The sequence below is a fragment of the Odocoileus virginianus genome, unplaced genomic scaffold (genome assembly GCF_023699985.2).
Source record: "Odocoileus virginianus isolate 20LAN1187 ecotype Illinois unplaced genomic scaffold, Ovbor_1.2 Unplaced_Scaffold_21, whole genome shotgun sequence".
NCBI classification, from domain to species: Eukaryota; Metazoa; Chordata; class Mammalia; order Artiodactyla; family Cervidae; genus Odocoileus; species Odocoileus virginianus.
In genome coordinates, this window is record NW_027224283.1 from 463,358 (window position 1) to 533,399 (window position 70,042).

The 70,042-nt window shown below is 39.7% G+C and overlaps 2 protein-coding genes and 1 pseudogene across 2 annotated transcripts; 1 reads left to right on the forward strand and 2 right to left on the reverse strand.

The window, feature by feature from the left end:
• Positions 1–14,168: 14,168 nt before the first annotated feature.
• Positions 14,169–15,107, reverse strand: LOC110151967 (olfactory receptor 6C2-like). The gene has a single exon (XM_020915445.2). The coding sequence runs from the start codon at positions 15,105–15,107 to the stop codon at positions 14,169–14,171; it is 939 nt and encodes a 312-aa protein (XP_020771104.2).
• A 16,517-nt stretch (positions 15,108–31,624) lies between these two features.
• Positions 31,625–32,611, forward strand: LOC139033612 (olfactory receptor 6C2-like; annotated as a pseudogene).
• Positions 32,612–42,740: 10,129 nt separating this feature from the next.
• On the reverse strand, positions 42,741–43,679 carry LOC110151969 (olfactory receptor 6C68-like). Its single transcript, XM_020915448.1, has one exon. It carries the CDS (start codon positions 43,677–43,679, stop codon positions 42,741–42,743), a length of 939 nt encoding a protein of 312 aa, XP_020771107.1.
• Between the last annotated feature and the right edge of the window lie 26,363 nt (positions 43,680–70,042).

Below are 70,042 nucleotides of genomic sequence, written 5' to 3' on the forward strand. Positions count from 1 at the left end.
CTCATTAGAACTGATTCAAATGAATTCTTTTTGATGGCTGAGTAATATTCCATGGTGTATATGTACCACAGCTTCCTCATCCATTCGTCTGCTGATGGGCATCTAGGTTGCTTCCATGTCCTGGCTATTATAAACAGTGCTGCGATGAACATTGGGGTGCACGTGTCTCTTTCGGATCTGGTTTCCTCAGTGTGTATGCCTAGAAGTGGTATTGCTGGGTCATATGGCAGATCTATTTCCAGCTTTTTAAGGAATCTCCACACTGTTTTCCATAGTGGCTGTACTAATTTGCATTCCCACCAACAGTGTAAGAGGGTTCCCTTTTCTCCACACCCTCTCCAGCATTTATTGCTTGTAGACTTTTGGATAGCAGCCATCCTGACTGGTGTATAATGGTACCTCATTGTGGTTTTGATTTGCATTTCTCTGATAATGAGTGACGTTGAGCATCTTTTCATGTGTTTTTTTGCCATCCGTATGTCTTCCTTGGAGAAATGTCTGTTTAGTTCTTTGGCCCATTTTTTGATTGGGTCATTTATTTTTCTGGAGTTGAGCTGGAGGAGTTGCTTGTATATTTTTGAGATTAATCCTTTGTCTGTTGCTTCATTTGCTATTATTTTCTCCCATTCTGAGGGCTGTCTTTTCACCTTACTTATAGTATCCTTTGTTGTGCAAAAGCTTTTAAGTTTCATTAGGTCCCATTTGTTTATTTTTGCTTTTGTTTCTAAAATTCTGGGGTGTGGGTCATAGAGGATCCTGCTGTGATTTATGTCAGAGAGTGTTTTGCCTATGTTCTCCTCTAGGAGTTTTATAGTTTCTGGTCTTACATATAGATCTTTAATCCATTTTGAGTTTATTTTTGTGTATGGTGTTAGAAAGTGTTCTAGTTTCATTCTTTTACAGGTGGTTGACCAGTTTTCCCAGCACCACTTGTTAAAGAGGTTGTCTTTTTTCCATTGTATATCCTTGCCTCCTTTGTCAAAGGTAAGGTGACCATAGGTTCGTGGATTTATCTCTGGGCTTTCTATTCTGTTCCATTGATCTATATTTCTGTCTTTGTGCCAGTACCATACTGTCTTGATGACTGTGGCTTTGTAGTAGAGTCTGAAGTCAGGCAGGTTGATTCCTCCAGTTCCATTCTTCTTTCTCAGGATTACTTTGGCTATTCGAGGTTTTTTGTATTTCCATAGAAATTGTGAAATTATTTGTTCTAGTTCTGTGAAAAATACCGTTGGTAGCTTGATAGGGATTGCATTGAATCTATAGATTGCTTTGGGTAGTATAGCCATTTTGACAATATTGATTCTTCCAATCCATGAACATGGTATATTTCTCCATCTGTTTGTGTCCTCTTTGATTTCTTTCATCAGTGTTTTATAGTTTTCTATGTATAGGTCTTTTGTTTCTTTAGGTAAATATACTCCCTAAGTATTTTATTCTTTTTGTTGCAATGGTGAATGGTATTGTTTCCTTAATTTCTCTGTTTTCTCATTGTTAGTGTATAGGAATGCAAGGGATTTCTGTGTGTTAATTTTATATCCTGCAACTTTACTATATTTGTTGATTAGCTCTAGTAATTTTCTGGTAGAGTCTTTAGGGTTTTCTATGTAGAGGATCATGTCATCTGCAAACAGAGAGAGTTTCACTTCTTCTTTTCCTACCTGGATTCCTTTTACTTCTTTTTCTGCCCTGATTGCTGTGGCCAAAACTTCCAAAACTTTGTTGAATAGTAGTGGTGAGAGTGGGCATCCTTGTCTTGTTCCTACTTTTAGGGGAAATGCTTTCAATTTTTCACCTTTGAGGGTAATGCTTGCTGTGGGTTTGTCATATATAGCTTTTATTATGTTGAGGTATGTTTCTTCTATTCCTGCTTTCTGGAGAGTTTTAATCATAAATGGATGTTGAATTTTGTCAAAGGCTTTTTCTGCATCTATTGAAATAATCATATGGTTTTCATCTTTCAATTTGTTAATGTGGTGTATTACATTGATTGATTTGTGGATATTAAAGAATCCTTGCATTCCTGGGATAAAGCCCACTTGGTCATGATGTATAATCTTTTTAATATGTTGTTGGATTCTGTTTGCTAGAATTTTGTTAAGGATTTTTGCATCTATGTTCATCAGTGATATTGGCCTGTAGTTTTCTTTTTTTGTGGCATCTTTGTCTGGTTTTGGAATTAGGGTGTTGGTGGCCTCATAGAATGAGTTTGGAAGTTTACCATCTGCAATTTTCTGGAAGAGTTTGAGTAAGATAGGTGTTAGTTCTCCTCTGAATTTTTGGTAGAACTCAGCTGTGAAGCCATCTGGTCCTGGGCTTTTGTTTGCTGGAAGATTTCTGATTACAGTTTCAATTTCCTTGCTTGTGATGGGTTTGTTAAGATCTTCTATTTCTTCCTGGTTCAGTTTTGGAAAGTTATACTTGTTCTAAGAATTTGTCCATTTCTTCCGAGTTGTCCATTTTATTGGCATGGAGCTGCTGGTAGTAGTGTCTTATGATCCTTTGTATTTCAGTGTTGTCTGTTGTGATCTCTCCATTTTCATTTCTAATTTTGTTAATTTGGTTCTTCTCCCTTTGTTTCTTAATGAATCTTGCTAACAGTTTGTCAATTTTGTTTATTTTTTCAAAAAACCAGCTTTTAGCTTTGTTGATTTTTGCTATGGTCTCTTTAGTTTCTTTTGCATTTATTTCTGCCCTAATGTTTAAGATTTCTTTCCTGGAGAAGACTCTTGAGAGTCCGTTGGACTGCAAGGAGATCCAACCAGTCCATCCTAAAGGAAATCAGTCCTGAATATTCATTGGAAGGACTGGTGCTGTAGTTGAAAGTCCAATACCCTGGCCACCTGATGTGAAGAACTGACTCAGTTGAAGAGACCCTGATGCTGGGAATGATTGAGGCCAGGAGGAGAAGGGTACAACAGAGGATTGAGATGGTTGGATGGCATCACTGACTCAATGGACATGAGTTTGGGTAAACTCCGGGAGTTGGTGGTGGACAGAGGCCTGGCGTGCTGCAGTACATGGGGTTGCAAAGAGTCGGACGTGACTGAATGACTAGACTGAACTGAATAAGACTTGAAGTGCTTTTTTGACCCACTGATAGCACACTCCTGTGATGAGAATGTTTATGTTTAGAAAGGAAAGTTACCTGTGAAAGAGCTCTTCAGTGTGTTTCCACCAAAGTGCTTGTTCATTTTCCACAACAAAAATAATGTCTTGACAAATTTGAGTGTAGTCTGTTTCCTGATACAACTGTTCATTACCAGTTTCCCACTGCTGTTTTTGCCTTCACTAAAGTCATACTATTTATGTAGGTTTTTCAAGTTTTGGCTTAGTTTGACCTCCTGTGAAAAGCTTTCTATCCTCCTATGCTTATCTCTTTGCTACCTCTAAATATGTGAGTGTAATTTTGTTAGCATTGGGCTATGTTTTGTTCAATGAGATTCCACAACAATTGCTTCCTGGCCTTTTGGCTAAGATCAAGTGTAGATTCCACAACAGCTAACCCTATTCAAAGTTTAGGGATTGCAATAAATATGTTTATTATAAAATTTACAGATTTTATATGTACATGTGACTCAGAACAAACAGTTTGTTTTCTCAATTAGTGAAATTTCCCTTCTCTTTTATGGTAAAAAGACCAGAAGTGCTTGGATTTCTTTAATATTAGTATGTAATCCCACAGGGACATCCCCAATTTTCTTCTACAAAGGGCCACTTAGATTCTTTTGTGTTTTAGATTTAGTGAGGTATAAATGATATAAAAATGCATGTACTTTATATATATATATATATATATATGCCATATATAATCTCTGTTGTCCACTCTCCTCCATTTTAAAAATGAGGTCTTTAAATTATAAAAATCATTCTTTGCTTCCTTGAAATACCAAAAAAATGACTACATGTCACATGTAGTCTTGGGCCAAAATAAAAAATTCATTTAAAATTCTTGCTTCAATCAAAAAGGTTATATATTTTGTCTTCTCTCTGATTATTTACATCACAGCTAAGTCAAATATTGCTTATCCTTCCAGCATTGTCTGGATACCCTGTCATTTTTCTATGTTGCTGAACCAAAAAGCATTTTCTTTAGAAGTTTCAGTTAAACAGTTACTTGAAGTTTCATTTTGTTGCTTTAAAAATTCTCTTCTTAATCATTAAGAAAGGCTGGGCCTTCCTTGGTGGTTCAATGGTAAAGAATCCACCTGTCAATACAGGAAATGCAGGAGACACGGGTTCCATCCCCGGGTTGGGAAGATCCCCTGGAGGAAGAAATGGCAACCTACTCTAGTATTCTTGCCTGGAGAATCCTGTGGACAGAGGAGCTTGGTGGGCTACAGTCCTTGAGGTCAAAAAAGTGTCAGATATGACTTAGCGACTAAACAATAATGACAATCATTAAGACAGATATTAGCTTCCACTTGGTACCTAGTCCCACTGTTTAGCCTAAAGTGTTTAAAGAAAAACAGAGTAAGGGAAGCACATGGAATGTTTTGCCTAAATGCTAGCCTACCTACCTCAACACCAGGTTGAAGGTCATACAGAGATAGCACTGAGTTTCCAGTGCTGGGACAGGAATGAATTGTCCCTGCAGCCCAGGTGCCTCCCCCCAGCCCTGTCACCACAATTCCAGGTATCCAACTCTCCCAAGCACCTCCATCAGCCTGGGTGTCCTAAGGAGACTAACCTTCCAAAATGCCACCATTTTCTTCAGTCATTCATATTCCACCTTCTTAAGAACACACTCATGAAATTAACTGACATTGACCTTGATATATATGTTAAAAAGTGAGTGTCCATTAAAATGTGAAATACTATTAGTGGATGGGGTCACCGAATGATAATACGTAAATAAATAAGTCACTCAATGGGCCTAGAATTCACATATTTTATATGTAATTTTTGTTTAAAATAAAGGTGAGGTTATGGCAGAGAATATATAGAGCATCTGTCTAAAATTCCACTGTATTTACATAAACTTCATTGTATTTATATGTGAAAACTGCTTATCAATGACAGCCCTGTACTTGCTACTCACTTTGAGAAGTCACACTTTAGAAGTGGTTGTTGAGACCTTCATAAAATATTAAAATGACAAACCATACCAGTTACTTTGATAGAGATACTTTTCTCAGAGGAAAGCATCATTCTGGAGTGAAGAAAAGATAAGGAAAATGACATTAAAACAAACAAACAAAAACTTCTCTGATAGTTGTAACCTCTGATGGTCACTGAACCCCAAAGTTGCAAAGGGTGAAAAAAAATCATCAGAATGGTCTTATGGTGGAAAGAAAGGAGGGTGTCTCTGCGCATTCTTAGGAGCATAGAGTCATACTCACAGAGGGCTCTGCAATTGAAGAGTATCACTAAGTCATCCTCCATCCACACAAGATGAAGATTTTCTCTACAGACAGTCTGCCTTCCCCTGAGTCCAGGAAGTCTTTACTCTGGAACTACAGAGCTAACTAATTTAAATGGCTAGGTAGGGCTCTCTCTCTGTTGTTGGGAAAGTTGATATTCTGATATTTCTGGCACAGGGATATTTCTATACTGACAGAATTTCCCCTTTAAAAAATTGACCTAATTTTTAATTAAGTGAAACAAACAAATATGTCCTTGGTGGCCCTATTTTAAGCATTACTAATGAACCTCTGGTGTAATGCACCAGATTTGGGGATAGAGAGGGGAGCACAGACCTGGGGAAAATGTCTTCAGAGAGGCACCAGTAAATAACACTAACATCAGAAGAGGCCAAGTATGCAATAATTAGTACCAGATTACAAGACAAAAGGCAACCTTCTGTTTTTTTATTTCATCATTATGTTAGGCATTTATAATATGATAAAGGCAATTTTTCCAATGTAGTAATTTTGCAAAAATGTGATTAATGGTTGGTGTCAGTATCACTATTCAGATAATAGAGAAAAAATCTTTTATCAAAAGATAAGGCAAATTGATAACTTACTGTTGACAGTTTTCAGAAATACCCCCCAGATATTTATAATTCTTTGGCTTTCACATTTCATGGGCCTTTTCTAAAACAATCTAGGTATAGTTGATTTACAACATTATGTTAATTTCTGCTAATATACAGCAAAGTGATTCAGTTATAAATACACATACATTCTTTTCTATATTTTTTCCGTTATGGTTTATCCACAGGAGATTGAATATATTTTCCTGTGCTATACAGTAGGACCTTGTTGTTTATCCATTCTATATACACCAGTTTTCTTCTGCTAACTACAAACGCCCATTCATTCATCCTCCAACATGCCCCCTCTTGGCAATCACATGTCTGTTCTCCATATCTGTGAGTCTGTTTCTCTTTTGTAGATAAGTTCATTTGTGTCATATTTTAGATTCCCCATATAAGTGATATCATATGGTATTTGTTTTTCTCTTATTTACTTACTATGATAATTTCTAGTCACATCCATGTTGCTGCAAATGGCATTTTTTCATTCGTTTTCATGGCTGAGTAACGTTCTATTGTGTATATATACAATTTCTTGTTTATCCACTGATTTGTTGGTGGATATTTAGGTTTTTTCTCATGGGTCATTTTATTTCTATTTTTACTTATGATCTGATTCTATTTCATTAAAAGTTATATGTTTTTACATTTGTGTTTACATATACTTTATATCTATTCATTTCCTTACACTTTTATTTTTAGTTAGTTTTACAGGCACTTTTCCGAGAAAGCAATGGCACCCTACTCCAGTGCTCTTGCCTGGGAAAGCCCATGGACGGAGGAGCCTGGAAGCTACAGTCCATGGGGTCGCAAAGAGTCGGACACGACTGAGCGCCTTCACTTTCACGCATTGGAGAAGGAAATGGCAACCCACTCCAGTGTTCTTGCCTGGAGAATCCCAGGGACGGGAGCCTGGTGGGCTGCCGTCTATGGGGTCACACAGAGTCGGACACTACTGAAGTGACTTAGCAGCGGCAGTGGCACGTTTTAAAATGCTGTCTCTATGCTGCATTTTAATATATCAATGTGTAATCTTTGACTATTGCTTTTATTAGTTGATTGAACTTTTTAAGTGTAAGAAGTGTATGAGTTGATTGGGAACTTTCATCCCAATATTTGACAAGTTTCCAGCCATAAATTATTCATATTTTTCTTCCCCATTCCCTCTTTTGCTTCTTCTGTGATTCAAACTACATATTAGATAGACTTTAACATTGTACCATAGATCCTAGAATCTCTGTAAATTAAAAATAATCTATTTTTCTCTTTTTAAGGATTACACAATTCAGATCTAGTTTCAAAATGGTTGGTTTTTGCTTCTGTAATCTCTATCCAATAATTAAGCCCACAGTGTGACTTTCTTCAGAAACATTATATTTTGCATTTCTAACATTTTTCTTTTAATACTATGTGTTTTCTCTTTCTCTTCTGGGGCATCTTAACTTTTCATCATCTTCCTTTATTTCATAAAGCATGGTTGTGTAAGATTGATTTAAAGCTTTTGTGCAATGCTACCAATATGTGAGTCATCTTGGCCTTGGCACCAAGAGATCGTCATTTTGGTAGATGAATGTCTTTTGAAATGGGTCACATTTTACTGATTGTTTGTATATCCAGTGATTTTGGATTGTGTCCTCACACTGTGAATATTTCACTGAATAAACTCTGGGTTGTTTTATTCACCTGAAAGTTATGGAATTTTATTCACCTGACAGGCAGTAAACCCTGAGAGATTCACACTGCAGCTCTGTCTTGTCTTCTGTAGTGTTGACTGAACTCTGTTAACATGTTAAGCCTTTGCTAAAACTGTTTTTCTTATTTTGTTGTTTGAACCATAGTTATCTGGTTCAGGGTTCATTCTAAATAATACGCCTGCTTATACACATAGTTAAGGTCTGATCTGCTGTGGCTCTCTCGGGAATTCCTGCATCTGTCTCAGACCTCCCAGATACTTTACCACGTATCCTGTTACTCTATTGAGTGCTCTATAAATGACAATTAGTTCCAGTTGGTTGATGAGTTATGGGGATCTTTTATATCCTTCCTGGCTTACTGTCTAATATTTCTATGTATTACTGAATGAGGAGTGTTTAAGGGTTCAGCTATGATTGTAGATTTTTCTTTTTTTTCATTTGTTATCTCACTTTTTTGCTACCTATATTTTGAAGTTCTGTTGCTGGGGATTCCATTGCTTGGTTAGTTTGCTTCCATAAAAATGTAACATATGGTGGAATAAGACAACAGAAATTCATTGTCTAACAGTTATGGATGCTACAGTTCTAAAATCAAGATGTTGGTAGATTGGTTCCTTCTGAGGAAGAGAAAGCTGAGGAAGAGTCTCTTCCATGCCTCTCTCTGAGCATCTGGTGTTGTCAATATCCTTGCAGTGTTTCATGACTGCAGTTGCAGATCTCTAGTTTCTGCCTCCATTGACACCTGGCCATCTTCTTCCTCCATATCTCTGTCTTGACATCATCTTCTCATTATTCATGTCTGTCTCTGCATCCAAATTTACCCTTTTAATAAGAGCATCTGTGATATTGGAAGAGAGCCATCCTAATGATATCATCTTAACTTCATAGAAGATAGGGCTGAGATATAGGGGGCTAGGGCCGGAGCCAGAGTGAGATGGGGCTTCTCTTCTGCTCAGCAGCCATCACTGTCTTTTGGGGGTTGGGTCAGGTTTCCAGGTTGCTGGAGCAGAAGACCTGAGGGTTGGGTCTTAACTGGTCTGTTCCCTTTAAGTTTGGGCTTGCTTCTTTCCCCTTTCTGCTCAACTTCATGTGGATCTTTCTTGCAGCCTTGGTTGTACATGACTCCTGCCAGTCTCTAGTTAACTCTCAGTGAGAACTGTTTCTCATGTGGCTGTATTTTTGATGTGTTCGTGGAGGGAGAGGTGAGTTCCATGTCCTCCTACTTTCACATCTTCTTTCTGGGTAGAGTATTCTTGCTTAGGTTTTCTTTGCCTTTCATTGTTTTGAGTATATCATGCCACTCTCTGTAGCCTGTAAAGTTTCTGCTTATAAGTCAGTTATAGTTCCTTTGTAACTTCTAATGTGCTGTTGATTCCTTCTAGTGTATTTTAAAATTTCAGTTATCGTATTCTTCAACTCAGGCTTCCCTGGTGGCTCAGTTGGTAAAGAATCTGCCTGAATACGGAAGACCTGGGTTTGGCCCTTGGGTTGGGAAGTTCCCCTGGAGGAGGGCATAGCAACCCACTCCAGTATTCTTGCTTGGAGAATCCTGTGGACAGAGGAGGCTGTGGGCTGCAGTCCTGGGGTCACAAAGAGTTGGACACGACTGAATGACTAAGCACAGCACACAACATTCTTCATCTGTTTCTTCTTTATATTTTCTCTTTATTAAACTTCTCACTGTGTTTATCCATTCTTTTACTGAGTTTGTTGAGCATCTTTGTGATCTTTACCTTGAATTCTTTATCTGGAAGATTACTTACCTCCACATTGTTAACTTCTTTCTGGGGTTTTGACTTGTTCCTCAATTTTGAATGTATTCCTCTGTCCCCTTATTTTTCCTAATTCTTTCTATTATTTCTATGTATTTGGTAGGTCAGTTATGCTTCCAGGTCTTGGAGAAATGGTCTTATATAGGAGCTGTACTATGGTGTCCACTCTCCTCTGGTCACCAGAGAGATATGCTGTAGAGTTGCCCCCTGTGTGGGTTGTTTGGCCCTTCTTGGATACTCTGACTGGTGCCTGCTTGCAGGTGGGCAGGGTCTTGTCTTAGGACAGTTAGGTGCAGGGGCTGTGGAGGTTTGAAGCTGCTAGCAGCACAGTGGAGGTTGGGTTGAGTTCCAGGTGGTTGGCTGTGAGCCTAGGGGTCCCTGGGGCCGGCACTGGCCTGCTGAAGGGCACGGCTTTGCTTTCTTTCTCCTGGCTACCCAGTTTGCCAAGCCCCAGAACTGGAGGTGGCCTGCTGGTCGGTGGGCAAGCCCTCTGCACTAACGGGCTAAAGGGAGGATTTCAATTTGGCATCTGCCAGCACATGTGTCCTCGTGGTAGAACAAGTTTTCAAAAATACCTGCTGCCTCGTGTGTGTGTGTGTGTGTGTGTGTGTGTGTGTGTCCCCAGGGACAGTCCAGTAGCCTTCTGCCTCTGGAGGCGCTCGAAGATCAGAGCAAGTGGAGATCACCCAGGTTCCTTTCAAATTACCACCTCTGCTTTGGGAGTCAGAGCATGTCCTTTAACACCCGCAGCTGTCCAATACACAAGCCCTGCTGGCCTTCAAAAGCAGATATTCTTGGAGCTCATCTTCTGGGTGTAGGATCCCCAGAGTGGGGACATTGTTCTGTGGCTCAGACTCCTAACTCCCTGGGAGGATATGCGCACTTGTTGGTCACCTACCCTGGGTTGTGGGTCTTAACTATACCTCATCTCTGCCCCTACTACCATTGTTGTTTCTTCCTTAAAGCTCTATATCTGTATCTCTATCTATCTATCTAGAGAAATAACTAGAAGCAAACTCAGGGTCTTCCTATCCTGCTATCTTAGCTCCAGAATGATTTATTTTTGATTCATGAATCATAATGGTTAATGTAGTTTTGACAACTAAAAGGGGTGGGGGGAGGGAGAAAGAGAGAGCAGAGAAGATGGTAACAGATATAGAGGATTTGATACCAGGCTGACTGCCAAATCATCTTTGGCATGAAGTGATGAAAATCTTTAGGAGATGAGGGTTCAAATCTTATTAATAAAACTCAAAAGCAAATTAACAGAGGCCCAGAAAAACTAGGCAAAACAGAGAATACAAAGCATAATTGAAATTGGCAAAATATTCTATTCCTTCATCTCAAGGAAGAAGTTTGAGTAACAGGTGAGAAAAAGAAAGACTTTCCATTCCCTGGTGGCTCAGTTTGTAAAGAATTTGCCTGCATTACAGGAGACCCGTGTTTGACGCCTGGGTTAGGAAGGTCCCGTGGAGAAGGAGATGGCAACCCACTCCAGTATTTTTGCCTGGAGAATCCCACTGACAGAGAAGCCTGGCGGGCTACAGTCCATGGGGTTGCAAGGGCTGGACACGACTGAAGTGACTGACTACCATTTCTGGCAAGGCCTTTGCATGCCCACATGGTCACCTGAAAAAAATTCATATATTTTCAAATGAACTCAATTAAGATCATTCATTAACCTGGATAACAAATTGTCTGAGGCAATGACCAGCTGACCAAAGATTCTAAAGCTATTCTTTTTTTTTTTCCTTGCTGCACTGAGTGGCATGTGGGCTGTTAGTTCCTGGCACAGGAGTGGAATGTGCGCCCTCGACAGTGGAAGCGTGGAGTCCTAATCACTGGACCTCCAGGGAATCCCCTCCAAAACTGTTCTTTTAATGATTTTAAATGCTTTATGAGGAAATAACAGTGAAAGCTTAATAAGTCTTTACTAATGTGAATTTTTGGAATGAATAAAAAGGGATTACTTCGTTAATTATAGGTACGGCTGAAATAGAAGGAATTGTTTAGGTTAATGATCCAAGTTACTTCAAAGATTTGTGAGCACAACAGTCTGAGGTGATATTGATGGAGTTATTAAGTGGTTAATAACAGAGATTATTCAGACACTGAGAGGGAGAATTCCTCTATTCCCTCTTTGACTAGCAATTAAAATAGTTCTTTTGATGTGGGGTATTAGAAATGCAGACAACTTTAGGTAGAACTTATGATGACAAGAAAGATCTAAGTATTGTTCAGATCATGGCAGTTTCTGTAATAGATGAGCTTCCCAGTCACGGATATCTTTTATCAATTTAGTCTCAGAAAATTAAATGAATATTCAGGAGACTGTGCTTGAATGACTAGCTCAGTTATCTCATAGGGTAAAAATACTTGTGATGGGAAAAAAGATTTATGTTATCCAAAAGAGAAGTAAAAAGGAAGAAGTGAAAAGATGGAGTTGGACGTAATAATTGGATAAATCAGTAAGCAGTTCAAACAGCTTTTGGAGAATAACATGAAAAAATGATGTTATTAGGATTCAGTAAATAATTAATACTAAAATATCTATGGTAGGGTGTGAGAAGTCACTTTGGCTCCACATACACATCTTATAAAGCTCATTCAGAATTACTGAAGTTATTATAGCCTGGAAGACTGTGACTGCAAATTTTTGTGCGCCAGGATAAGTTTAGTCCCTCAGTTAAGCTTATAGAACCTAAAAAGAGATTGGCTGAGGACCAACATCTACTTGCACATACCCTTGAGAGCTTCTTGAATATATTTCCTCTGATAGAATAACATATTTCAGTGTACCATAATTACCAATGCCCATAAAGTGCCAAGAAAAGCAAAATATTGCATAGACATGTTATAGTCTATAATGTCTTCATCACAGTTGACTCACTGAATATTGGAAAGGGCAATTTAAACACTGGTTATTCAAAACAAGTGGCTGATGAATATTGAAAGACTAGAATTTTATTTAAATAATTTGCTACTTACAGTGAAGTGAGAGCAGGTAATACAAGTACTTCAGTGGAAAGTTTTATAGGACCAGAAGATAAAAAATAGGATGGGTAGTATTGTAGCTTTTCCACTTAGCATATAGTACTTTTAGTATGATTTTTCCTCATATGTTTGTGCTGGGCCAAATTTGAATCTATGCGCATCTGAATCTGAGGAGGAGGTGCCAATAGTTAAACTGTAATATCCATATCATTAAAGTTACCTTCACGTATTTGTGATGATCGGCTTCCCTGGTGACTCAGATGGTAGACTCTGCCTGCAATGCAGAAGACCAGGGTTCGATCCCTGGGTCAGGAAGATCCCCTGGAGGAGGGTATGGCAACCCACTCCAGTATTCTTGCCTGGAGAATCTCATGGACAGAGGAGCCTGGTGGCTACAGTCCATGAGGTCACAAAGAGTCAGACACGACTGAAGTGACTTAGTACACATTCATACGCTAAGTGGCAGGAGTATTTCTGTGACACTTTACCTTTCAAATGTGATGACAACTCCTTGCACATGGACCAGAGGAGAAGCATCATCAAGCTTCTGTCACTGCCCATCCTGTGGGTGAAGACTACAGCTAAAACAGAAAACCAGTCTCATTCATCATCCATGTGAAGCTTACAAATCACTTTAAACATGGGCAGCTAGCAGATATGAGAGGAAAAAAGGGTGGGGTGGATGACATATCGGGCATAATTATAGGACAGGTCTGGGCTTCTCAGGTGATGCCAGTGGTAAAGAAGCTGCCTGCCAATGTAGGAGACATAAGAGACGTGGGTTCAGCAGCATCAAAACATGTATATCTAGGGTGAAACAGATCACCAGCCCAGGTTGGGCGCATGAGACAAGTGCTCAGGCCTGGTGCACTGGGAAGACCCAGAGGGATCGGGTGGAGAGGGAGGTGGGAGGGGGGACCGGGATGGGGAATACATGTAAATCCATGGCTAATTCATTTCAATGTATGACAAAAAACCACTGCAATGTTGTAAAGTAATTAGCCTCCAACTAATAAAAATAAATGGAAAAAAAAAAAAAAGAGATGTGGGTTCAGTCCTTGGGTTGGGAAGATTCTCTGGAGGAGGGCATGGCAACCCACTCCAGGATTCTTGCCTGGAGAATCCCAAGGACAGAGGAGCCTGGAGGGCCACAGTCCATGGGGTCACAAAAAGTAGGACATGACTTAAGTGACTGAGCACACACAGCATGCAGGCAAGTTCTAAAAATGAATCACCTACTTCCACACCCGCTCTGTTAGCTATAAAGTGGCCTACATAGCCATACCTGACTGTATATGAATATGGGAGAAAATGTGGTCTTTTGCATTTCCAGGGATAACGACCAACCTGTTTGGAAATAGCAATTTCTGCCAGATAGAGTAAACATCCTCAGAGTGTAGTTTTTATTGTTGATTCTTGTTTCTTTTCCCTTTTTTGGCCATGCCCAATGGCACATAGGATCTTAGTTCCCAGAGCAGCGATGGAACAAGTGCTCCTGCAGTGAAAGCACAGTCTTAACCACTGGGCCACCAGGGAAAGGCCCAGCGTTTAGTTTTAATGAAGAGTAAGTGATGGAATAGACAGGGTTCACAGTAAGCAAGTTTAAAGAGAAGTGAGAATGTCAATATGACTGAGAATAAATTGTATAGAGACAAATAGTAGCAGCAGCTTCAGGTTTTGTGCCTGTTCATCCTTCCTTTTAACTGGATTCACTGACTCATTTTCCCTCTATATCTTTGAGTGGAATGCAGTGTTTTTAACTGAGTTAAGAAATGCTTGCTTCACTTGCTTGTTTCTCAGTGTGTAAATAAAGGGATTCAACATGGGTGAAATAGAAGTAATAAGGAGCGAAATTCCTTTGTTAATAGCTATTTCATCTTTGGCTGAAGGTTTGACATAAATGAAGATGCAGCTGCCATAAGTGATGGAAACAACAATCATATGGGAAGAACAAGTGGAGAAGGCCTTCTTCCTTTGCAGGGCAGAGGGAAACCTTAGAATAGTACTAATGATATAAATGTAGGAAAGAACTACACACATGAGGGTGATGATTAAGGTCAACACAGCACACACGATAACCATCTGCTCTATCAGCCATGTGTCTGAGCAAGATATCTTCAGGATAGGGGAAGCATCACAGCAAAAGTGATCGATGATATTCGAGTCACAGAATTCCAGTTCTAAGCCCAAGCTAATTGGTGGGAGTATGATGATCAGTGCTGCCACCCAACAGAAGAGGATGAAGTTCTTGCAGACCCTGCTGCTCATGATGATCGTGTAATGCAGGGGTTTGCATATGGCCACATAGCGATCGTAGGACATGGTGGCCAGGAGGAAGAATTCTGTCACTGCAAATAGGTATGTAAACAACAGCTGACTGGCGCAAGCAGCATAGGTGATGGACTTATCCCCAGATGATATGCTGTACAGGAATCTGGGAACACAAGCAGTTGTGAATGAAATCTCTAAGAAGGAGAAATTTTGGAGGAATAGATACATAGGTGTTTTAAGGTGTGAATCAATCAGAGTGAGGGTGATGATGCTTAAGTTTCCAGATACACTCAAAGTATAGGACAGAAATAGAAAAATGAAAAGCAAAATTTTCAGTCGAATGTCATCTGTCAGCCCCAGCAAGATGAAGGTTGATATTGAGGTTTGGTTTTTCATCTGTGATGGTTATCGCTTGCCCAATCTGCATGAAGAAATAAAGACTTTGCCTGAGGAACTCCAGCTTCCTGGCTGGTTTCTGATGTCAAGAGAAGTAAATCTGAGAGTGACTCTGATGCAACTGGTCATTGGAGAAGCAAGCACATAGCGCATGACAATGTTTCATCACCTCTTTGTGTCACATAAACTGCATGTTCATTTTTAAATTGTGTTATTTCACACTACTACTTCTAATTAACGTACACTTAGCTGCTAATTGGTCATTCAACATATAAATATCAATGGGAAAAAATGCCTCTATCAATATATTGCTTGAGGATCAAGTCTGTTTTTCTGAATGTCCTATCTCCATATATGTTTCTAGCAAGAAGTTAACACCCCCTTCAAAAAAAAAAAAAAGCAAAACAGTGGTCTTTAAGAAAATCCTAGCACTAAAGCTTACATGTAAAAAAAAAATAAAGCTTACATGTGTGTTAGTTATTATACTGGCAAGAATTACTTATCACAGGATAGTTTATCCTGTTTCAGCTTATCCAGTCCAGCTTCTTCGAGGCGTGTTTAAAACTTTTTACTGAATATATTTTCTGAAAAATTTATTTAAATGTGTCACAATCCAAACACTAGGAGTTTTTCCTCATAGGAAATTTATTTCAAAGTATATTTGCAATATTTACCTTTGACTGTGCTTCCCAGCTACTGTTAGAGTAGAATATGTTATGTATTTTCGTGCTTCCTGGGATACGCTTGTGCAACAAAAATTTCTCCCCAATTTGCAAACTGTATTCTGGAACTGTATCAGTGAGTGGATTACTTTATTTCTGATTCCCTTGACATTGAAAACATTAAAGCCTTCTAACTAGATTCTATAGTTTCATATTCTCTGTGCTGTTCTGTGCTTACTCGTTCCTCTGTGTCCAGCTCTTTGTGACCGCATGGACTGTAGCCCGCCAGGCTCCTCTGTCCATGGGGATTCTCCAGGCAAGAATACTGGAGCGGGCTGCCATGCTCTCCTTCAGGGGATCTTCCCACCCAGGGATAGAACCCAGGTCTCCTGCATTACAGGAGAACTTTTTACCATCTGAGCCACCAGGAAAACCTTAGGTCTTGAGAACATTCGTTTTTTCCATCAAAGGAGTCTCATTAAGAGCAATGCTTGCTATTAAAATTGTAAACTGAATTCTATTATTTCTTTCTAAACACATTTGACAATGAAATCTGCCCACCCTGTGTTAAGTGTTTTTTTTTGTTAGTAATGTGTTGCTTCAAAATTTATTACAGAGAGAGGAGGGAATGTTAAAGTATGTTCATAGAGCTCAAAAACCATATCCATGACTTTTAATATGTTTTTGGTCAACCTTATTTCAGCTTGAAATACACTCAATCACATTATTATGAATGACATTTAGCAGTATCCAGTTTAACAAAACTTTGCCAGTTCTTAATGATACTTCTACATTTACCTTCCATCTATATGATAATTGTTTCCTCTGTTTTTTTAACTGTTTATATATCAACTCACCTGAGTTTTGCACGAATTAAACTATTCCTCACAAGGTCACCACTAGTCTATCTCGTTTCACTCATTAAACACCATTCAGTCTTCATTTCACTCAAACTCTCAGCTACATGTAAGAGAATAAACTGCCAACTTGCGAAAGTGATGCTGGCGTAACTTCCCCATCTCATATTTTCCTCAGTTTCTTCCTACCATTCTGGTCTGTTTTCTATTCTGCTTGATGGTGACTTCTCTTTTGATAACCATCCTGTTAATGGGTTGACCTGCAATTTCTTTTCTAGGCAATCTGTTCTTTCACTCTGCTCTCTCCTGAAGAGATTTTCATAAATAAAGTGACTTCCCTTAGGCATAATTCCCAAATTTATATATGCAGGGAAAATGCTTCCTTCAGTATTCTGACTTCAACATTAAACTTATTCTTGGACATATAGATCACACACAGAGGGTTTGAATTTAGACTTTTCCTTGGACAATTGACTTCTGTATTTTGTGCTTTTTTCAAGTGCAAATTGAGATGAAAATAATGTATACACTTTAGGATTGTACTGATAAATGAAGATAATACATACAATACTTACAATATCTATAGCTGTGACCGGAACATGGGGAACACCAATTACTATTTGCTATATTAAGCATTCCTATTTCATTTCTTCATTATTTCCTTTTGAGTGGCCTCTAGATGTGTCCATTTCAAGATTTTAAATATGGCACTCATTTAAACTTTACAGAGGAGTGTTTCCTTCTCTGTAAATCTCAAGTCATATAAGGACATTCTTAATTCTTCCTGTTTCTTTACTCTCATCTTCAGTTTATTATCAAGTCTTTTGATTTCTTAAATTTTTCCTTGCATTTCTTATACACATTTTCCTTTTTAGCCTGTTTCTCCCATGAGAATTATACCATGGGTATCTTTATCTCATAGCTGAAATATTGCAAAAGTATATTAACATATGCTCAGCATATATCATTGCTTCTCCTGTTCAAGATTTTAAAAGCAACACAATCAGAATCATTTTTCTAAAGACCAGAATACGATAATTCTCTCCTAAGTGTTGTGAAAATAATGATCTGAAGTTACCCCATACTAGATATTTCCTTAAAGCTCATGGAAGTTAATTCATTTAGGCTCTAGCTTAGGTTTATGAAGAGGAAGATACAGAACATATGCTTGGATTTTGAATTCCAAGTACATAGCATTTAGGTTAATTGTTTTAAGGTAATAAGTATTTGAGTAAACAAATGAATATTATATTTGCCTTAAACATCAAATATAAAGTATTTTTCTTTAAAATGATTTAGTGGGTTTTTATAGTGACCTTTAAGAAGATTTTTAAATTTTTATATGAGCCTAATTGGTAAAATTGAATTGATCTTTTGAGACTGACATTAATATTAAGCAGATATGAGTGATATTCTGTTGCTTTCCTGTGGACTGATGTGTAGTGAGAGGACGTTTACTTCCTGTGCTTTTTACACAGCTTGTGGGGTGAGAGGCAGTGTTTTTACTTCCCCTTTTCTCTTTAGCCTGTTTCCCCCATGACACCAAGTACATGGAGTTATTGTGCATATTGATTGAGATAATCTACGCAGAGTGCCCTGTAGATGGTGAGTTAAAGTCACTTCCCCTACTTTTTCTCTCCTTCATTTTCTTCTTCCTTCTCATTTTCTTTTTGCTCCATAACTTATGCTTACTGTTACTTATATTGATATATGATGATATGAGGGGCTTTCCTGGTAGCTCAGTTGGTAAAGAATGTGCCTGCAATGCAGGAGACCTGGGTTTGATCCCTGAGTTGGGAAGATCCCCTGGAGAAGGAAATGGCAACCCACTCCATTATTCCTGCCTGGGAAATCCCATGGACAGAGGAGCCTGGTAGGCTACAGTCCATGGGGTTGCAAAAGTCAGACATGACTCAGCAACTAAACCACTATGATGACATTAATCCATGAAGTTCTTGTGTTCCGTATAAAGTTATAAAGTTGGTGGACTTCCATGCCTCTGTCAACCTGTTCAGTGCTCTTTGGAGAAGTACTAAGGGCAGATACCAGAGACCTAAAATTTTGAACACAAGGCAATAGATATTCCACATTTCTTTCTCAAGTATCATTGAGTAATCATTTGGGCAGCAGTTTTCTTTTGTAAATGTGGAATTTATGCCATTCCCCCCCTTCCTTCTAGGGAATAAAAGGACTTCCCATGGAAAGATTAATTTATTTGTTATATGAATCGTTTCACTTATTTTTGCAGTCTATTCCACAGGAACCTAGAGATGTGTTAACTGTGTTAAGACCTAGTGAATGAAGGCTTGTTATTTCTATCAAGACAATAACAATATCATCAGACTGCAATAGATAGGAAATTACCCATAGTTAATAAGCATCTCTATAGAAAAGAGGCACTATTCTTGGCTTGAGAGGAGAAATAACTGGCTAGCAATCAGGTAAACTTTTAGATAATATCATAAAGGAACTGACACTCTGAACTAAGCTGAGAAAATTCTAAAGCTTTCAGTGCTTTGCTGTGACATCCTAACTCAGACCATAGTTCAGGATTCCCAAACTCTCCTGCCTTTCTAGTCACTGATTCTTATCTTCTGTGATCCCAGGTGTTAAGTGAATGCTCTGATAAATCACCTTCATTCATGTGCATTTTCTTTTTAATATATTTCAAGGATCATTTGCTTTTATGGTTAGCTCATTATGATTTGATCACTAATGACAACATTGCTGGGAATTTGGCACTTTAAGTATCTTATAGTTACCAATGGGCATAAATACGTATTGATTCATTAGAGTGACATAGTAGGATAGGTCACTTCTCTTTATCACCCTTGTTCTTATAAGCACTCATGAATTGATTTGAAACATACTTATTGAGTCTTGTGATTTGGCTGGTTCTGCTGTAGATACTAATGATAAAAAAGAGTGAACAGATAAGTAACCCATCTCTATGATGTATGTAATAAATATTTACAGTGAGTCTAATCCCTTCATATTTCACTCTTCTGGTACTAAAAAACACTCAGTTCAGTTCAGTTAAGTCACTCAGTCATGTCCGACTCTTTGCAACCCCACGGATTGCAGCACACCAGGTCTCCCTGTCCATCACCAACTCCCAGAGTTTACGCAAACTTAAGTCCATGAATTCAAAAACACTAGAAATAACTATTTTCTTTTTGGAGATATCCAAGTTAATTCATTGCCATCTCTGATGTTTATTTAAATAGATAAGCCTGATATTCTGCAGAAACTAAGGAACTAGCATGTTGAATGAAGAAAAAAAAAAACTGATACTACCAAAGAACATACTTACTCTAGTGGAAGGTAACCATGGCTCTAGTTGACTGTGTAATCTTCATTGTCCCCAAGATGAAACTGAAGTTATAAGTGGTCTTAAATACATGCACAAATGCCCCTCTCATGAGGACATACACATTCACAGTATTTTGCAGTGGATAGTACTCTCTGAGTTGTCAGCAGACTCTCTTTAAAGGTTCTATTCCACTTTAAATCTAAGAAACAATTTTTATGTCTCAAAGCTGAAATAAAAAGTCATTATTTTTAATGTCTGAGAAATACATTCATAGATTTTAAAAATATAATTTCTGATATCTCTTGGCAAAAAGTGTTTTACACAGTGAAGTAAGATGAATGTTTTATTATCTTAGACTCTTACGGATGTTCAGGTTTCCTCTGTGTGGATAAATAAAGTGTGACTAAAGCTCAAACATGACTAATGAATCTAATATGCACTGAATTTTGGCAAAATATGTAACAGAGGCAGCAGTGGGAATCGTGTCCTTGGAGACAATAAGATGCAACAATTTTGTTAGATACATTCTAAGTGTAAAACAATAACGTTCTAATGAAAAGATATTTCTGGATACTCTTCAACTCATATAATAAAGCATTGAGCAAACACATCAAAGTTGCTTTATGTCTATGTTTCCAATGGGAAAATATTTATATATGTATATTTTATATATATGATGAGCTGTATACATTAAGTCAGTTTCTAAGTCAATATCTGTAATTATTTCCATGGTAAAACATATATTTGCATCACAATTTTTCGGTACCATACTCTTTTAATGGATAAACCATTATTTAATATAGCTTCTCATATTTAACTACTACTATAATATTAAATATTTCATATAAGCATTCTTATTTCCTTAGCTTAATATTATCAGAAGAGGAATTCTTGAGTCAAACCCACCTACATTTTAGAATTCTGAAGGGTATTGTCACAGTTTGCTGCCAGTGTGTAATACAGCTTGTTTATCATGAAAGCATTTGGGTCTCTCTTTGGTACTTCTGGGATTATGGGATCTGATGAATTTCACCCTTATTTCTTATTTGAGTTCTGAGTCAACTGGAGAGAGAAAGTAAACAAGTAAATGAAGATTAAAATATCAGTTTTATTCTGTAAGTGTTGAAAAGATGGCTTTGAATATCCCAGTAAGAAAGTCTCAAGTTAGTGAGTTTTATATACCCCTAGATAGACAGTGCTAGAAATCTAATTCCACCCTACTACTTGGGACAGACCATTTAAGTGCCTTTGAAGAATCTGAAATATGTCTGTAGAAAAGACAATGTAAAGAGGAAATGGAATCGGATGGATCAAATATATCACGTTGTTCAGTCACTAAATCATGTCTGACATTTTGTGACCCCATGGACTGCAGCAGGCCAAGCTTCCATGTCTTTCACTATCTCCTGAAGTTCGTTCAAACTCACGTCTGTTGAGTCTGTGATGGCATCCAGCCATCTCGTCCTTTGTTGTCCCCTTCTCCTGCCTTCAATCTTTCCCAGCATCAGGGTATATCATGTGCTGTGCTTCATTGCTCAGTCATGTCGGACTCTTTGCGACCTGATGGACTGTAGCCCGCCAGGCTCCTCTGTCCAAGGGGATTCTCCAGTCAATAATACTGGAGTGAGTTGCCATGCGCTCCTCCAGGGAGGGTGTTCAGTCAGTTCAGTCGCTCAGTCGGGTCTGACTCTTTGCGACCCCATGAATCGCAGCACGCCAGGCCTCCCAGTCCATCACCAACTCCCGGAGTTTACTCAAACCCGTGTCCATTGAGTCGGCGCTGCCATCCAGCCATCTCATCCTCTGTCGTCCCCTTCTCCTTCTGCCCCTAATCCCTCCCAGCATCAGGGTCTTTTCCAATTGGTCAACTCTTCACATGAGGTGGCCAAAGTATTGGAGTTTCAGCTTCAGCATCAGTCCTTCCAGTGAACATCCAGGACTGATCTCCTCTAGGATGGACTGGTTGGAACTCCTTGCAGCCCAAGGGACTCTCAAGAGTCTTCTCCAACAGCACAGTTCAAAAGCATCAATTCTTCCATGCTCAGCTTTCTTCACAGTCCAACTCTCACATCCATACATGACCACTGGAAAAACCATAGCCTTGACTAGACGGACCTCTGTTGGCAAAGTAATGTCTCTGCTTTTTAATATGCTATCTAGGTTGGCCATAACTTTCCTTCCAAGGAGTAAGCGTCTTTTAATTTCATGGCTGCAGTCACCATCTACAGTGATTTGGGAGCCCCCCAGGATAAAGTCTGACACTGTTTCCACTGTTTCCCCATCTATTTCAGATGAGGTGATGGGACCAGATGCCGTGATCTTAGTTTTCTGAATGTTACGCTTTAAGCCAACTTTTTCACTCTCCTCTTTCACTTTCATCAAGAGGCTCTTTAGTTCCTCTTCACTTTCTGCCATAAGGGTGGTATCATCTGCATATCTGAGGTTATTGATATTTCTCCTGGCAATCTTGACTTCCAGCTTGTGCTTCATCCAGCCCAGCGTTTCTCATGATGTACTCTGCATGTAAGTTAAATAAGCAGGGTGACAATATACAGCCTTGACGTACTCCTTTTCCTATTTGGAACCAGTCTGTTGTTCCATGTCCAGCTCTAGCTGTTTCTTCTTGATCTGCATACAGGTTTCTCAAGAGGCAGGTCAGGTGGTTTGGTATTCCCATCTCTTTCAGAATTTTCCACAGTTTATTGTGATCCACACAGTCAAAGGCTTTGGCATAGTCAGTAAAGTATATCATATCCTTGCTCAAAATCCACGCATCTTGGGCAGAATAGGTAGAAGTCCAGAAATTGCACAAATAAATGATTGGAAGAAATGTCCAAATCTTAGCAATAAAATAGGAAATTGTCTGCCTTTCTTTCTAATCTAATTGTAAACGTATTCATCTAAAATAATTTAATTATCAGGAAAATGAAATTACTCTCTCCTGCAAGTTCAGACACTGTGAAGTGATACATAAAGTGTATGGAGCTATTTAACATTTAAATAATTAAATAGTTATTTAAATAAATAGTTTTTAAAATAACATTAGTTATGGCACTGTTTAATATTAATTAAATTCTGTTCAGTTTCTAATAGATACTGAATAGCAGTCTTTTGATTATGTGTTTGTTCCTTGATTTCTCCTCTGAAACAGCAGCTGTATGATTATTTAAATTATTTTAAATTAGTTAAATAAAATACTGTACATGTGTTCATTGAATAATTGTATGAGTCGTATATTTTTTAACTTCTGAAAATTATTGTATAATAGGAAGAACCTCCACTTAGAGAGAATATGGAGAGTAGAGACTATATATTTCTTCTTAATTATTACCACATTTCCAGTAACTATTTTTCTTAATCAAATTGGCTTCATAGTAAGCCAATGGTTAACAAATCATATGATTATACCCCTCAAGAGGGAAGATCAGTTCTCTTTAAGACTGAACAACTTCCACCTTTACCATTTTATTTTCACATCATCAGTGCCTTTGAATATTTTTCTGGGTCTATCATATATATATATATATATATATATATATTAAATTTACTCCCAATAAGGGTACTGAATAAATTGCCAAGACCACTCTAAACTCATCAATTAAAATTTGTGTCCTAATATTTTTCCAATGCCAAGTATTTAGATATTATATCTAATACACATCATCTAAGATCAAATGACAGTATGGATACTCTAGTAATAACCCTGAGGGATGGGATGGGGAGGGATGTGGGAGGGGGGTTCAGGATGGGGGACACGTGTACACCCACGGCTGATTCATGTCAATGTATGGCAAAACCCACTACAATATTGTAAATTAGCCTCCAATTAACATAAATAAATTAGTTAAAAAAAACTTCCATAACGTTGATGTCCCAAGTTTAGATGATTAAACATTCTTCCAGCATATAGGTTCTTACAACTTATAGGTACAGATTTCTTAGAAAATATTTCTAGAATGTTAATTTGTGAAATAAAATTCTTTAGCACTAGTGCATTAAAAGTGTAAAGAAGATTACAAATTCTCCCCAAGTTTCAATTCTGCTTATGTTTTTTTCAGCAGCTTTATTGGGAGGTATAATTGATGTACACAAGTGTGCACATTTAACATATACAATTTGATGAGTTTGCACTTATGCACACATCTGTGAAACTATTGCCACAGTCAAGGTAGATGACACATCCATCAGCCTCATTTGTAAGGAGAGGGTAGTTGATGTTTGGATAGAATTTGGATTTTTTTTTTTCCTTTTCAAAGGTTAAAGCCTGGATTGGTATCTTCTAAACTGGATTAATTCCTTCAAGGACTTAAAAGATGTGAGTCGAACTTGCCCACACTTACAGAGTCTGAAGTGATAATAAAACAATGAATTATTATAGGACTCTTTCTATTCTTTATTTTCAGATAAAGGAAATTTACTGAAAACAAAGCCCTCAATCTTTCTAACTGTTATGTGAGGAAATATTACTTTTCCCCAGAAATTTTTCGTGTTTTAAAAATTCTTTATGTATTTAAACACTGTAAGGTTTTATTATTATCACAGAAAATGTGTATTTAACTTTTTAATCTATTTTATCCTTTGTGCTTTATTAATTACAGCACTTTCAAGAATACATTTCATTATTTTTATTAGTTATAAAGGACACTTTATTATTTTTTTCTTTTAGTGTTGGTATACTGGTGATGAATTCACCTTGTTTTTGTTTTTCTGGAAACTTCTGTTTCACTTTTAACCATATATTGGTATATAGCACATTACTATTAGGGCACAAAATTGAGCTTTACTGGTCAACTACTCCTTATAAATATAGACAGCCATATAACTACCAACAATCAAAATAACTTAATTTTAACCTCTGTCAAGATTCAATCAAAAGTAGCTGCTATTCTAAGTTCTATTACCATATATTACATTGGCTTGCTTTTGAACTTCCTCTGAAATAGTTAATACACTATGTATTTGTACTCATCTTCTTTTGTGCAATATTTTTTGCTTGTGACATCCAAAATTCCTATCAAATTACCAATGGTGTTTTTCACAGAACTAGAATGAAAAATGTTACAATTTGTATGGAAACACAAAAGACCCTGATTAGCCAAAGCATTACTGAGAAAGAAAAAAAGCAAAAAAAAAAAAAAAAAAAAAAAGCTGGAAGAATCAACCTTCTTTACTTCAGACTATACTACAAAACCACAGTAATCAAGACAGTATCATAGTGGCAAGAAGCCAGAAATATAGATTAATAGAACAAGATAGAAAGCTCAGAGATAAATCCATCTGCTTATGGGCACCTTATCTTTGACAAAGGAGGGAAAAACATACAATGAAGTAAAGAGTGTCTCTTCAATAAACAGTGCTGGGAAAAGTGGACAGCCATATGTAACAAATGAAATCAGAGCACTTCCTAACACCACACACAGAAATAAACTCAGAATGGGTTAAGGACCTAAATGCAAGACCAGAAACTGCAAAACTCTTAGAGGAAAACATAGGCAGGACAGTTTGACATAAATTGCAACAAGATCTTTTTACATCCATCTCTAAACTAATGGAAACAAAAGCAAAAGCAGGCAAGTGGGACCCAATTAAAAGCTTTTGCACAACAAGGAAGCTATAAACAAGAAGACAAGACTCAGAATGAGAGAAAAATATTTGTAAACAGAGCAGCTGACAAAGGCTTGATCTCCAAAATATACAAGCAGGTCGTGCAGCTCAATATCAGAAAAACAGGCACCCCAACTAGAAAATGGTCAGGGACTTCCCTGGTGGCTCAGTGGTAGTCTGCCTGCCAATGCAGGAGACAGGGGTTCGACCCCTGATCTTGGAAGATCCCACATGCTGTGGAGCAGCGAAGCCCACTCGCCACAATTATCAAGCCTGTGCTTTACCGTCGGGAGCTTCAACTGCTGAGCCGACGTGCTGCAGCCGCTGTGCCCGGAACAGGAGAACCCGCTGCAGTGGGAGCCTGCACGCCGCAGTGGGAGAGCGCTCCCCATCTGCCGCAACCAGAGGGAAGCTCGCACAGCAAGGGAGAGACCGCACAGTCAAAACTACATGAATGTAGACATGGCGGGAGACCCCTGGCAGACACTTCTCTAGAGAAAACCTACAGATGGCCAACAAACACATGGAAAGATGGTCAACGTCGCTCATTCCGAGAGAAATAAAAATCAAAACTACAATGAGGTATCACCTCACATCAGTCAGAATGGCAATCAGCCGAAATTGACGAACATTAAATGTTGGAGAGGATGTGAAGAGAAGGAAATCCTCTTGCACTGTTGGTGGAAATGTAAATTGATACAGCCACTATAGGGAACAGTATGGAGATTCCTTAAAAAGCTAGGAGTAAAAGTACCATATGACCCAGCAATCCCACTATTGGGCACATACCCTGAGAAAACCATACCTCAAAAAGACACATGTACCCCAATGTTCATAGTAGCACTATTTACAATAACCAGGACATGGAAGCAACTAGATGTTCACCGAGAGATGAGTGGATAAAGAAGTTGCTATACATATATATAGTAGAATACTCAGCCGTGAAAAAGACCAACTTTGAGTCAGTTGAACTGAGGTGGATGAGCCAAGAGCCTAATATAAATAGTGAAGTAAGTCAGAGAGAGGAAAAGTCATATATTAATCCATATACACGGAATCTAGAAAAATGGTACTGATGAAACTATTTGCAGGGCAGGATAGCCACACAGATGTAGAGGAAGGACTTGTGGGAAAGCTGGGGAAGGAGAGGTCAGGACCAGCCGAGAGAGCAGCACGGACATACATACACCACCACGGGAGGAACGGATGCATACACCACCACGGGAGGAACGGATGCATACACCACCACGGGAGGAACGGATACATACACCACCACGGGAGGAACGGATACATACACCACCACGGGAGGAACGGATACATACACCACCACGGGAGGAACGGATGCATACACCACCACGGGAGGAACGGATACATACACCACCACGGGAGGAACGGATACATACACCACCACGGGAGGAACGGATACATACACCACCACGGGAGGAACGGATACATACACCACCACGGGAGGAACGGATACATACACCACCACGGGAGGAACGGATGCATACACCACCACGGGAGGAACGGATACATACACCACCACGGGAGGAACGGATACATACACCACCACGGGAGGAACGGATACATACACCACCACGGGAGGAACGGACGCATACACCACCATGGGAGGAACGCACGCATACACCACCACGGGAGGAACGGACGCATACACCACCACGGGAGGAACGCACGCATACACCACCACGGGAGGAACGGACGCATACACCACCACGGGAGGAACGGACGCATACACCACCACGGGAGGAACGGACGCATACACCACCACGGGAGGAACGGACGCATACACCACCACGGGAGGAACGGACGCATACACCACCACGGGAGGAACGGACGCATACACCACCACGGGAGGAACGCACGCATACACCACCACGGGAGGAACGGACGCATACACCACCACGGGAGGAACGGATGCATACACCACCACGGGAGGAACGGATGCATACACCACCACGGGAGGAACGGATGCATACACCACAACGGGAGGAACGGACGCATACACCACCACGGGAGGAACGGATACATACACCACCACGGGAGGAACGGATGCATACACCACCACGGGAGGGACGGATGCCTGACGGGAAGGTGCTGTATGACACAGCCCGCGCTCTGTGATGGCACAGGGGGGTGAGGGGGTGGCTCAAGAGAGAAGGGATACGGGTATACTTACGGCTGATCCATACGGCATTTGGTAGAAACAAACACAACACTGTAAAGCTTCTGTTGTTGTTCGGTTGCTAAGTCATGTCCTACTGTTTTTGACCCCATGAGCTGCAGCGTGCCAGGCTCCTCTGTCCTTCACCGTCTCCCAGTTTGCTCGGATTCACGCCCGTTGATTCAGGGATGCTAGCCAACCATCCCATCTGTCCCCCATTTTCTACTGCCCTCAATCTTTTCCAGCATCAGGGTCTTTTCCAATAAGTTGGTTCTTTGCATCAGGTGGCCAAAGTATTGGAGCTTCAGCTTCAGCATCAGTCCTTCCAAAGAATATTCAGGGTTGATTTCCTTTGGGATTGACTGGTTTGATCTCCTTGCAAGTCCAGGGGACTCTGAAGAGTCTTCTCCAGCACCACAATTGGAAAGCATCAGTTCTTTGGTGCTCAGCCTTCTTTATGGTCCAACTCTCACATCTGTACATGACTATTGGAAAAACCATAGCTTTGACTATATGGACCTTTGTTGGCAAAGTGATATCTCTGCTTTTTAATATGCTGTCTAGGTTTTTCATAGCTTGCCTTGGCAGTAGCAAGTGTCTTTTAATTTCATCGCTGCAGTCACCATCCACAGTTTTCTTGGAGACCAAGAAAATTAAACTTGTCTTTTCTTCCCTTTCCCCCCATCTATTTGCCATGAAGAGATGGGACCAGAAGCTAAGATCTTAGTCTTTTGAAAGCTGAGCTTTAAGCTTTCTCTTTCGCCCTCATCAAGAGGCTCTTTTGTTACTCTTCACTTTCTGCCATTAGAGTGGTATCACCTGCATATCTAAGGTTGTTATTATTTCTCCCAGCAATCTTGATTCCAGCTTGATTCATCAAGCCCAGCATTTAGCATGATGTACTCTTCATAGAAGTTAAATAAACAGAATGACTGTATACAGCCTGTTGCATTCCTTTCCCAATTTTAAACCAGTCCATTGTTCCATGTCCGCTTCTAACTATTGCTTCTTGACATGCATACAGGTTCCTCAGGAGGCAGGTGTGGTGGGCTGGTACTCCCAACTCTTGAAGAATTTCCCACAGTTTACTGTGATCCACACAGTCAAAGACCTTAGCATAGTCAATGAATAAGAGGTAAATGCTTTTCTGGAATTCTCTTGCTTTTTCTACGATGGTAGCAATTGGAGCTCTGGTTCTTCTGCTTTTTCTAAACCCAGCTTGTACATCCGGAAGTTCTTGGTTCTCGTACATTGAAGCCTAGCTAGAAAAATCTTTGAGCTTGACATTGCTAGCATGTAAAATCAGCACAGTTGTAGGGTAGTATGAAGCATTCTTTGCCATTGCCCTTCTTTGGGACTGGAAAGAAAACTGACCTTTTCAGTCCTGTGGCCACTGCTGAGGTTTTTCAAATTCGCTGACATATTGAGTGCAACACTTTCATAGAATCATCTTTTAGGATTTGAAATAGCTTAGCTGGAATTTCATCACCTCCATTAGCTTTGTTTGTAAGAACACTTCCTAAGGCCGACTCGACTTCACACTCCAGGATGTCTGGCTCTAGGTGAGTGACCACACTATTGTAGTTATCTGGGTCATTAATACCATTTTGTATAGTTCTTCTGTGTATTCTTTCCACCTCTTTTTAATCTCTTCTACTTCTGATACATCCTTACTGTTTCAGTCCTTTATCATGCTCATCTTTGCATGAAACATTCCCTTGATATCTCCAGTTTTCTTGAAGAGTTTTCTAGTCTTTCCCATTCTATTTTCACCCTCTATTTCTTTGTGTTTTTCGCTTAAGAAGGCATTCTTGTCTCTCCTTGCTATTCTCCGAAATCCGGCATTTAGTTGGGTATATCTTTTCCTTTCTCCTTTGCCTTTCATTTCTCTTCTTTCCTCAGCTTTGTAAATCCTCCTCAGATAACCACTTTCTTTCCTGCAGTTTTTTCCCTTTGGGATGGTTTGGATCACCACCTCCTGAACAATGTTACAAATCTTCATCCACAGTCTTACAGGCGCTCTTCTACCAGATCTAATCCCTTGAATCTATTCACCACCTCCACTGTATAATCATAAAGGATTTGATTTAGATCATACCTGAATTGCTTAGTGGTTTTCCTGACCTTATTCCATTTCAGCCTGAGCTTTGCAATAAGGAGCTCATGATCTGAGCCACAGTCAGGTCCAGATCTTGTTTTTGATGACTTTATAGAGCTTCTCCATCTTTGGCTGCAAAGAATATAATCAATCTAATTTCAGTGTTGACCATTAAAGTGATGGACATGTGTAGAGTCATCTCTTGGGCTGTTGGAAAAAGGTGCTTGCTGTTAACTGTGCATTCTCTCGGCAAAACTCTATTAGCCTTTGTCCTGCTTCATTTTGTACTCCAAGGCAAATTCGTATGTTACTGCAGGAACCTCTTGGATTGCATTCCAATCCCGTATGATTAAAAGGACCTCCTTTTTTGGTTTTAGTTCTAGAAGGTCTTGTAAGTCTTCATAGAACTGTTCAACTTCAGCTTCTTTGGCATTAGTGGTTGGGGCATAGACTTGGATTACTGTTATACTGAATGGTTTGCCTTGGAAACGAACTGATATCATTCTGTCATTTTTGAAATTGCACCCTACTACTGGCTTCCCTGGTGGCTCAGAGGGTAAAGCATCTGCCTGCAATGCAGGTAAGACCCAGGTTCAATCCCTGGATTGGGAAGATCCCTGGAGAAGGAAATGGCAACCCACTCCAGTACTCTTGCCTGAAAAATCCCATGGACAGAGAAGCCTGGTGAGCTACAGTCCATAGGGTTGCAGAGTCGGACACGACTGAGCAACTTCACTTCACTGCATTTCAGGCTCTTTTGTTGACTATGAGGGCTACTCCATTTCTTCTAAGGGATTTTTATCCATAGTAGTAGATATAATGGTCGTCTAAACTAAATCCTCCCATTCCCATCTATTTTAGTTTACTGATTCCTAAGATGTCAATGTTCACATTTGCCATCTCCTGCTTGACCTTGTGCGACTTACCTTGATTCATGGACCTAACACTCCAGGTTCATGTGCAATACTGTTCTTTGCAGTACTGGACTTTACTTTCACTGCCAGACATATCCACAACTAAGCATTGTTTACACTTTGGTCCTGCTGCTTCATTGTTTTCTGGAGCTATTCATAATTGCTCTCCACTCAATTTTTTAGATAAACACATTTACAGTTAGATTGTAAAGACAGGCCCTCTCCTGCTTCATTTTGAAGATTTGAACATTTTTTTTCAATTATTTATTTGCACAATCTCCTGACTCTCTCCCATCTATCTTTCCCCTGATCTGTGGATTTGGAACAAGGACATGATATATTAGATACATCTTATATACTGTCCTCTTTATAGTGTGTTTCTGACAGTTTTCAAACTCTTCTCAGTCATTTGGCAAAAGCCTCTGCCCCACGTCGTGGTGTGTTTTGGGTTTCCAGCACTACCTGTCTGTGTGTGTGCGTGTGTCAGTCACTCAGTTGTGTCCGACTCTGTCAGCCCACGGACTGTGACCCACCAGGCTCCTCTGTCCATGGGATTCTCCAGGCAAGATTATTGGAGTGGGTTGCCATTTCCTTCTCCAGGGGATCTTCACTACCCAGGAATCAAACCTGAGTCTCCTGCATTGCAGGTAGATTCTTAACCGACTGAGCTACAAGAGAAGCAACTTATTAATATGATGAGCATTGAAAGAGCTGAGAATTCGAGTTATGATCAGTCATTGTCAAGTCAAAGAAGAAAATGACTGTTCATTGCATTGATTAGATTTATTTTTACCCAATGGCCATGGCCTCATAATTTCAAACAAGGTTTCTCAGTTCAATGTTTCACTTGACTTTGTGAGGAGCTTGAGAAGAAGTACAAGTCAGCAATGAGAAACCATACATCATTACCTACATTCATACTCCTGTACTGACAGATGACCCTCCAATGCAGGTTCTAATCTTTATATTTTTGTTTGTCTCCTATTTATTGAGTGTCACTGGGAAACTGACCACTATTATACTCACTTTAGTAGACTTTCACCTTAAAACTGCCACGTACTTTTTCCTGAAACACTTCTGCTTTTTAGAAATCTTATTCACCACGGTGTGCATTCCCAGATTCTTATACAGCTTATCAACTGGGGACAGGACTATTTCCTACAATGCTGTGCTGCCCAACTATTTTTTGTTATTCTTTTTGGAGAACAGATTTTTTTTCTCCTGGCCATCATGTCCTATGACCATTATGTGGCCATCCGCAAACCTTTACTTTATGCGACCATCATGAACAGCAGAGTCTGTGGAAGACTTGTTATTTGCTGTTGGATAACAGGTTGGCTGGTCATATTTCCACCTCTCTGCCTGGGCTTAAACATGGAGTTCTGTGACTATAGTCATTGACCATTTTCTCTGTGATGCTTCTCCTATGCTGAAGATCTCTTGTTCAGACACAAGGTTCATAGAACAGTTGGTTGTTGCCCTTGCTGTGTTGACTAACTTTGGGACATTTCTGTGTGTAGTTCTGTCATATATATACATCATCCAGACCATCATAAAGTTTCCTTCTGCCCAGCAAAAGATGAAGGCCTTTTCCACCTGTTTTTCTCACGTGATTGTGGTTTCTATCACCTATGGTAGTTGTATCTTCATCTATGTCAAACCTTCAGCAAAAGATGAAGTGGCAATTAATAAGGGTTTTGGTGCTTACTAATTCAGTTGCCCCCATTTTAAACCCATAAATTTAAAGCCTGAGGAACAAGCAAGTGAAAGAAGTTTTTACAGACTTAATCAAAAGAATTTCATGGTTTCAAGGAAGTAAAGGAATGCTGAAACTCAGCATAAAATATAAGTTTAAAAAGAGCATTTGGCCTTGAAGTCACAGGCTTCATCACTTAACTAATGTGCCCTGATGTACTGTTGTTTATATTAACATTCTTATACCACTGTTATTATTTAATCTTGGATCCAAAGCCATCTTTTCAATGCCTGTTGAAATAGACAAGTTGTGTCATTTCAACTCTTGTTGAAAATAAACTTTCTACAAGATGACAACTCATATCAAAAGAATATGAAAGTGGATTTCTAGGAAAAGGGCCTTACCTAAACTCTAATCTCACTGTGACCAATAAAATAACTAGTAAATCTTATGTGGAAAAAAATTTAATTCTTGAACTGATAGTAAAATAATGGAGTGACAGCATCTATTGTCTTGTTTTGCATGTAAATGTCAAAAAAAAAGTACACACACACACACACACACACACACACACACACACATGACTAGAATTGCTCTTTTCAAGCAGGAATAACAGAAGATAATAATAGTTTAGTTTGAGCAAAAGGAAAGGATTATTTTGCTAGAGAGGAAAATAAGAGTTTAGACACCTGAAGATACACATGTACCTTGTAAAAGAAAGTTTAAAGCCCAAATATTTAGTTTAGATTCACTGGATTCTCATTCAAGTGAAGAATCCTGTACATTAATTCATCACTGAGGTGACAGTGATTTTATAAATAAATGCTGAGAAAATAAAACCATCCTTGGGATGATAAATCAAGACTAGTACTGAAGCATATAATACAATGGAAGTCCTAGATATCACTAATTTGAGTCAACATGAGCCAGCAAATCACAGCAAATTAAAGTCCTTAAATATCAAGAAAATTAAACCAGCAAAATACAAGGAAGCCTTGTGATACAGACAAGGCATTCAATATAAAGGCATAGATTATCTTTAACATTGATAAAACAAGGTATGGCCTTTACTAGTATTTCTCAAGGAGTGATGTTCTACATCTGGTTATTTTATTCCTTTCACATTTCTAACCATAAACTGCAGTGGTCCAGACTGGAATGTTTTTGACTTTCCTTTCTAGAGCGACAGTCAAGGCATCACCTCTTACAAAGATTTCCTTCCCTGCATCCCTCCCTAGGGCTCTGTGTGGAACCCTGAGTATGGGCAGCTGTCACTTTCTGCACTTCGTTATTATGCAGTAACAAATTATCCTCAAATCAGTGGTTTCAAACTTGAGTTTCTGAGTCAGTGGAGTGTTTCTGTCTTTGAGCAGATATCAGCTGATCTTGGCTGGGTTTGTTTATAGGACTGTCACTAAGGATAACTATGTCTTATTGTCAGGTCGGGCCTCACTCACAACTTCAGAGATTGAGTGACTCCTCTCTAAGATAAATGAACCCTCTTCCAGATGGTGTTTTATCTTCCAGCTAATAGTTGTTCACATGGTAAGACCATGAGGCTCCAGGGGAGAGAATGGAAGCAGGCAAGGCCTCTGAAGTCCTATACACAATATCCCCAACTCCAATACTTTGGCCACTTGATGCGAAAAACTGACTCATTTGAAAAGACCCTGATGTTGGGAAAGATTGAAGGTGGGAGGAGAAGGGGATGACAGAGGATGAGATGGTTGGATGGCATCACTGACTTAATGGACATGAGTTTGAGTAGGCTCCGGGAGTTGGTGATGGACAGGGAAGCCTGGCGTGCTGCAGTCCATGGGGTCGCAAAGAGTTGGACATGACTGAGTGGCTGAACTGAACTGAACACACAGTTCTACTAGGCAAGCAAGTCACAGGACCAACCAACATTCAAGGGAGAAAAACAGAATCACTTGTGCATGAAAGAAGCTGGGACACACATTGCAGAGGGTGTGGATACAGAGAGAGCAAGTCATCTGTGCTACCTAATTTCCACGGAAACTATGCTTCCCCTAAATTCATGAATTTCCCATCTGTTTTGTCTCAAGTATTACTATTATGTGTTTAGTGTGCATATGAATCCCTGTGAAGACAAAGATGATCAATATTGCTTTTTAAAGACATGCTAGTTGAATAAATTCCATATAAAACATGAAAGACTAATCTTTGAGAGAGGGAACATCTTTAAAAATTCTAACTTTGAATAAAAATCATATAGAGAAAATAAGATGAGTGCAATTTTTGTGAAATGGAAAGAAATTTTATTCATAACAAAGTGCTCCACATATCTTTTAATTTTAAAATGTTTTTTTCACATTTTTTCACTCATAGCAGTGCTAATCATACAATGAGAGTAATAAATTTTTCTAATTTATAATTAAATAAATTAGTAAATTTGCTAATTCTCAAAACAAGTCTCCTGGGTAAATTTTTGAGGAATGGCAAAATTGAAGTTTAATGATACCCATTTCCTTCTTCTGTGTAGACAGTTGAAAGTCATGTCTCTTGGTCCTTTTTGTATTATAATCATCTTTAGATATTCCCATTCCCTTATTTTTAAAAAATTTTCTCTTGTATCTCCATTTCTCATTCTCATTCTTCCATTGGCAACCCTCTTTATTGTTTTTAAAGTTTATTTTTTATTTGCATTTGTTTTTATGCAAAACATATTTGAATAGATCTAGCATAGCCATCTATTGCTAGTAATTGCTGGAAAATATTATTTGCACCCAGGAGCATTCATCTCCAAGGTATATGTCCATTCCAGTATATGGCACAGCCTCTCCCATATAATAGAAGTGTAACTTCAAGGAAACTCTTTAAAAGTTTATGTGTATTACTTTTTAAAAATATCAGTTAAGACACTAATGCATAAAATAGTCTTCAGTAATAATGATAAATCATTTTTAAAAATGACAACATAACTATAAAAATATAGTAGGATGCTTTAATTGAAAAGTGTAAAATGTATTATTTGGGCTTTCCAGGTAGCACAGGGGTAAAATATCTGCCTGCCAATGCAGGAGACGTAAGAAATTCAGGTTCAATCTGGATCTGGTAGATCTGGGAGATCTCCTGGAGTAGGAAATGGCAGCCTGCTCCAATATTCTTTCCTGGAAAATTTCATGGACAGAGGAGCCTGGCAGGCTATAGGCCATGGGGTCACAGAGTCGGACATGACTCCGAGCACACATGCACACACTCACAAATGTATTATTTAGCAATAAGTAATTGCAGTGGGAAAATATACACTCCGAACTTTTGGAGCTATGAAATTTTAAAACACAAAAGAATGCTTCATAATAGAAAGAAAGCAATTCAAATTGAGAAGGGAGAGAGTGAAAGCAGTTGTGTATCACCACTCTCTTGACATCAAAGCTCAGCCTCTGTACACTGATGCCATGTTAAATCTTAGAGACAGAGTTTTGGATGAAGTAGAAAGAAAGAGCTCATTGATTTTTCAAATCAAGGGAGCTAATGTCCTCAAAAGTGTGCGTCCCCACCTGAAGAGGGTAGTAAAGAGTTTTATAGTAAAGCTTCAAAGAGCAAGGCATGGTCACCTTCTTCTGACTGGATGGTTTTGTGGTAATGGAGAGTTAGCATTGTCTGCCTTCTGGGTCCAAGGGGTCATGAGAGGTCAATGTACTTGTAAGCAGCACACAGTTAAATTCTCCCAGACGGTGGGGTTTTCAGTATCTGAACGACAGGTCAAAGGGCATGGTTCAAGACTATTATCTATAGTCCTTCAGGCAGAACTAAAGGTCTTGACTTTGCTTAATGGGTAAAGTATCACTGTTTTCTCTTGCTTGACTGCTTTACTTTCATTCTGCATGTATTCACTGCTGCTGCTGCTGCTGAGTCGCTTCAGTCGTGTCCGACTCTGTGCGACCCCAGAGACAGCAGCCCACCAGGCTCCCCCGTCCCTGGAATTCTCCAGGCAAGAGCACTGGAGTGGGTTGCCATTTCCTTCTCAAATACATGAAAGGAAAAAGTGAAAGTGCAGTCGCTCAGCTGTGTGGGACTCTTCGCAACCCCATGGACTGCAGCCCACCAGGCTCCTCCGTCCAAGGATTTTCCAGGCAAGAGTACTGGAGTGGGGTGCCAGTGCCTTCTCCACATTTATTCACTGCTCTGATTCAATTTGTTCTTTGACTTATTTTTTTCTACAGACAAAAGTTAGAGCACATGGTTGGTGTTTTTTAGGAGGTCTCGTAAGGTCTTGCTCAGTGACACTCTTTAAGTTTTATGTCAAACTGAAATGAATTAAAAATTGATTGAAGAAATATGTACATGCATTTCAAGGTTATGTTTTCCCCAAGCACAACCTATAAATTCTATACTTAGAAAGGGAATAAGTTAAAATATCAGCTGTGGCTGACTGATCCTAATGATTGCAGAACTTTGTGGTATCTGTTTGTGCTAACTTGCCATATAGTCTTTTAACTGGTTCTTAAGTTTTTGTTATTGCTTGTTTATTTCATTTTCTGCTCCACTTGGACCAAAGCACAGATTAAATAAAGCCATTTCTCTACACTTAATCCTCTATTTCACTCCTCTCTATTTTAATATTTATTATTTTCCTATACTCAATGGACATGAGTTTGAGTAAACTCTGGGAGTTGGTGATGGACAGGGAGGCCTGGCATGCTGCGATTCATGGGGTCGCAAAGAGTTGGACATGACTGAGCAACTGAACTGAATTGAACTGATACTTCTATATTATCTTACTTTTCCATGTTTTAGCTTTAGTTTTTCCTTTGCCTAGTTCCTCAAATTGTAAGATTATGCTCTTGATTTAAGATCTTAATCTTCTTTATTGATGGGTATTTACACACCTAAATTTCCTTTCTTGTCACTTGGGCCAGTTTGGAAAGTTATGCTTTGGTTTACAGTCATCTCTAAGTATTTTCTAATTTCCTTTGTGATTTCTTCTGTGGCTTATTGGTTGTTTATTTTGTATTGTTTAAAATATTCACATATTTTATTATTAATATCTAGCTTCATCTCGTTGTAGTCAGAATAAATACGTTATATGATGTCAATGTATTAAATTTGTTGAGACTTGTTGTATGACCTTTGATGGAAGTGAGTAGAGAGGCCACTACCTTGGGGGCTAGAGATGCTGCTGCCACTGGGGGTGAAGAGACAACTTTTGCTGGACTGTATCCTGCAGTTAACATTCAGCAGTTTCTGCCCTGAAGCTACAGGAGATGAGGATTTTCTTCAGAGCCAAATGGAACCTTTAAATCATAAATGCAGTATCTGAGCTGGGAATTTGAATACCCTAACTCATCCTTTCCTTTACTACTTTTTTTAGTGACTATAAGAATAACCGCCCAAAGTCATTATATCCCTTAGTTTTCAAAACATGTTCAAAAATATTAAACGGAGTCACCTAGGTTCTTCCTTTTTTAATGTTTAGTGATTTATTAAGAGTTGTGCTTGTTGTTCAGTCACCCAGTCGTGTCTGACTCTTTGTGACCCCATGGACTGCAGCACACCAGGCCTCCCTGTCCCTCACCATCTCCTGGAGTTTGCCCAAGTTCATGTTCATTGCATTGGTGATGCCATCCAGCCATCTCATCCTCTGACACCCTCTTCTCCTTCTGCCCTTGATCTTTCCCAGCATCAGGGACTTTTCCAATGAGTTGTCTGTTCACATCAGATGACCAAAATACTGGAGCTTCAGCTTCAGCATCAGTCCTTCCAGTGAATATTCAGGGTTGATCTCCCTTAAGATTGACTGGTTTGATCTCCTTGCTGTCCAAGGGACTCTTAGGAGTCTTCTCCAGCACCACAGTTTGAAGGCATCAATTCTTTGGCATTCTGCTTTCTTTATGGTCCAGCTCTCACAACTGTATGTGACCACTGGGAAGACCATAGCCTTGACTATATGGACCTTTGTCGGCAGAGTAATGTACCTGCTTTTGAACACACTGTTGCTTTTTGATCCACATACAGGTTTCTCAGGAGGCAAGTAATGTGGTCTGGTTTTTTAAAATCCTCTTTAAGAATTTTTCAGAATTTGTCATGATCCACATAGTCAAAGTCTTTATTGAAGTCAATGAAGCAGAAGTAGATGTTATTCTGGAATTTCCTTGCATTTTCTGTGATCCATTGGGCCATTTGATTTCTGGTTTCTCTGCCTTTTCTAAATCCAGCTTGTACATCTGGAAGTTCTCAGTTCACATACTGCTGAAGCCTAGTTTGAAGGATTTTGAGCATAACCTTACTGGCATGTGAAATAAGTGCAATTGTATGGTAGTTTGAACATTCTTTAGCATTGCCCTTTTTTGGGATTGGAATGAAAACTGACTTTTACCAGCAGTTAGCCACTGATGAATTTTCCAAATTTGCTGGCATATTGAGTGCAGCACTTTAACAGCATCATCTTTTAGGATCTGAAATAGCTTAGCTGGAATTCCATCACTTCCACTAGCTTTGTTCATAGTAATGCTTCCTAGGGCCCACTTGACTTCACACTCCAGGATGTCTGACTGTGGATGAGTGACACCATCAGGGTTATCCAGATCATTAAGACCCTTTTTGTATAGTTCTGTATATTCTTGCCCCCTCCTAATCTCTTCTGCGCCTCTTATGTCCTTACCATTTCTGTCCTTAATTGTGCCCATCCTTGCAAGAAATATTACCTTGATATCTCCAATTTTCTTGAAGAGATCTCTAGCCTTTTCCATTCTACTGTTTTAATCCATTTCTTTGCATTGTTCATCTAAGAAGAACTTTTTAATCTCTCCTTGCTTTTTTTTGGACCTCTGCATTCATTGAGTATATCTTTTCCTTTCTCCCTTGCATTTTGATCCTCTTCTTTCCTCAGTTCAGTTCAGTTGCTCAGTCATGTCCAATTCTTTGTGACCCCATGGACTGCAGCACACCAGGCTTCCCTGTCCATCACCAACTCCTGGAGTTTGCTCAAACTCATGTCCATCGAGTCAGTGATGTCATCCAACCATCTCATCCTCTGTCGTCCCCTTCTCCTCCTGCCTTCAATCTTTCCCAGCATCAGGGTCTTTTCCAATGAGTCAGTTCTTTGCATCAGGTGGCCAAAGCATTGGAGCTTCAGCATCAGTCCTTCCAGTGAGTATTCAGGACTGATTTCCTTTAGGATTGACTAATTTGATCTCCTTGCAGTCCTCAGCTCATTGTAAAGCCTCCTCAGACAACCACTTTGCCTTCCTGCATTTTTTCTTTGGGATGATTTTGTTCACTGCTTCCTGTACAATGTTACAGACCTCAATTCACAGTTCTTCAGGCACTCTAGCTATCAGATCTAATCCCTTGAATTTGTTCATCACCTCCACTGTATAATCATAAGGGATTTGATTTAGGTCATACCTGAATGGTCTAGTGGTTTTCCCTACTTTCTTCAATTTAAGCCTGAATTTTGCAATAAGGAGCTCATGATCTGAGTCACAGTCAGCTCCAGGTCTTGTTTTTGCTGACTGTATAGAGTTTCTCCATCTTTGGCTGCAAAGAATATAATCAATTTGATTTCTGTATTGACCATCTGATGATGTCCATGTGTAGAGTCATCTCATCATGCTAAAGGGGTTTGCATGACTCAGTGAAGCTGTGAGCCATGCTGTTCAGGGCCACCCAAGATGGATGGATCACAGTGAAGAGTTCTGACAAGTGCGGTCCACTGGAGGAGAGAATGACTCCAGTATTATTTCTGGGAGAACCCCCTGAACAGTATATAAAGTTATTATCCTCCAATTAAAAAAAAAACACTTGAGGCACATTGCAGTAGTTCTTTTTCAATGCTGTGTAATCTCAGTGTACAATTATGCCCAAATTGATTGGTACTGCTGTTAATGTACACTGAAGATGCCAGCTCTTGGTTAATTCCAATAATCTGATAAGAATATCTTGTATATAATTCCTGTATACAATTGTGTACATTTGTGGTGGTAATATACCTAAGATTCAATTGTTAGTCATGCAGGATATTTTACAAAGTGTAAGTACCAATTACACTCCTGTGAGGAGTGTGTAAAGATTCCCATTTCTCCACATCTCCCTGGGGGCTTCCCTGGTGGATCAGATGGTAAAGAGCCTGCCTGCAATGCAGGAAGACCTGGGTTCAATTCCTGGGTTGGGAAGATCCCTTGGAGGAGGGCATGGCAACCCACTCCAATATTCTTGTCTGGAGAATCCCCATGGAGAATTCCCATCTCATTAAGAATCTGTATGGGTGCCTCTCTGTGTGTCTGTAGTCATATCTCATTTTCATATGCTTAATTGTCATTTAGTTTTTGGTTTTTTTTTGCTTCATGCTCTGCATGACAGACTTTATTTTCTTGGGTTCCAAAATCACTGCAGATGGTGACTGCAGCCATGAAATTAAAAGACTCTTTCTCCTTGGAAGAAAAGCTATGATGAAACTAGATAGCATATTAAAAAGCAGAGATGTTACTTTGCCAACAAAAGTCCAGATAGTCAAAGTCATGGTTTTTTCAGTAGTCATGTATGGATGTGAAGTTTGGACCATAAAGAAAGCTGAGCAGTAAAGAACTGTTGCTTTTAACTGTGGTGCTGGAGAAGACTCTTTAGAGTCCCTTGGACTGCAAGGAGATCAAACCAGTCAATCCTAAAGGAAATCAACCCTGAATATTCACTGGAAGGAATGATGCTGAAGCTCCAATACTTTGGCCACCTGCTGCGAAGACTGACTCATTAAAAAAGACCCTGTTGTGGGGAAAGATTGAAGGCAGGAGAAGGGGAGGACAGAGGATGAGATGGTTGGGTTGCATCACCGACTCAATGGACACGAATTTGAGCAGGCTCCAGGAAGGACAGGGAAACCTGGTGTGCTGCAGTCCATGGGGTCACAGAGTCAGACACAACTGAGCGACTGAACAACACAATGGTGTTAAAGATCTTAGTTCCCTGACCAAGAATGGACCTGTGCTGCCTACAGTGGAGTGTACTGTCTTAACCACTGGACAAGCAGGAAAATCACAAGATATTTCTTTATGTGAAGTACCTGCTGAAGATATTTTCCTTGCTTTTAAAATCAATGTTATTAGAATATAATTTATACACAATAAATTACAACCATTCTAAATATGAAGTTTGAGAAATTTTGAAAAATACATCTATTTAAATAATCACCACGCCACAAGACCTATGATAACTGTGTTTAACTTTATGTGAAGCTGCCAAAATATTTTTCCGAGTAGCTGTATCATTTCATGTATGCCCAACAGTACTGCATGATAGTTCCAGTTGCTCTCTGTCCTCATTGTGACTTATATTGTCAGCCTACATTCTAATTGTGACCATTCTAGTGAGTGTTTGAGTTGTTTCAATTTGAGTATTCTAATGTTAATGATATTGAGCTTCTTCCCCTGTGCTAATTTGCTATTCATGCAATTCCTTTGGAAGTGTCTGCTAAGTTTTCTTGAAAATTTTTAATTCTTTGAGCTTCGATAGTAAATTGTTAAGGATGTTTGCATGTGTGATCATGAGGGGTGTTGGTCCACAATTTTATTCTTATAATTTCTTTGCCTAGTATTTGTATCAGGTGTATATCGACTTCATTAAAGACTAAAAATGTATAATTTCTTCATGTGTTCTGAAACAATATTCATAAAATGCATTATTCATCCCTTTGATAGTATTCATCAACATCATTTTGAGGTAATATAATTTTGGCTTTTTCTGTGGGAAAAGAATTTTAGATATTAATTAAATTTCTAAAACTGAAAAGTACCCATATTTTATGTTTTGTTTTGGGTCAGGCTCTCAATTTTTATCTTTCAACTAACTATTCTATTTCATCTTAGTTGTTGACTATATTGGCTTAACATTCCTCATCATCTTCCCTTATTAATATGTTGATATCTGGAGAATCAACAGATGGGTCATAGCTAGACATATTGTGGTGATGATTTTATCATGTGTAAAAATATCAAATCATCCTGTTGTACACTTGAAAGTAATAAATATTGTATATCAATTATAATTTGATAAAAATGGCTTCTCTATACCAATATTATGAAATATCTGGGAAAATCATTTAAAGAAGTAAAAGGAATGACTTGATCTTCGTAGGTTCTCTTTAAAGAATTAAAAGTGATATATTTTGTTCCTCATAAAGCAATGTTCAATAATTAGTTGTTCAGTATATGAATGGAAGGAAAATTGAAGATTAAATCGTTCTGAAGTCAATCTGCTTGGTTATAAGAAGTTACAATATAGTTTCTTGGTTTTATGTAAGCAATAAGATAGATGTGTATCCTTTTAGTTGATTTATCAACATGTTTATTTTACTTTCTTAAGAGAAATGCAGTTTTTTTCAGTGAGTCATTAAAGGCTTGTTTAACTTGCTTATTCCTCAAAGTATATATAAAAGGATTCAGCATTGGTGATATGGAAGAAATAAGCAGTGACACACCCTTGTTAATATTTCCCTCTTCTTTTGCAGATGGTTTGACATAGATGAAAATGCAGCTGCCATAAGAGATGGAAAGTACAATCATGTGGGAAGAACAGGTAGAAAAAGCTTTTTTTCTTTGTTGAAGAGAAGGAAATTTTAGAATTGTCCTTATGATGTATATATAGGAGAAAACTACACATATGAGAGTGATGATGAGGACCAGTACAGAACAGACTATTACCATCTGCTCAATTAACCATGTGTCTGAGCATGAGATCTTCAGGAGAGGTGATGCATCACAGGCAAAATGATCAATGACGTTAGAATCACAGAATTCCAGATGAAAACCTAAGCTGAGTGGTGGGAGGATAGTCATAAGTGCCACCATCCAGCAGCAGATGATCATTGTTTTGCACAGTTTGTTGCTCATGATTGTCATATAATGCAAGGGTTTGCAGATGGCCACATAGCGATCATACGACATGGTTGCCAAGAGAAAAAATTCAGTTACCCCAAAAAGATATGTAAAAAATAATTGAATCACACATGAATTATAGGTAATGGTTCTGTCCCCAGTTGATATATTGTATAGGAATCTTGGAATACAGGAGGTTGTAAATGAGATTTCTAAGAAAGAGAAATTTTGGAGGAAAAAATACATGGGTGTTTTAAGGTGAGGATCTACCAGTGTTAGGGTAATGATGGTCAGATTTCCAGTTATACTCAAAATGTAGGTGAGAAATAGAAATATAAAAAGCAAAACTTGCAACTGAGGATCTTCTGTCAGTCCTAGAAGAATGAATACTGTTACTGTGGTGTGGTTTCTCATTATTGACTCCTGGATTTTGCCAAACCTACCTGTAAATGTCAGAGAGATTTGAACTGGAGAATTCAATGACATCAGCCAATAACGAACACTCTCTTGCTTATTCGGTTCATCCAGTGTCCATGGTTTTTACTTGCTGATTTGAATGATACATTTCCTATTTTAAAGCGAGCTGAAAAAAAAATAAATAAAGTGAGCTGAGCCACCCAGTTTATTTATACATAATGACCAAAGGAAATTATTTTATAAATGTTAATTTTTGAATTACAGTCTAAGTTTATATTTTTAGAAGTTTTTTTTTTTTTAGATTTCACATGTCATTGACATCATAGGGTGTTTTTCTTTCTCTGTTTAACTTATTTCACAAAGCTGTGAACAATGTCCTTCCCTCTTTTTTCTAAGCAAGTAAATCCTGTCTTCCGCTACTTTTGACCTGGTTGACTGGGTGAAGTGTGCACAGCTGACAGACCCCCATCACAGAGAGGAATATTAATTGAGGCTCAGGGTAGATAAAATTTGATGGAAGACTGATACCCTCTTGGACAGTGCATTGTCATCTGTTGGTGACCATAACTCACAATGAGAATCTCTGTCTTTTTTAAGTCCTTTTTCACCACCAGTAGTTCCCTTCATATTTGATTCAGTTTTGCTTGGGTCTTAAAACAATTTCATCTTTAAAAATCAATCTTTTGCTTTTATCTGCATTCAGTCTAACATAAGTATTAAATGTTTATTAATGATTGCATATTCAAATTGACTAAATTCTGCCTTAAGAATTTAACTTTCACAAAATATTTTAATTTTGCAAAAGATCAAAAAGGGATAAAATCTCTGCTACTGATGTGTGCAGGTGTGCAGTGGATTTTATTTTTTGTGTGTCTGTGTTTTTTGGGGGATTTTATTTCTGAATATTCAGCAAAAATCCTATTAATGGTTTCTAAGAGCCGTCATTCTAGAAAAATGACTGTGGGTTATTCCTGTCAAATGCTAACATTAGTATTCATTGCAGTGCTTGGCTATTTAAGTATTACATGGAAGAGAGGGATAAATTGGAAGATTGGGATTGACATATACACACCATTATATATAAAATAAATAATGAGCTTGTGCTTGGTTGTGTCCAACTCTTTGCGACTCCATAGACTGTAGCCTGCCAGGGCTCCTCTGTCCATGGGGATTCTCCAGGCAAGAATACTGGAGTGGATTGCCATGCCTTCCTCCAGGGGATCTTCCCAACCCAGGGATCAAACCCAGGTCTCCCACACTGCAGGCAGATTCTTTACCAACTGAGCCACCAGGGAAGCCCAAGAATACTGAAGTGGGTAGACTATCCCTTCTCCAGGTGATCTTCCTGACCCAGGAATTGAACTGGGGTCTTTTTCATTACAGGTGGATTCTTTACCAGCTGAGCTATCAGGGAAGCCCAGATAAGTAGTAAGGATTTATTGTATCGCACAGGGAACTCTACTAAAGACTGCAATGGCCCATATGAGAAAAGAATCTTAAAAAGTGTGGATATATGCCTATGTATAACTGATTCACTTTGCTGTACAGCAGAAACTAACACAACAATGTAAATCAACTATACTCCAATAAAATTTTTTTATAATGAATTAAAAATTCTAACACTTTGCTTAGAGAAATCTATCATAACATTCCTCATCCACCTCCCACTTTCTGCCAGAATATACATGTACATACTGTGCATATAACTGAAGAAACAAATATTTTCATACTTACCCTTTAAGCAGTAAATTATTTCATGTCACCTGTTTATAGTTTATTTGAAGATATACATGTTGAGCAGGAATATGCTAGAGGAGACATGTGACTGCTAAGTTTTCTCAGGGAACCACACTCAGCTAGAGAATACCTGAAAATGCTCAGAGCCCTCCTATACCATACAGAGCTTCCTCTGTGAGAGGCCCTGTGACATTTTACTCTGAGAATATATGTTCTTTTCTTGTTAGCTAAAAGGAAGGAATGTCTTGTCTAAAAGGCTAGGTGTACCATGGGTGACTAAATAATTGGGGATAATTGATCTGCTGAACTTATTGATCAGGAAAACATATTTGGCACCAAATATTATGGCTAGTTAATTTATGTATCCCACTTATAACAATAGTCAATAGAATCAACAAACAAAAGAGTCCTTAGAGACCCAGGTTTAAAAGTCACTAAGGGATAAAAAGTTCTGGCATCCAATCTCACACAGGAAGCAGTGAGGACAGTGCCTTTGAGAACAAAAAATGCAACAGTTGCATTAGACACACCGTGATGGTGCATGATAATAGAACTCAAGTGATACAATATTTGATGCTTTCCTTCCAGTAATAGTAAGGCAATGCAATTGGTGTAAGAAGCCTTTTGCCACTTTTTTAAGTATCTCATGAATATTATGAAAAATATGAAAGGTAGAAAGGAAAAAAGAATGACATAGAAATTATCATAACAGATTATTTTATAAAAGTAATGTCAGAGATTTTCCAACTCAAGCATAAGCACATAAGTAAATTTGTAAAAACTATTGTGATCTACCATTTACATGCAATCTATCTTTAATTATCCTCATACAGATATTTTATAGTAATTTTTCATGACAGAATTTATGTAATTTTAATGTTTTTGATAATAAGTGTCATGAGTTTGGAAACTTCTATTGTTTATATTTCTTCTTTTTATAATAAAAATATTGCTCTAAGTTTTTATATATCTCTATACATGTGATGGCTTATGTACACAAGACCAAAGGAGGCATTCTAAGTTTTAGGTAGAAAAGTTTTTATATTTGCATAGTTTTTGATATATATTTCACATTAGATGTATTAAAAATATATTTGGTCTCAATCTCGGAGAAGAAATCATTAGAATGAATGTGATTGGGTAGATGATTTTCATAGTTTTTTAAAAAAAGTCTTAGCACCTTTGTACCAGAAAGAGTTCTCTGCAACTACACAAAAATAGATGATTGATAGAGTTCAGTTCATAATTTTGCTTTCCTTAGTCTAATTGGGTATCTATAGAGGACCCTGAGAAGAATTGCTTCCAATAATGATTATAGGAATCAGAGAATCAAAAACCAATACTGCTATCAGTCAGTCAGCCAGTTCAGTCGCTCAGTCGTGTCCAACTCTTTGCGACCCAATGAATCACAGCATGCCAGGCCTCCCTGTCCATCACCAACTCCCGGAGTCTACCCAAACCCATGTCCATTGAGTCGGTGATGCCATCCGCTTTTAAATATGCTATCTAGGTTGGTCATAACTTTCCTTCCAAGGAGTAAGTGTCTTTTAATTTCATGGCTGCAATCACCATCTGCAGTGATTTTGGAGCCCCCCAAAATAAAGTCTGACACTGTTTCCACTGTTTCCCCATCTATTTCCCATGAAGTGATGGGAGCCCAGATGCCATGATCTTAGTTTTCTGAATGTTGAGCTTTAAGCCAACTTTTTCACTCTCCTCTTTCATTTTCATCAAGAGGTTTTTTAGTTCCTCTTCACTTTCTGCCATAAGGGTGGTGTCATCTGCATATCTGAGGTTATTGGTATTTCTCCCGGCAATCTTGATTCCAGCTTGTGCTTCCTCCAGCCCAGCGTTAAGCAGCAGACTGTTGAGAGGGTGTGTGACTTTAAGAAAATAGCCAGCAATGTGCACTTGCCTCTTTGAATGCCTTCTTATTTGTATACTGCAGCTACTATCACTTTCTTTTTTTTTACTTTTTGTAAAACACACTGTTAATTTATTGTCAATATTTATTGAGAACCTACTCTATATTCTGTGCCCTGTGTCTCTTCAGGTTGAGGTGACTTTGGCTGAAAATGAAAGGCTACTTTTATGGAAATGCAGGGCATACTGCATTGTGATGACTCAGATAAATGGCACCGGAGAGACATAGTCCAGCTTTGGGAACAACACCTTACATTTATGGCACAGGAAAGAATTTAGTAAATGATGGGCAGATCATGAAGGTGCCTTAACTAGGAATAGTAGACATAGGGTGTAAACTCCTGTGACTTGACTTTGAATTACACATATACAGTCATCAGAGTTGTAAATAAATCCATTTTTCTCAGGAAAGGTTGAAGTGAAATTCAATATTTATAGGAGTTTGTGTGCTAAACGAAATTTTCTATTAAGTGGCAAAACAATTTAGTTCCCCATATGTGATAAAACATTGAAGTGGTTCTAACTTTAGATGTTGGGGGGAGTGTGTAGTTTCCTCAGTTCTGTCTCATCATAACAAAAAATTGGAAGCAGTGGACCGGCCTTACAGCTCTTGGACAGATCAGTGTTACAGCTCCGTGTTACAGCTCAGTTTTATTTAGAAAGTAAAGGAAAATACATCCTCAAGGCATGAGGGCATGCCGACCCAAAAGACATGAAGAGAGAGAGAGAGAGAGAGTGCGTGTGCGCGAGAGAGTGCATGAGAGAGAGCGCGCACACGAGATAGAGAGCAAGAGAGCGGGACAGAGTGGGAGAGAGACCCCCGGCCCTTTGGCTCCTCTTTTTATATGTTTTTTCTCCTCCCCCTGGGCCTGCCCTATGTAAATTGGGCTAGCCAGGAGTGCTGTTTGTTCTACCTGAGGTCCTCACTCCAGTCCTTGGACCTTCCTTTGTTCTATTTTCGTGGGCTTTTCCCTTCCTTGTCTTTTAGCCACCGCCATTCTGGACTCCTTTTTCCTATTCTAACTACCTAACATTCCCCCTCAAGAGATGGGAGGCCCAATTCTTTGGGAATAGGGGTGTCGAGGTCTTTCTGGCTACTTCCTGCTGAACTGGGATGGCGAGGGGCATTGGGCCTCCCCCTCTTGCTAGTCTCAGGCCTCAGAGTCCTTATAGTGGTGTCCATCTAAGGGTGAGTGATATTTTCCGTGGTTGGCTGTAGTTTTATATATCCTTGTTGAACTGGCACTGCATGTTGTAGCTTGTCGACCCAGGCAGAAACAAAACAGGTTAGACAATTGATAGTACATGGAGCAATCATAAGCAGCATCAATATGGCGATGACAGGGACTAGTAGGGGCATTAGCCAAATCCAAATTTCCCATCACCAGGAGGATCCCCCAGAGAGTGTAGCCACCCTGAGAACTCTCCAGCTCATTCTTTGAGATCCTGTAGGATCTGAATGTTTTTCTTGAGGACTGTGAGACTTTCTTTAACTTAGCTGGAGGTATTTACCCAGAAAAACATGTCTCATTCAAGATGGCTCAAGTCCCTCCTTGTTCAGGGATCAGGAGATCTATCTCCTGTCTGTTTTGGAGTACAACCCCTGCCAAGCTGTGTTGGCTCTTTAGAGCTGTCCTGAGAAATCTTATCCCCAGAAACTTAATTTTGGGGGTGTTCATTAGAATGGCACTCATTTGTAGTTCTGAATAGGTATCTGAGATCTCCCAGGGGCTCACAGGTGTATTGAGTGTCCTCTTCTGTTTTCTTCCACAGCTTGACTTGTGAGTAGTGAATCCAGGAGTCATGTCCTGGTACCTTGACTGCTGTGGGGGTAGAAAGTATTACAGGGTAGGGGCCCTTCCATGTGGGCTGGAGTTGAGCCTTTGGGGACCCATCTTTCCAGACTTTAATTAGGACTTGAGTCCCTGGAGCATATAGTGGTGACTCTTTAGAATCTTTTGGGTCCTGGTTGACACCCCACAAGCATATATCCTGTTGGAATTGCCCAATGGCCATGGTATAAGACCAGAGGGTCTGAGCCTCTGGATCTAGGAAGAGGTCATTGACATAAACAAAAGGTCTCCCATATAGCATCTCATAAGGACTAAGACCAACCTGTTCCTTAGGGGCAATACGGGTGCAGAGGAGGGCTGTTGGTAAAGCCTCCTTCCAGCCCAGGGAGGTCTCCTGGGTTATCTTTTTTATTGCTTATTTTAAGAATTGGTTGGCTCTTTCTACTTTTCTTGAAGACTGAGGCCTCCGGCACAATGGAGATAATAAGTAATGCCTAATGCTTTAGAGATCCCCTTGGGTGACCTTGGAAGTAAATGATGTCCATTGTCACTTTGTAATGACCTGGGCAGACCAAATCTCAGAATGATTTCATGGAGCAGTTTTTTTTTTTTTTTTTTTACCACCTCCTCAGTCTTCTCAGTCTGGGTGGAAAAAATCCATCCTGTGAATGTATCTATCATGACTAGTAGGTATTTATACCCTTGAGAAACTGACATCTGGGTGAAGTCCATCTGCCAGTCCTCTCCTGGGTAGGTCCCACGTCGTTGGATGGGCTGGGCTGGCTGGGGTGTTCGAGCTCCTTGGGGGCTGTTTAACTGGCAAACGGGACAAGAGGAGACCACTCGCCTTATCGTCGTTTGGAGGCCTGTTCCTCTGAAGGACCTTTCTAGTCATCTTTGGAGGGCCTTCTCCCCTAAATGAGTGGTGGCATATAAGGAGTTAACCAACTTCCATTGGAGGTTCTCAGGCAGAAAAAGGAGTCCCTCCTTTTGGAACCACCCCATATGATCTTCTTGAAAGCCCTCACTCTTAGCTTTAAGAGTCTCACCTTCAGTATATGAAGGAGTTTCTGGCAAATTAGTCTGTGGAACTAAGGTGGCAACCCCTATTAGGTCATGGTTCTGTAACGCTGCTCTCTTAGCTGCCTGATCAGCTGCTTGGTTCCCTCGTGCCACTTCTGTGCTCCCTTTTTGGTGTCCTTTACAGTGGGAGACTGAAACCTCAGTGGGCAGATGGACTGCCTCCAAGAGTCTAAGGATTTGATCACCATATTTGATTGGGGACCCTCGGGTGGTCAAGTGGCCTCTTTCTTTCCAAATAGCAGCATGTGCATGTAGCACCAGAAAGGCATACTTGGAGTCAGTGTAAATGGCTACTCTTTTTCCTTTTCCCAGCTCTAAAGCTCGAGTCAGGGCTATGAGCTCAGCTATTGGGCTGAAGTACCTGGTGGCAAAGGTTTAGCCTCTATGGTCTCAAAATTGGAGACTACTGCATATCTGGCTCTTCTTTTTCCATCCAAGACAAAGCTGCTTTCCATCAGTGTACCAGATTTCCTCAGGATTGGTCAGAGGATCTTCCTGACAATCCCTCTCAGGGTTTTGTCCAGTGGTCCAAGGTTTCTAGGCAAGAGTGAAAGGGGAGAGAGCCCTTGGGGGTAGGCAGGAGGGTGGCTGGGTTAAGAACCTCACAAGGGGATATAGTGAGGCCTGGATTTTCCATCAGCACTACTTGATATCTGAGGATTCTTTGATCAGACATCCATAAATGGCCTCTCCCATTCAGGAGTTGTTTCACTTGGTGGCTGGTAAAAATAGTTAGTTTGCCCCCAAAAGAGAGTTTTAAAGCATCTTCTATCAGGACTGCAATAGCTGCAAGATTTTGAAGGCAGGGAGAGATCTCTTCCCAATAAGGGAGTAGGACACTCAGGGACCACCAGAAACTGGTGGGGAAAATATTTGTCCATCCCAGCAACAAAGAAGTGCTCAGGTGAATCTTTTTGTAATTGTTTTTCCTGTAGCACCCAAAATGGTACAGGTTTGGGAGGAGAAGGCTCCGGAGTAGGAGGTCAGGACAGAGTAGGTAGCCCCTGTGTCAACCAAGAAATTCTCAGACCTACCTGCCACATCCAGTTGCACCCTTGGCTCCAGCCCCATGATGGTTATCTGTGACAGGTGGGCTGGCTGGAGCGGGCCGCTTCAGTCCTGTTGAACCATCGTGAGGGAAGCTTGGCACTTGACCTTGAGGCTCTTGGACCCCAAGGGCAGAGTGCCACCCAGTGTCCCAGTTATGGCATTTGTAGCAAGCCTTTTTTATTTTTTATTTTTATTTTTTTTCATTTATTTTTATTAGTTGGAGGCTAATTACTTTACAAAATTGTAGTGGTTTTTGTCATACATTGACATGAATCAGCCATGAATTTACATGTATTCCCCATCCCAATCCCTCCTCCCACCTCCCTCTCTACCTGATTCCTCTGGGTCTTCCCAGTGCACCAGGCCCAAGCACTTGTCTCATGCATCCAGCCTGGGCTGGTGATCTGTTTCACCCTAGATAATATACATGTTTCGATGCTATTCTCTCGAAACATCCCACCCTGTAGCAAGCCATTTTAGAAGGCTTGTCATTGGCCCAATGACCTGGCTGCCTACAGGTTAGGCATTTGCCTCGTGCTTTGTCCTTCAACAACACGGGGTTTGCCACAAGTCTGCCCCAGAGGGCTGCCAGCATCTGGTCATGCCTTGTCTCTTTCCTTTTCTCCCTCTCCTGGGCCTTGGCCTCCCTCTTCTGTTCTCTGTTATAAAAGGTATTGGTGGCTGTCTGGACCATCTCATCTAAAGAGACAGCAGGGTCCTGCTGCTGTAGCTGTTGTAACTTTATCTTGATGTCTGATGCACATTGGGACAGGACTTTGTCCTTTAAAATCACCTGTCCCTTGTAAGAGTCTAAGTCCCAGATTGGTAAACTTTTGGAGGGCCTCTTTTAGCCTTTCCAGAAAGGCAATGGGGTTCTCATTGGACTCCTGAGTTATTGCTGAGACTGGGCACAGTCCCACAACTAATAGGCTTCCTTCTATTTCCATGGGTGGACTTCCTTAGGGGTGAGTCTTTCTGAAGCTTATCCTACCCAGTACTGTTGCAACCTGAGAGCCAGGTGTCCCTGGGTCAGAGTGCAGATCCTCAGGCAAGCTGAAGCCTGACAGTCTCCTGGGAAACCCCTTCTCCTGGAATGGCTGATCCCTGAGCAGGTTGAGGCATGATAACCTCTCAGGGACTAGATCCCCAGGCAGATGGGGGCAGGTTGACTTCCTGGGATTCCAGGCTGATGGATCCCTGAGTAGGCTGAGGTGTGAAAACCTCGCGGGGAGGACCCTTAGGCAGATTGAGGCAGGTCGACCTCCTGGGACCCCCGGACTGGAGTTGGGCATCCCCAAGGTCTCCAGCATGACCAGTGCTGGGTAGGATTAAGGGGTTGTAATTTTAACTCATTGCCAGTTTGTTCACCACAGATGGGAATAGATATCATGATGTAAAGCAATCCAAGCCTGTGCCCTGAGACTGGGAACCTGGTGAAACAGTCATAAGCCTTATCCTCTTACTGCTCTAAGGGATTGTAAGTCACTGATTTCCTCCCCTAGTCCTCCATAAGAGCAGTTTAGGGTGTCTCCAATGGTAAACATTTCATTGTCATAGACCCACTTTAGGTAATAACAGAAGTAATGACAAAGGAGTGGGTTATCTGGTCCTGTTAGGGGCATTAAGAGTATTTTAATAATAAGCAGGGTGGAGCAATGTTGCCTACAAGGGGGCAGGGTCCTGGTTGTAGGAGTTAGTAAGTGGCTTAAGAACAAATTGATAAGAGGCAACAGACCAGATGTTCCATAAAAGTGGAGTGGAGATTTGATCTGGGGGTATGTTTGTAACTTTAGGAGAAGGGTGGTAAGGGTTTGGGCCCCAAACAGCCTGCAGGGCTAACTCCCAAAGTGGCAAACATTATCCCTGGAAGCCCAATTGCCTTTGAAGGGATGCCAACTGATGGACTTCTAGCAGGTGCTGTGTGCCTGTCGCCTGCCCTAGCGGGTTCACTGAGAGATGCTGATGTTGCACATGTTGTAGGAAACATGGAAGATGAAGGCCTGAATATCTAGAGGGATTGGATATTATACAGTATTTCCCTCCCAAGGGCCAGCTATTTTCTGGTTGTCCCTCCAGAAGATTGTAGAGGCAACATTGTGGGCCTGGATGGGCATGAAACAGGAGGGAAGGGGGCAGGGCACAACTTTTGAAAGAATGACATAGCCCAAGGGCATAACATAAACCAATTAAAATCAAATGGGTCCAAGATGACAAGTCAAATTCAACTAAACCTTGATCCCCAATCTGTAAGCTAAATGACACACCCAGAGGTGGCAGGACAGTTCCAAGTCACTGTCAAAAGACAGAGAAGTGGGTGTGATCCTCCCACTCATTAGCATATGAATTCACCCAGCTCGCAAAAAAACCACACCACATTCCATGGCCAAAGCACTTGCCCTCTGTGATGGCCCACACCCTGTGGAGTGTGCTTCTCTCTGAATCCGAACAAATCCACCTCTTACCTATTGCTGTGTCTCTAACTGAATTTTTGCAATGAGACATCAGAGCCTGAGCTTCATTAGGTCCTGAAGCCAGGCATCATGGGTTTTGGCCAGGCTCAAGTCCTGGGAGAGAGGAGCTGAAGGATGGGAGGAAAAAGTAGTGGGAAAAACGTGCTGAGGAATCCCCTTCATAACCTGCCGGAAAATCTGCTAGATACCGACCTGTGCCCACAGTTTTCCTTGGCCTGATCCTTGGCACAAAGAAGATTAAGGATAGGGGAACCCCCCAACTTGGGTAACAGCTACTGGGGCTCAGCAGATAGTGGAGTCTCTTCAGTCTCCCGATCGCACCCACTTACACTTGCCTGTTCACGGGAAGGGGGGCCGGGTACAAGGAAACAAGAAACAAGAGGCTCTAAAGTAGTTAAGAGTTTGCCAGGCATGTGTCCTTCCAGCCACAGGAGTGAGGACCGCCTGCCTTGACTGGAGATCTTCTGGAACGTGAGACTGAGCCGCGTGAGCTTTCTGCCGAGTTCGTTTTTCGCTGTCCTGGTTTCCAGCACGCTGGGCTTCTTGTCACTTCCCCTGCGCTGGGTTTTCTTGGGTTCGGCTTCCTCCCCGGGGGCTTTCCCCGAGTTGGTCTCCTGCTGTGCTTGGCCTCCTCCTTGTGGGGGCCGGGCCAAGGTTGTCTCAGCCAGGTTAAATCAGCGCCAGGGCACCACAGATGTCAGGGGGGTGTAATTTCCTCGGTTCTGTCTCATCACAACAAAAATTTGAAGCGACGGACCAGCATTACAGCCCTCAGACAGACCGTGTCACAGCTCTCAGACAGATCAGTGTTACAGTTCCGTGTTACAGTTCAGTTTATTTAGAAAACAAAGGAAAATACATCCTCAGGGTGTGAGAGCATGCCGACCCAAAAGATGCGAAGAGAAGAGAGAGGGCGTGGGAGAGCAAGCGAGAGAGCCCGAAGGGTGGGAGAGAGCGGGACAGAGCGGGAGCGAGACCCCTGGCCCCTCGGCTCCCTCTCATGTGTTTTCCTCCTCCCCGGGCCTGCCTATGTAACGGGCTAGCCAGGACGGCTGTTTGTTCTACGGAGGCCCTCACTCCAGTCCTCAGATCTTCCTTTGTTCTATTTTCGTGGGCTTTTCCCTTCTTTGTCTTTTAGCCACCGCCATTCTGGACTCATTTTTCCTATTCTAACTACCTAGCATAGTTGTTAGTGTGAGCTCTAGGTGGACAGAATAAACAGTCTTTCCCAAATTCTCATCCTTCAAAGTGTTCAGGAGCAAAGGGGACGATTATAGAGGGGTGGGCTAATTGGATTCTTTTAGCTGGTCCAGAGTTTAGTTGGTAAAGAATCCACCTGCAATGCAGGAGACACAGGAGACACCAGGGTTTGATTCCTGGGTCAGGAAGATCCCCTAAAAGAGGGTATGGCAACAACTGAGGGAAGCAATACAAGCGTAGGAGCTAGCTCCCAGGAAAAATCTGGGGATATGAAGAGAACATTAGCTGCTTAGAAAAGTACCTCTCATTATTTCTTCCCAAATAATACAAAATGCAAAAGTAAATTCTATACCGTGTGTGCGATAAATCACTTCAGTCATGTCTGACTCTGTGCGACCCTGTGGACTGCAGCCTGCCAGACTCCTCTGTCCATGGGGTTCTCCAGGCAAGAGCACTGGAGTGGGCTGCCATGCCCTCCTCCAGGAGATCTTCCCAACCCAGGGATCAAACCACTCTCCTGCATTGCCGGTGGAATCTTAACTGATGAGCCACTAGGGAAGCCCCTCGTTCTACACCAGAGGTGGGCAAACATTTTCTGTAAAAGCCAGAAAGTATATAGTTTTGGCCTTCGGGGCCATGAGGTCTCTGTTAAAATTGCTCAACTTTATTGTTAAAAGCAGTCTTAGATATTAAGCAAATGAGTTGGAGTGGACATGATCCAGTAAAAGTTCGTTTATGAGAAGAAGTGTGGATTGATTTTACCCTCAGGCTTTAATATTTCTGACACTTGCCCCAGAATGTAGTCCTGACTCTTAAGTGACTCTCCCAGTGTCCAGCTGGAAGCCTCTGGTTGAGAAGATATTCGTAAGTTGTCTTTACTTTGGCTGGGCCAGAACTCCAAGCCCACTGACTGTCTGGCCCCTACTATCTCTGTCAAACTTTCAGCCTTATCATGGTGAACACGGACTACATCCACTTGCTCTGCATGCGTTCAATCAGTTAGCCAGAGATACATGGGGGAGCTTCTGTTCAGATTCCAGCTGTCCTGATTTAGATTCTAGCAGCCCTAACTGAGGATACGAGCCGCTTCAGCTGACCTGCTCTTTTTTAAACTTAATTTTTATATCGATTATAATTGCTTGAAAATGTTGTGTTAGTTTCTACCACACAACAGCTCGCAACAGCTGCCTCCTCCCTCCTACGCCTCTTTCTACAACCCCCATCCTAGCCTCCTGGGTCATCACAGGGTGCTGAGCTGAGCTCCCTGTGCTGCATAGCAGCTTCCCACTAGCTACCTATTTTACACATAGTAGGGGATACTGTTACCGCTACTGTCTCGATTTGTCCCACCCTCTCTGTCCTTCACTGTGTCCACATGTTCATGCGTCACATCTATGTCTCTATTTCTGCCCTGCAAATAGATTCATCAGTACCATTTTTCTAGATTCCACATATATGCATTAATATATGATATTTGTTTTTCTCTTTCTGACTTATTTCACTCTGTATGACAGACTCTAGGTTCTTCCACATCACCAAGTGACCCAATTTCATTCTTTTTCATGGTTGAGTAATGTTTCATTGTATACATGTACACAACTTCTTTCTTCATTCATCTCTCAATGGACATATAGGTTGTCACCATGTCCTGGCTATTGTAAATAGTACAGCAATGGATAGAAGTGTACAAGTGTCTTTTTGAATTATGGTTTTCTTAGGATATAAGCCTAGTCGTGCGATTTGTTGGTAATATGGTAGTTTTGTTCATAGTTTCTTAAGAAGCGTCCATACTATTCTCCATAATGCTTGTATCAACTTATATTCCCACCAACAGAGCAAAAGTTTTCCCTTTTCTCTACATTCTTTCCAGCATTTCATAGATTTTTTAAATGATGGCCATTTGACTGGTGTGATGTGACACCTCACTGTGGTTTCGATTTGCATTTCTCTCATAATGAGTGATGTCAAGCATCTTTTCATGCACTTGTTGACCATCTGTGTTGTCTTTGAAGAAATGTCTGTCTAGGTCTTCTGCTTATATTTTGGTTGGGTTGTTTGTGTTTTGATATTGAGTTGCATAAACTGCTTATGTATTTTGGAGGTCAGTACTTTGTGATGGTTCATTTGCAAATATTTTCTCCCATTCTGAGGGTTGTCTTTTCTTTTTACTTGTGGTTTTCTTTTCTGGACAAAAGCTCTAAATTTAATTAGGCTCCATTTGTTTATTATTGTTTTTGTTTTAATTACTCCAGGAGACAGGTTTAAAAAGACCTTGTTGTGATTTATGTCAGAGAATTTCTGCCTGTGTTTTCCTCTAGGAGTTTTACAGTATCCAGTTTTACACTTAGGTGTTTAATTCATTTCAATACTACTTTTGTGTGTGGTATTAGAGAATATTATAATTTCATTCTTTACATGCAGTTGTTTCTCTGTTGTATATTTAGCCTCCATTGTCCTAGATTAATGTCAATAGGTACATGGGCTAATGCAACACTTTCTTTTTTTTTTTTGTGGCATCTCTGGTCTTTATTTTTTTTTAAATTTATTTTTATTAGTTGGAGGCTAATTACTTTACAATATTGTAGTGGGTTTTGTCATATATTGACATGAATCAGCCATGGAGTTACATGTATTCCCCATCCCGATCCCCCTCTCCCACCTCCCTCTCTACCCGATCCCTCTGGGTCTTCCCAGTGCACCAGGCCCGAGCACTTGTCTCATGCATCCAACCTGGGCTGGTGATCTGTTTCACTATAGATAATATACATGCTGTTCTCTCGAAACATCCCACCCTCGCCTTCTCCCACAGAGTCCAAAAGTCTGTTCTATACATCTGTGTCTCTTTTTCTGTTTTGCATATAGGGTTATTGTTACCATCTTTCTAAATTCCATATATATGCGTTAGTATACTGTGTTGGTCTTTATCTTTCTGGCTTACTTCACTCTGTATAATGGGCTCCAGTTTCATCCATCTCATTAGAACTGATTCAAATGAATTCTTTTTAATGGCTGAGTAATATTCCATGGTGTATATGTACCACAGCTTCCTCATCCATTCGTCTGCTGATGGGCATCTAGGTTGCTTCCATGTCCTGGCTATTATAAACAGTGCTGTGATGAACACTGGGGTGCACGTGTCTCTTTCAGATCTGGTTTCCTTGGTGTGTATGCCCAGAAGTGGGATTGCTGGGTCATATGGCAGTTCTATTTCCAGCTTTTTAAGAAATCTCCACACTGTTCTCCATAGTGGCTGTACTAGTTTGCATTCCACCAACAGTGTAAGAGGGTTCCCTTTTCTCCACACCCTCTCCAGCATTTATTGCTTGTAGACTTTTGAATAGCAGCCATCCTGACTGGCGTGTAATGGTACCTCATTGTGGTTTTGATTTGCATTTCTCTGATAATGAGTGATGTTGAGCATCTTTTCATGTGTTTGTTAGTCATCTGTATGTCTTCTTTGGAGAAATGTCTCTTTAGTTCTTTGGTCCATTTTTTGATTGGGTCATTTATTTTTCTGGAATTGAGCTGCAGGAGTTGCTTGTATATTTTTGAGATTAATCCTTTGTTGCTTCGTTTGCTATTATTTTCTCCCATTCTGAGGGCTGTCTTTTCACCTTGCTTATAGTTTCCTTTGTTGTGCAAAAGCTTTTAAGTTAATTAGGTCTCATTTGTTTATTTTTGCTTTTATTAAATTATTTTTTAAATGATGGAAGCTTATAAAAAGACAGAGCACAAACTTAAAGGGTTTCTTGTTGAACACATCTAGAACAAAATCAGAATCATATGAGAAAGAAAGCTATGCTTTATAACTCATAGAATAAGATAAAAAATATGTTGTGAAATGAATAAACATATAAAAACTACAAAAACTTTTCTTATAGTCACATGTGAACCAACAAGCATAGATGTAATGATGGAATTAGAAAATCTCTATAGGTGAAAACCAATATAAAAAATAATTTGATGAGAAACAAATTATTCATCATTCTCAAATTATTGCTTACATTTAAAATAAGAAGAATCCATGGCAATACCTGGAAGATCTCTTAGGTTTCAGGATGACTAATCTTCAAAAAAGTCCAAAAATGATGAATGTTGGCAAGGATGTATAGAAATACAAACTTAAAAACGTTTCAAGCTTGTGTTTCAAGATGGCAAAGAAAGAGGACACGGAACTAACCTCCCCAACTAGGATCACATTGAAAATACAACACATAGAATGATTCTCACTGAAGGTTAACTGGAGACTGGCAGGAGTCATGTACAACCAAGGTTGCAAGACAGCTCCATGCAGAACTGGGTAGGAATGGAAGAGAAGCAAGACCAAACTTATAGGGAATGAACCATCTAAGACCCAACCCTTGGGCTTTCTGCATCAGGAACTTGGGACCTGACCCAACTCCCAATAGGCAATGATGGCCTCTGAGCAGAAGAGAAACCCTACCTCATACCTGGCTCCAGTCCTAGCCCCTCTTCTCCAGCCCTACCTTCTACCAAGTTAAGATGAGGTCATTAGGCTGGGCTCTGTTCCAGTATCACAATTGGTTTTATTAAAAGGGTAGATTTGGATGCAGTGAAAAGAAGTGAAAGTGATGTTGCTCAGTCATGTCCGACTCTTTGCAATCCCACGGGCTGTAGCCTACCACACTCCTCCGTCCATGGGATTTTCCAGGCAAGAGTACTGGAGTGGGTTGCCATTTCCTTCTCCAGAGGATCTTCCCAACCCAGGGATCGAACCCAGGTCTCCTGCATTGTAGGCAGATGCTTTACTGTCTGAGCCACCAAGGACAGACACAAATAATGAGAAGATGATTTAAAGACAGAGACATGAAGGAAGAAGACGGCCAGGTGATGATGGAGGCAGAAACTAGAGATCTGCAGTGAGGGAACGCCAAAGATACTGACTGCACCAGGAGCTCAGAGAGAGGCAGGAAGAACTACTTGCTCAGCCTCCTGTTCTTCAGAAGGAACTGATACCTTGATGTGTGAATTCTAGCACCCGGAACTGTTAGACAATGTATTTCTGTTGTCTTATTCTATCATTATGTTATATTGCTATGAAAGCAAACTAATGAGTGTGAAGGTGCCAAGTCTCTCCAGTCGTATCCGACTCTGTGTGACCCCATAGACTGTAGCCCACCAGGTTCTTTGTCCATGGGATTCTCCAGGCAAGAATACTGGAGTGGGTTGCCATGCCTTTGTCCAGGGTTCAAACTAATAGAGCATCTGAAAACAGAACTTCAAAGTACACGTAGCAAAAAAATAACATAATAAATGAAAAATTTGAAAGTCTATATTTACAGCTGAAAAATTAAGTACTACTCACTCAGTAGCAGATAGAAATAATAGACAGATAGTCAACAAGGATATAAAATATCCCAATAACCCATCAACCAATTGAAACTAAATGTCATTAGCAGAATACGCTATACAATAACAGGATACATGGAAAGGTCTCTGGGCAGGTCTGACACTAAGGCAGGAATTCATGAGAGAGTTAGAGAAGAGCAGACCTTAATAACATATACAAGTATACACATATTTCAAGATGAACCCTGAACCAGAGGCCCACGGCTCAAACAACAACAACAACAACAAAGAAAAACAGTTTTAGCAGAGGTTTAAACGACTACACAGAGTGCTCAGCCACATCACACAGCACACTCCTAAGCTTGCAGTTTGCATCTCAAAGAGGTTATTGCTAGCTTAAAAAATATCATTCCCATTTTCCAGATGAATATAAGAGAATTCAGAGTTTATGTAGTAGAATATTCAAAATGTGAGGATAGAATCCAAAACCACTGACTATATAAAGAATGGGTAAAATGTGACCCATTCAAAAAAAAAAAAAAAATTTACTGAAGTGATATCTTGCAGGTGCCAAGTCCTGAGTGCTCAGATATTGATAGAATTACACAGAGATTTTAAATCAATCTATACAACTGCGCTATGAGATAAAGGAAGATAATGAAAAGCAAAGACTTCTCAGAAGAGAAAAAGAAAACATGTAGTATTAAAAGGAAAATGTTAGAAATGAAAAATGCAGTATGTTTCTGAAGAAAGTCACACTTTGGACTTAATTATTGGATAAAGATTACAGAAGAAGAAGGTGATGAATTTAAAATTACAACAATAGAAATTGTGTAATCCTTATAAAAGGGAGAAGTAAACTTTTTAATTTACAAAGATACTGGGACCAATGGTCAATGTTGAAGTCTATCATATGTGTAACTTGGATCGAAAAGGAAGAGAAAGAGAGAAAGGGACAGAAAAAATGCAAGAATAACTTATGTCTGGAAACTTTCCAAAATGTTAGGAAAGAAGTAAATCTATACATTTAAGAAGTTTAATCAACTCACAAAAGTGAGGTTCAAAGAAAATCACACAGACACATTAAAATCAAAGCACTAGGGACTTCCCTAGTGGTTAGATGGTTAAGACTCTGAGTCGCCAATGCAGGGGCCATGCGCTTGGTCCCTGGTTAGGGAACTAAGACCCCACATGCCCTGCACTGTGACCACGTGATTAAAATTTAGCTCTTCCAGGTGGCGTTAGTGGTAAAGAACCCACCTGCCTATGCAGGAGACATGAGATGTGGGTTCTATCCCTGAGTGAGGAAGATCCCCTGGAGAAGGAAATGGCAACCCACTCCAATATTCTTGCCTGGAGAATCCCCATGGACAGTGGAGCCTGGTGGGCTACAGTCTAAATAGAGTGGAAAAGAGTGGGACACAACTGAAGCGACTTCGCGTGCACTTACAGAGGTTATTAACCAGATTTAGAACATTGTGGCTCAGATGGTAAAGAATCTGCCTGCAGTGCGGGAGACCTGGGTTCGATCCCTGGGTTGGGAAGATCCCCTGGAGGAGGGAAAGGCTACCCACTCCAGCATTCTGGCTTGGAGAATTCCTTGGGCTGTATAGTTCATAGGGAACAAAGAGTCGGATACAACTGAGCGACTTTCACTTTCACTTTCAACCATTGGTGGTGGTTTAGTTGCTAAGTCATGTCTGACTCTTGCAACCCTATGGACAGAGGATACTGGCAGACTATAGTCCATGGGATTCTCTAGGCAAGAATACTGGAGTGGGTTGACATTTCCATCTCCAGGGGATTCACCCAACACAGGAATCGAACCTGTGTCTCCTGCATTGTAGGTGGATTCTTTACCAACTGAGCTTTAAGGGAAGCCCACATTCAACCATTAATTACAAATATTACAAGTTTAATAAACTGGGAACATTGGCTTTATCATCTTAAAATGCCTCACAAAGTTTTGAAATAAAATAACAGATGGCTACCTTTTGTCTTGTAATCTGATACTAATTATTGCATACCTGGCCTATTCTGATGCTGTTATTTACAGGCACCTCTCAGGACATTTTACCCAGATCTGTGTCTCCTTATCTGTCCCCAAAGTCTATTACACAAGAGACTCATTAGTAACATTTAAGACATGTTTGTTTGTTTCACTGAATTGAAAATTGGGTAAATTTTTTTAAAGGGTAATTCTGTCAGTTTAGTAATATGTTCCTCTGCCAGAAATATCAGAACATCAACTTTCCCAAGAACAGAGAGAGATCCCTACCTAGCCATTTAAATTTCTGTTAGCTCTGCAGTTCCAGGGTAAAGACTTCCTGCGCTCAGTGGTAGGCAGGCTTTCTGTGCAGAAAAATCTTCATCTTGTGTGGGTAGAGGATGACTTACTGAAAACTCATCAACTGCAGAGCCCTCTGTGAGTAGGAGTCTGTGCCCCTAAGAGTGGGCAGAGACCACCCTCCTCTCTGTCCACCATGAGACCTTCCTGGGTGAAGTCTTTTTTCACCCTTTGCAACTTTGGGGTTCAGGGAACATCAGAGGTTACAACTATCAGAGAAATATTTTAAAAATCATTTTCTGAACTCTAGAATGATGCTTTCCTCTGAGGAAAGTATCTCTACCAAAATAATGATTTGTCATTTTAATATTTTATGAAAGGTTTCAACAACTACTTATAAAGTGTGGATTCTTACTATGTTTGGCAAATATAGGGCAATCAATGATAAGCTGTTTTCATGTATCAATATGGTGAAGTTCATCTAATACAATGGAAGTTTAGAGAAATGCACCTACATGTTCTCTGCCATAAGCTTTCCCTCATTTTAAACAAAACTGTGTGTAATATATGTGAATTGAATGACTTATTTGCTTATAAGTCAGTGACTCCATCCCCTAATAGTCTTTCATATTGTAATGAAAATTCAGTATTTTAACATCTATATCAATATCAGTGTCAATTGGTTTCGTTGAAGTATTAAGAAGGTGGAAAATGAAGAACTGAAAAAAATAGTGATATATTTGGAATAAAAGATCAGTCTCTTTCCTCAGGATACACAGGTTAGATCCTTGAGAGAGTCAGATACCTGGAGTTGGGGTTACAGCCCTCAGCAGAGGCGTCTACGCTAGAGAGACAGTTCATTCTTGTCCCACCACTGGAAATGCTGTGCCTTCTCTGTATGATCTTTAAGCTGCTGTTGAGGTGGGGATGATAACTTTCAGCAAAACTTTTTCTTTTTTTCTATAAACACTTTAGGCTAAATGGGAGTAGGTACCAAGCAAGAGCTTAAATTTACCTTTCTTAATGATAAGGAAGGGAATTCTGTAAAGCAACCAAGTGAAACTCCAGGTAACCATTTAAGTGACGCCTCTATGTCAAATGCCTTTTGATTCAGTATGAGGTATTTGATGAGGTATCCAGATAATAACTGAAGGATAGGAGACATCTCATTTAGCTGCTATGTAAGTAATCAGTGTGTGTGCTCAGTCTTGTTGGACTCTTTGTTACCCCATAGAATATAGCTGCCAGGTTTTTCTGTCACTGGAATTTTCCAGGCAAGAATACTGGAGTGGTTACCATTTCCTACTCCAGGAAGTCTTTCTGACCCACGGATCAAACCTGCTTCTCTTGAGTCTCTTTCATTGGAGGCAGATTCTTTACCAATGAGCCACCTGGGAAGCCCTAAATAATCAGAGAATGCAACATATATAATATTTTTTGATCAAAAATTTTTTTAAATAACTTTTTTTAGTTTAGGACTAAGTATGACAGGTAGCATTTTGTGTACTGCCAGAAAGTAAAGAATTATTTTAATATCTTAAAGATCTCATCTTTAAAATGAAGGGGAATTGACAACAGAGATTATACATGGCATATATACTGAATGTACATTTTTATATCACTTATACTTCAATGAAGCTAAAACACAGAAGAATTCAATTGACCGTTTTTAGAAAAAAATTGGGAAACCTCTTGGGATTACATACTTCTACTAAGAAATGGACCAAAAAGAGAATGAAAATTTCACTAACTGAGAAAACAAACTGCTTATTCTGAGCCAGAAGTGTACATTTATTAAAATTTATTAATTTTACAATAAATATATTTATTGAGCTCTTGACAAACTTTAAATAGGGCTGCTGCTGCTGCTAAGTTGCTTCAGTCGTGTCCGACTCTGTGCGACCCCACAGATGGCAGCCTCCATCCCTGGGATTCTCCAGGCAAGAACACTGGAGTGGGTTCCCATTTCCTTCTCCAATGCATGAAAGTGAAAAGTGAAAGTGAAGTCGCTCAGTTGTGTCTGACTCTTAGTGACCCCATGGACTGCAGCCCACCAGGCTCCCCCGTCCATGGGATTTTCCAGGCAAGAGTACTGGAGTGGGTCGCCTTTTCCTTCTCCTAAATAGAGCTAACTGCTGTGGGTTCTCAGTGAACAAGACACAGCCCAAACTCAATAAAATTACATTCACATATTTAGTGGTAACAAAGAGTTAAGCATAGTGATCTAGAGGGGCGAAAAAGAGAATCAAATAACTTACACAATGAATTTTCAAGAAATTTTTTTGCAGGAAGTGAATCTAAGCCAAAAGTTGAGAAACCTACAAGTTCCATATCAGTCTAGTGAAGGAAAGACTAGGGGTGGGAAGCTGGTAATGAACAGAGTCCTATCATGAAACAGATTCCACGCAAACTGGTAGATGCTGTTTTGGTGTGTAAAGTGAATGTCCCCCTATGGTGAAAGCACTTTGAAGAGCTGTTTCATAGGTAACATTTCTTTCTAAATGAGGACATCTTCATCACAATAGTATACTATTAGGGGGGTCAAAATGTCAAAGTTTTGGGTCTTATTAGTTGATGTTATAAGTTTGGCTTTTAAGTATAGGCAGAATCCATGCAATTCAGATATTGCTGATTAATATTAATCATTAACTTTAACTGTCAAAATTCATTTCAAATGATATCCTATACACTTATAGATAGAATAAAATGGACATCAGCCAAAATACGGCTGAAGAAGAACAAATGATTGGAAGAGAGGATGTATTATTCCAGACAAATAATCCATGTAAAGACTTACCTCAGCCTACTGTCTGGCATATGGAAAGTGCTCAATAATTGCTGGTGCTTTTTCCATTTTCTTTCTTTTTTTAAAAATTTCCATTTGGTCAATTTTTCATTATGAAATAATTTTGTACTTACAGAAGAACTGAAAATATAGCGCAGAGAGTTCCCAGATATCCTTCACCCATCTCTCCCTAATAGTAGCAATTTGCATAATCTTAGTGGGATTATTAATATTGAGGAATTAACACTGGATACAAACACTAATAACTAATAAAACACAGATGTAAGGATGGGTCCAGGCCGTGGGCAGACAGCACAGATTCCACCACCTCCACAGCAAGTCCCTCGCTCCCTAGGTGCCCGGGCCGGGGCTGCCACAGCGGAGCCACACCCTAGATCCCACCGGAGAAACGGACGCCCGCGGACTGGGCATGTGCACCCTGCGGGCCAACCTCACTGCTCACGGAGAGTCCCTAGAGGCGCTGGAAAGAGAGCCTCTGTAGCTCTGGCTTGCAGGGTCTGAGTGGAGACGAGGGTTAATTGAAAAACAATAAAATAATATTAAAATAATTAAATCAAACACAAATTTGATTTGGATTTTCCCACTTTTTCCACTAATGTCAATTTTCTGTTGCAGGATTCAAGTTACTACTTGAAACAGAGCTGTCCCGTGTCCTTGGTCTCCTCCAATCTGTGTTTCATCCTGTCTCCCATGTCCTTCGTGACTTTGGAAGTACAATCAATTGAGGTTAAATTCTTTGAGGTTTTTTCATTGAGATTAATTTACTCAATATTGAGGCAGGTAACTTGTTTATGTAGTACTTATCAAACATTGTGTTCTATTACAGTGAAGTGCAGGGAAGTCAGATATTAATGTAGAAGCTTCAAGATAAATAGCAAAACTGGAAAGCAATGTGGGTTATTTGCATGATAATTCTGATATCAAAAATAAAATGAAATAACTTTTTTCATTGAAGTAACAGCAAACATTCAGTTACTGCACACATGGCCTCCAGGAGCTATATAAAATGTCAGGCACTTCTCGGCATACACACGGAGGAAATCAGATCTGAAAGAGACACGTGCACCCCAATGTTCATCGCAGCGCTGTTTATAATAGCCAGGACATGGAAGCAACCTAGATGCCCATCAGCAGACGAATGAATAAGGAAGCTGTGGTACATATACACCATGGAATATTACTCAGTCATTAAAAATAATACATTTGAATCAGTTCTAGTGAGATGGATGAAACTGGAGCCCATTATACAGAGTGAAGTAAGCCAGAAAGATAAAGACCATTACAGTATACTAACACATATATATGGAATTTAGAAAGATGGTAATGATAACCCTATATGCAAGACAGAAAAAGAGACACAGATGTATAGAACAGACTTTTGGACTCTGTGGGAGAAGGCAAGGGTGGGATGATCTGAGAGAACAGCATCAAAACATGTATATTATCAAGTGTGAAACAGATCACCAGCCCAGGTTGGATGCATGAGACAGGTGCTCAGGGCTGGTGCACTGGGAAGACCCAGAGGGATGGGATGGGGAGGGAGATGGGAGGGGGGTTCGGGATGGGGAACACGTGTAAATCCATGGCTGATTCATGTCAATGTATGGCAAAAACTACTACAATATTGTAATTAGCCTCCAACTAATAAAAATAAATGGAATAAAAAACACACACAAAAAATAAAATGCAAAAGACTTTAAGAAACTAAGATTTTACAAAATTTGCTAGATGGATATAATCAACTACATTAAATGACTCAGAATCTTTTTGAATTTTAGAAGTATGACTCAAAATAAAAATTTACATTATACAGAATTTCAGTGATGAATATAAAAAGCATATAGGATATGTACTGACTCTGGGAAGACATACGGTTCATTTTGTACATATAAATCTACATATTAGCTTGGTTCAAAATTACTTCTCTCCCCCAAATTTAGAATCTATCCTCTAAGTAATTAGCCACCAACTAATAAAAATAAATGAAAAAAAAAAGATAACACAGAAGGATGTACTCTAGATGAGAGATGGACAAGCTTTTCCTGTAAAGAGCTAGACGGTAAATACTGGGCGATACTGCCTGTGCTGTGAGTACTCAAGTCAGTCATTGTACAGCTACAGTAGCCACTGATACCAGAACAAATGGATACGGTTGTATACGAATAAAATCTTATTTTCAGAAGCTAAAAAAAATTAAAAAATGAAAAATAAAAATAAATAAGTTTTTGGAGGCTCAAAAACAAACAACCCCCCCCAAAAAAACAACCTACATCATGATTTTTTCTTTAACAGTGTTATGTTAGAAAAAACCTCAAAATCTTTTTCTCTTCTTTATATTTATGTTGGTGTATGAAATCTCCTCCTGCTGTTGATAACTCTTTCTCAATATGTTTCTCAGCTGTTTTAATAATCTACCCTATACCACAGACCTATATAAGACCTGTTTGTCTCATTACTCTTTTCTGTTTCCATTATTTTAAAATTTGTGACTACCTCCTGAAATAATTTATTTCTTCTCTGTATAATCTCCTATTAGTTTGACCAAAGTCTCTGAACTGGTCTAGAAGACCGTTTAAACTTCACAGTGATTTCAGAATCAAATGAGAAAGACTCATTACAATTTTGATATTCCCTGTGTCTAAATTGGTCTTGTTATTTATTAATTTCAAATGCAACCAGCATCTGCATAGCTTCTTCTCCCCTCCGTATTAGTTAATGGAAAAATAACCTTTCTAGGATGCTGTCATCTGGCAAAGAGAAAAAATTCCTGGACATAATATAAGAAAATGATAATCATAAAGATATCTCCCTTTCCAGTGACCAGCTCTCATAGCCTTTTCTTCCTCAAATTATTGATTGCCATACTTAACATATATATATATAAATATAAAATTAATCAGAAATAGAGTGGCAGAGATTTAGTTAGATTTAATAAACCCTGTGCCTTGACATTACAGAATTTTATGCAATAAAATTATGTTAAATGATTAATCAAAAAGGAAATAAACTAAATCATTTATAAATCTGTTTTAGATTTTCCCAGGAATTAGCCTAATTTATATATTTAAAGGTTCATATCCTAAAGTACTTATATCATGTAAGCTATTGAAGCATTTGTACTTTCTTCTAGAATGCAGAAAAAAATCAGGTTCAAGTCTAAGACATTATGAAGGTACTCTTTACAGTCTAGAAAACCTTTTTTAATGAATTAGGAAAAAAAAAACCAATGTATTTATGTTGTGATTTGTTGTTGTTGTTGTTTAGTTGCTAAGTCATGTCTGACTCTTTTGTGACCCCATGGACTGTAGCCTGCCAGGTTCCTCTGTTCATGAGATTTTCCAGGCAAGAAGAGTGGAAGGGTTGCCATTTCCTTTTCCAGGGGATCTTCCTGAACCCTTCTGCATTGGCAGATAGATTCTTTACCACTGAGACACCAGGGAAGCCCAAGAGAGGAGCTATATCATTGCTAATTTTATATTTTAAAAAGGAATAGGTTTTTTAGCATCTTATTAATTATACACACAAGGGATCCTACTGGGTAGGATAATTAAACAATCCAAAAACAAAGTTTTCCTTGGGATAAATGATCAGAAGACACTAATTATATATAATAAAACTAACTCATATATCATATTTTAATAAGAGGTGAAGTATACCCTCAGTAGTATACCCCTAAATAACTGAGTTTATTAAAAATCTGTAACAGAATGAATAAGACCAGCATCACATTAGTTTTATCATTGAAAACTTGATTTTAGGGAGTTCCCTGGTGATCTAGGGTTTAGGATTTGGCATTTTCACAATGGAGGCCCACAATTACTCCCTGGTCAGGGAAATGAGATCCTGAGTGTGGTGAGACAAAAAGAAATTTTTTTTTTTTTTGGATAACTTTCCCCTGAGGTTTGGGAATTTCCTGACAGTCGAGTAGTTAGGGCTTGGCACTTTGACCTCAGAAGCCAAGTCAAATGGTCAAAAAAAAAAGAAAAGAAAAGAAAAAACAAAATTTAAAATAGCCTAAAAAACTTGACTAAATTCCACTGTAATGGCATCAAATGCCATCAAACTCACCACATTAGACTGTATCTTATTCAGCAAATCCTTGAAGAGATTGTTGAAAAATTACTCATTTTATAATATGCTATGGCTTCTTCCAGGCAATAAATTTGGGTAATTTTTCCAGTAGTCATGTATGGATGTGAGAGTTGGACTATAAAGAAAGCTGAACACTGAAAAATTGATGCTTTTGAACCATGGTGTTGGAGAAGACTCTTGAGAGTCCCTTGGACTGCAAGGAGATCCAACCAGTCCATCCTAAAGGAAATCAATCCTGAATAGTTGCTGGAAGGACTGATGCTGAAGCTGAAACTCCAATACTTTGGCCACCTGATGTGAAGAACTGATTCGTTTGAAAAGACCCTGATGCTGAGAAAGATTGAAGGTGGGAGGAGAAGGGGATGACAGAGGATGAGATGGTTGAATGGCATCATCGACTCAATGGACATGAGTTTGAGTAAACTCTGGGAGCTTGTGATGGACAGGGAGGCTGGCATGCTGCAGTCCATTGGGTTGCAAAGAGTCGGACATGACTGAGCGACTGAACTGAACTGAACTGAACTGAAAGATTGTTTCAATATACAAAGTCTAACACAAGAAAAGCAGTAGCTCAAAACTCAATTTATTAATAAATTAGTAATTTAGCA

Bases quoted from the DNA above. Each gene is read 5' to 3' on its own strand.
- LOC110151967 (XM_020915445.2), bottom strand. From the start codon at position 15,107: ATGAAAAACCAAACCTCAATATCAACCTTCATCTTGCTGGGGCTGACA.
- LOC110151969 (XM_020915448.1), bottom strand. From the start codon at position 43,679: ATGAGAAACCACACCACAGTAACAGTATTCATTCTTCTAGGACTGACA.